We start from the raw sequence: 60,948 nt of genomic DNA, 5'->3' as shown, positions 1-60,948 counted from the left end.
TAGGTATTTTATTGGTTACTGACTGATGGGGGAGAATCAGGCCTACTGGGAGTGGTGCCACTCTTGGGCACATGGTCCTGAAAGGTGTAAGAAAGCGGGGTGAACAAACTAGTGAGCAGTACTCCTCCACGGCTTCTGCTTCAGTTCCTGCCCCAAGGTTCTTGCCTTGAGTTTCTGCCCTGACTTCCTTTGATAATGGACTGTGATTTGGAAGCCTAAGCGAAGTAAGCCCTTTCCTTCCCTGGTTATTTCTGATTACAATGTCTTAGCAATAGAAACCCCAACTAAGACAACCATTTATTTTACTGAACATATGCTTTATACAAATTGCTTTTCCTGTTTTGTTTTTCACCTAAAGGTATCTTTTTTTTTTGTCTTATTCTAATAACTATATAATGCATTAAAACACAGGACTCTATCTGAAACATAGGTAAAGACGTTTTATTTATTGTCTATCCTTTCCATTAAGTTTTAAGTTAATCAGTTTCTTACAGCTTGATGTCCCACAGCACCGTTCTGCAACTGTTCTATTTCGTAGGAATCCAGGGGAATGTTCTGAATGTCTGATACTCAGGACTTCATGTGCCAAGTACTCACGTACCTTGAGGAAACAGAGGAACTGGGAGGAAGATAAAAGGAAGCTTAATCTAAGAAAAGGAAAGAAAATCCCTCCCTGTTTTTCAGTAGGCTAAATGGCACTTCAGAAAAATCTACCAATCTGGGACTCCCATTCCAGGAGGACAGGCTCTTCTGGGTTTCATTCTATCTGCCAGTCAGTTCCTGACTCCCATAGGAAGCGTCACATGCTACAAGATGGGACCTCAGATTGCCCACACTCTGCAGTTGCACACTGCCTTCCCGGTGTTAACAACTGAGATTTGAGAGAAAACAGGAAGCAGCAGAGAAAGGGGATCGAACCTGGGATCTCTGGATGCGTGGCGGGTGCTCTCTGCCACTGAGCTGTTAGTCCAACCCCTTCAAATGCTACTTGTTTATTTTAAGTGAAATTCCCTGAACTATAAGGTAAACATTTTATTAAGATTCAAATTTTTATTAACTAAAGTGGCATTGATAAAGATTTTCTTACAAAATACATTCTGAAATTTCTTTCATTTTTTAAAGTCAAGGATAACAAATATAAAAGGATACACAAATTCTTTATGCTAATCAAAATAACTCTATTTTTCATATTTATTTGTTTATTTATTTATTTTTGGTTTTTCAAGACAGAGTTTCTCTGTATTGTTTTGGAGGCTGTCCTGAAACTTACTTTGTAGACCACGCTGGCCTCAAACTCACAGAGATCCTCCTGTCTCTGCCTCCCGAGTGCTGGGATTAAAGGTGTGTGCCACCAACACCCGGCTTCAAAATAACTCTAAATAATGTACATTAAATGTAACTTTTTTTTTTTTGGTTTTATGAGACAGGGTTTCTCTGTATTGTTTTGGAGGCTGTCAGTTCAGCCTGGCCTCAAACTCACAGAGATCCGTCTGCTTCTGCCTCCCGAGTGCTGGGATTAAAGGCATGTGCCACCACCGCCCGGCGTTAAATATAACTTTTATTAGTTTGATTTTTATGTATTTCTTTTCCAAGAATTTTCTTTCTATGAAACATCTTATACTCTTTTTTTTCTTTTTTTAATTTTTATTTTTAAATTTAAATTTAAATTAGAAACAAGGTTGCTTCACATGTCAATACCAGGTCCCTCTTCCTTTCCCTCCCTTCCTCCCTTGCCCTCCCACCAACCCTTCCAATATCCCCTCATTTCCCCAGGGAGGGTGAGGCCCTCCATGGGGGTGTCCGTAGTCTGTCATTTCATCCAGGGCAGGGCCTAGACCCTCCCCCAAGAGTCCAGGGTGAGAGTGCATCTCTCATTGTTGGATGGGAGCCCAAAGTCCATTTGTATACCCGGGATAAATACTGATCTACTACCCAAGGCTCAATAGATTACCTAGGCCTCCTCACTGACACCCACATTCAGGGGGTCTTAATCAGTTACATCTTATACTCTTATTTATTTTCAGATTGCAAAAATCTTCTGCCTTTTAAAAAAGATTCTTTCATTATTATTATTATTATTACTTATATATTTATATTTATGTGTCTGGGTATCTTGGCCATGTTATGTCTAATGTACCACATGTATGCAGTGCCTATAGAAGCCAGAAGAGGGCATTGGGTTCCCTAGAACTGGAGTTACAGACAGTTGTTAAACACGAGATGGATGCTGGAAATTCAATCTAGATTCTCTGGAAGAGCAGTCGGTGTTTTTAACTGCTTAGCCATCTCTCCAGGCTAAGGAATATTCTTAATGTACAACTGATGAGTGTAATATTTGAATATTATGATATAAGTAAAGTGATGGCTATATCAATAAGAATTCCTAGAAAGAAACTGTCAGCAAAGACCGATTGACTGATAGAACTGCAGTAATGTGGAGAGGTTGGAGTACTGCAGGTTCAGAGGCTAATTATCTTATTAATTAACAAAGGGTTAATTAATAAGGTCCTCTGAATAGCCATTCTTTTCATAGCTTTGTGTTGGAACTAACATCATGTGGTTAATAGATAAAAACTATTAACTTAGCAGACCACTAGCTTCTACTAACCCCTAAACCAAGAATGTTATCAGACAGCATGAAGCCTGTAGAAAAATTCCCCCATTTTGCTGTAGCTGCCTCTCTAATGTTTCTACCAATGTGTTTGAAAAATGCCTTGACTTATGACTTGCTTTTTTTGTAACTATAAAAACAAATTACTTTTCTTCTGTATTTACAAAAAAAAATCCATGAAACTGCTTCCATGTTGGATTTGAGGTGAACTATTCTGTGTTCCTGAAACTGTGGCTGATCACTTCCTCATTTTGGATTCTATTCGATCTTCCAAAGATGTCTGTGTTGTTTGAGAATAAGCTGGCTCCCAGGCCACAAGTGTTCCTCCTTCAGGGGCCTGGTAGCAGAAACCTGCTATCATAGGGTGATAGGGTTATCAAACTTGGGGTTCACAGCCTGTGTTTGGGATTAGCTACCCCTCCTCATTAATCCAATTAAAAGAGTCAAACTAATAGTGAAAAGTGACTGCTTTTTGATTTATCTAATAAACAGCACTATGAAAATGAAGCGAAAGAATACAATTGGCATTAAAAAGATATTATGATAGGGCTGAAGCAATGACTTGGTGGTTAAAAGCATTTGTTGTCCTGGTAGAGGGCTTGGGTTCAATACTTAGTCTGTTCACAATGATCTCTAACTCCATTTCCAGGGGTTCAATGCTCTCTTATTACCTCCTTGACTACTAGACATACCAGTCACCCATGTGGTATATATATACATGTATATACATACATGCAGGCAAAACAAAACAAAACAAAACCTCACACACATACAATAAAATAAATCTAAAAGAATATAAATAAAAGGCTATTATGCAACTTGTTGGTTCAGCACCTGTAAGGCCAAGGCAGGAGGATTAGGAGTTCCATGTAAGCCTAGGCTACATGAAATATCTTGTTTCAACAACAACAAAAAGAACAGAAAGAGGTAAAAGGATAAAAATCCAGTGTTGGTTCTCATGGCTAAACTGTTTTCTAACTGGTCCAGGCAACTGAGCCTCAGCCCTGAGGATGGCCAAACCCATTGGTGAATTTCTGCCTGAGGACTACCATTCCCTCTCCTTGCACATTTATTGTGGAAATTACTGAAATGTACACAAATGACTGCATTGGAAGGTGAAATTTGGTGGAAAAATAAAGATATAATAGGATTCTTTCTTTAAAAAAAATCCAGTGTTGGGTATGGACTCATGACGAGCTTGGACATTTGTTTGGTACCTCCTGAATCCTTAATACTCTTGTTATTAAAAGTTCTATGCTTCAGCCGGGCGGTGGTGGCGCATGCCTTTAATCCCAGAACTTGGGAGGCAGAGGCAGTCGGATCTCGGTGAGTTCGAGGCCGGGCTGGACCGACAGCCTCCAAAACAATACAGAGAAACCCTGTCTCGTAAAAACAAAAAAACAAAAAAAAAGTTCTATGCTTCATGCCTCCTCATAAAATACCCAAAGCCTGAAAAGATACTGCCAGGGCTACTGTTTCAAAAAATGTTAAAAAATGTTCAAATAAAAATGCTTAAATGTTTGGCTTGTCAGGTCTCAAATCCTGGGAAGATCATTATGACTTCTGGTACTTACAGCATTTGAGGGCCATTTGTCGAGAGGTTTCACTCAGCTGCCATTTTCAGTGCAAATTTTCTGTTTGTGTGGGACCTTTCCCATATGGGAGACCGATTGTAACAGAGTAATTGAAGGGGTGTTTGAAAACGTGTGTCTCTGGAGAAATCCCTAGTGATGGAGACACCAAAGCTCATGAAGTCACCCCAAAAGCCAATGACCAAGAAACAGGCTCTGAATTATTCAGTTGTACTGTCTGAAAAAGGCTGCATATTAACACCCTAAAAAGTGCCTTCCATCGCATCTCCAGCCAGAATTCTGATCACATCAGGGGAAGGGTTGTAGCCAGGAAAGGCAGTCAGTTTCTTCCCTCTCCTGTAGGGTGGCCAGCAGTGCCTTTGAGACTGGGTTGTCTGTTTCACTGTCATCCTTTACACTCTCCCCATCTTCTGCAGATGTTTGGGCTCAGACACTTCTAGAAACATCAAGTCAAGTCAGTCTCTGCTGACACTGTCTTTGTACTCCCCCAGGGTGTCTAGTCTGGGAAGGCAGGGAAGGCCATCTCAGCACAAGCAAACATTAATAACGTGTACACACTAAGCTATTAATAACAGGAACATGCAGATTCCTTTTCACAACATGGGACAGAGATGTAGCCTTATGATACAGAATATGAGTACACTCCTATCTATCCTTTCAATCTCTTGTCAGTGGTTGTTTCTGGACAAACTGGAATACATTGAATCAGCTTTTACAATATAACAGTATTGAACAAATCCAGTCTTGACTGGATTCCCTTGTTGAAAGCATTATAGATTGATGGCAATCCTATCCACTCCCACTGGTATACTGGAATACCTATGTTGCCTAATAATAGGACTGTTTTACATCCGCCATGTCTCAAATGCTGATATTACCAACAAAGTACATTTTCCTTCCTTCCTTCCTTCCTTCCTTCCTTTCTTCCTTTCTTTCTTCCTCCCTTCCTTCCTTTCTTCCTCTTCCTCTTGTTCCTTCAAACATGATCTTATTATGTAAAATCAGGCCAGCCTTGAACTTGAAATGATTGTTCTGCCTCTGCATGTTAACTTGTCTTAACAGGTGTGTACCACCTATGCTTAGCTTTTATGAACCAAGAACTGAGGACAAGTAAAGGCTTTGTTCTGTAAATGCCAAGAGAATGGGCTTTCTAGAAATGATGTCAGAGGAAGACTTTGGACCTTTAGGAATGGACATACCATGTTCTATTCACACCCACACTACAGTGAAGAAAGTTTTCAGACCAGAAATCCTGAGTCCACATTTCACAATCCAGGCTCTTGGGGCTTTATGCCCATTGGAATCCCAAAGGTAATGTCGACCCAAAATTTCTCCTTAGAAGCAGCAAAGTATTAGACATGGACCACTTTTCTGCTTACCTGGAGGTCTGACCTCTAAATGTTTTCCATCTTATATATGCCACCTTTGCATGGCAGAATGATGCTGTAATTAACATTTTACACAACAGTAGCTTCTTCAGATAACTTTGTTACATGAGCCCTAGGCTACAGGGAACTAAGGAAGTCTCAAAAATCAGGTCTGGCCATTCACTCCAGAAGTCAAACTGAACATTTAATTGACTAAGATCACTTTCTGAGAGGCAGAAAGGGAATTTATGTGATGTAGCTAGTTATATTGGGATGATAAAGCGATCAGGCGGTTAGCCTTGTGTTGGGGGTAGAGATGAGAGCACCGAGACAACATAGTGAAGAGGGGTAAACACCGTATATACAGTCAGCATGGTTGGCCAAACTGGAGTTGGCCATTGAATCCTAGATCAGCAAGGTGCTGGTGGGAGCTACTCCCTGGAGGGTAACTTGGATCCTATGAGATGGTTCCTTCCTTCTCCTTGTGGGTGGTGCCTTCTCATTATGGGGCTACTCTTCTGCCAGGCTTAGCAGTGCCTGGAACACGACAATCTGTTGATTATAATATCTCTGCAAACCTTGAAAATAGTTTAATTACTTTTCTGTGTGCCTTCAGTCTTGAGAGATGAGGGCGAGTAGCTTTAGAGACATATTTTTAAGTGACTAACACGTCCACATGCAGAGCTGTGCAGGAACCTGACCTAAGGGTTTTTGTTTTTTTTGTTTGTTTGTTTTGTCATAAAATTGCTTAAATGAGTTCTTTGAGGATTTTGTACGGTGTGTCTTGATTATATTCGCCCTTCCCCAACTCCTCCCAAATGTCCTCTTTTTCTTTTACCCAACCACTCCACTTGATTCTGGTCATATAGTCTCAGCTGTGTGGCTTTCTTCCAGAGCACCGTCCACTTACTTCCCAGCGGCAGCACTCTTAAAAGGAAACGGACTCATCCTCTCCTGGAAGTTATCAATTGCCTACTGTGCTGGCTAATCTTCTTGTCACCTTGACACAAGCTAGGTTATTTGGGAAGAGACAACCTCAACTGAGAAAATGCTTTCAATAGGTTGGCCTGGGAGCAAGCCTGTGGGACACTTAAATGAATGTTTGGTGTGGTAGGGCCCAGGTCACTGTGGTTGCGCTTATGAGGTAGTCCTCAATTCTAGTCCGTTAATTATTGGCTCTGTTTTTATGCCAGCGCCATGGTGTTTTTATCACTGTAGTTCTGTAGAACAACTTGAAATCTGGGGTAGTGACATTCTAGCTATGCTTTTATTGTTCAGGACATTTTCAGCTAGCCTGGGTCTTTTGTGCTTTCTCATGAAATTTAAGATTCTATTTCCAATTTTTGCGCAGAGTTTGGTAGTGAATGCATTGAATCTATTGGACTCTATAGAGTACTTTTGGCCAAGAATTCTATAGATTACTTTTGGCCATTTTCACAGTATTAATCTGACTAACCCTTAGTGGGGTGGCGGGGGAGGGGGTGTCTTTCCATCTTCTGGTAGCGTGTTCAATTTCTTTATAAGAGTCTTAAAGTTTTTATTGTATAAATCTTTCACTTCTTTGATTAGATTTATTCCAAGGATTTTTTTGAGGTTATTGTGAATTGTATTGTCCCCTCCTCTTTTTTTCTGAGTGTTTTTCATTTCTGTATAAAAAGCTACTGATTTTTGTGTGTGTCAGCTTTCATCCTGCTTTGTTGATAAACGTGTTTATCTGTTGTAGGAATTTTCTGATAGAACATTCAGGGTCTTTTTTTGTATAAAATAAGCATATTAAGTGTACTTTGACTCCTTCCTTTCCTATTTGTAATCCCTTTATTGCCTTCATTTGTCTTATTGCTCTAGATAAGACTTCAAGGACTATGTTGAACAGGCTGTGTTTTTATTTTATTCCTGGTTTTTGTGGAATGCTTTGGGTTTTCTCGGTTTAGCAAGATGTTGCCTATGGGCTTACTGTATATTGACTTTATGTTGAGATTTCTAGATCTAGTAGGACTTTTATCATGAAAGGATTTGGGATTTTGTCAAAGGCCTTTTCTACTTCTGATGAGGTTTCTGTTTTGGGGTATATTTATTTAGTGGATTACATTTATTGATTTACATATTTTGAACCACTCCAGTATCTCTGGGGTGAAAGTTATTTAATTATGGTGAATAATGTTTTTACCATGTTATTTAATACAGCTTGCAAGTATTTTGTTGAGATTTTCTTTTTGTAATCATGTTCATCAGAGATATTAACCTATAATTTTTGTTTTCCATCTTTGTCTGGTTTTGCTATCAGGGTAATACTGTCTTTCTAAGAAGAATTTGGAAGTGTCCCTCCAAAGTGTTTTAGTTTTCTTTGATGGTCTGGTAGAGTTCTGTACCGAACCTATCTGGCCCTGGGTGATTTTTAGTTGGGAGTTTTTTTTGAAAACTATTTTATTGTTTTCAACTACACATTTGTGGGTCTGTGTGTGGATATGTGCCTGTGGGTACCAGTGTCAAGGATGCCAGAGGTGTCGCACGCCCCTGGAGCTGACTTTAGAGGTGGTCAGGATCCACCTGATGTGGGTGCTGGGAACTGAACCTGGTTCCCTGAAAGAACAGTGTGCTTTAACCATTGAGATATGTCTAGAAATTTACCCATTTCTTTCTTTCTTTTATTCTTTTTTAATTTAAATTAGAAACATGCATGCTTCACATGTCAATCCCAGCTCCCCTTCTCCCTCCACCAGCCCCCCCACCCCCCACCCCCCCACCCCCAGCCCAATCCCCACATCATTCCCCAGGGAGGGTGAGGCCCTCATTGGGGGGATCTCCAGAGTCTGTCATTTCATCCAGGGCAGGACCTAGGCCCTTCCCCATGTGTCCAGGCTGAGAGAGCATCCCTCAATGTGGAGTGGGCTCCCAAAGTTCATTCGTATGCCATGGTGAACACTAATCTACTACCCAAGGCCCCAGAGATTTCTGAGGCCTCCTCACTGACACTACATTCATGGAGTCTGGATCAGTCCCCTGTTGGCCTCTTAGTCATCAGTCTGGGGTTCAAGAGCTTCCCCTTGTCCAGTCAGCTGTCTTTGTGGGTTTCACCAGCACGGTCTTGACCCCTTTGCTCATCACTCCTCCATATTTGTCACTGGATTCCAGGGGGTCAGTTCAGTGTTTAGCTGTGGGTATCTGTCTCTGCTTCATCAGTCACTGGAAGAAGGTTCTAGGATGTCATATAAGGTAGTCATCAACCTTCTCATCAAGTAGTGGCTATTAATGTAGTCTCTCTGCTATTACTTAGTTTTCCAGTTCGTGTTATCCTTGTAGATTTCTGGCAATCTCACTAGTGTCAGCTCTCTCCTCAAAGCTATAATGACTCCTACTATTATGGTAGCTCTCATCCTGGTCTCCTCTATTCTTACTCTGACTCAACCTTCCTGCTCTCCCATGTCTTCTTTTACTGTCTTCTTATGCCCTTCTCTTTTTCCTGGCTCCCTCTCCTGCCATGTTCCCAATCTGCTCAGGAGATCTTGCTTCATTCCACTTCTGTGGGGTATCTTGCATCTCTCTTGGGAACCTCCCAGTTTCCCAGAATCACTGGCCTTGGGATTGTAGGCTAACACTCCCTGATCCATGTCTAAAATCCATATATGAGTGAGTACATACCATGTTTGTCTTTTTGTGACTGGGTTACCTCACTCAGGATGGTTTCTTTCAGTGCTATCCATTTACCTGCGAATTTCAAGATTCCACTGTTTTTTTTTCTGCTGAGTAATACTCCATTGTGTAAATGTACCACATTTTCTCTATCCACTCTTCAGTAGAGGGGCATCTAGGTTGCTTTTAGGTTCTGGCTATTACAAATAATGCTGCTTTGAGCATAGTGGAGCAGATGTCCTTGTTGTATGAATTTGCCTCATTTGGATATATGCCTAAGAGCAGAATTGCTGGGTCTTGTGGTAGATTTATTCCCATTTTCCTGAGGAATCTCCATACTGCTTTCCAAAGTGGCTGTATGAGTTGGCACTCCCACCAGCAGTGGAGGAGTGTTCCCCTCTCTCCATATTCTCTCCAGCATAAATTGTCTTCGGTGTTTTTGATTTTAGCCATTCTGACAGGAGTAAGATGGTATCTCAAAGTTGTTTTGATTTGCATTTCCCTGATGGCTAAGGATGTTGAGCACTTTCTTAAGTGTCTCTTGGCCATTTTAACCTCCTCTATTGAGAATTCTCTGTTTAGTTCTGTACCCCACCTTTTGGTTGGATCCTTTGGTGTTTTGGAGACTTGCTTCTTGAGTTCTTTGTAAATTTTGGAGATTAGCTCTCTGTCAGATGTGTGGTTAGTGAATATCTTTTCCCATTCTGTGGACTGCCTTTTTGTCTTATTGACCGTGTCCTTTGCCTTACAGAAGCTTTTGAGTTTCATGAGGTCCCATTTGTTAATTGTCTATCTAAGTGTCTGTGCCACTGGTGTTATGTTCAGGAAGTGGTCTCCTGTACCAACTCGTTGAAGAGTATCTCCCACTTTCTCTTCTAAAAGTTTCAGTGTGGCTGGATTTATGTTGAGATCTTTGATCCATTTGGACTTAAGTTTTGTACAAGGTGATAAACATGGATCTATCTGCAGTCTTCCAGCACCATTTGTTGAAGATGCTTTCTTTTTTCCATTGTATAATTTTAGCTTCTTTGTCAAAAATCAAGTGTTCATAGGTGTGTGGGTTAAAATCAGGGTTTTCAATTCGGTTCCATTGGTCAACCTGCCTATTTTTGTACCAATACCAAGCTGTTTTCAGGACTATAGCTCTATAATAGAGATTGGAGTCAGGTATGGTGATGCCTCCTGAAGTTCCTTTATTGTATAGGGTTGTTTTTGCTATCCTGGGCCTATTGTTTTTCCATATAAAGTTGATTAATGTTCTTTCCAGGTCTGTGAAGAATTCTGCCAGAATTTTGATAGGGATTGCATTGAATCTGTAGACTGCTTTTGGCAAGATTGCCATTTTTATTATGTTGATCCTACCAATCCAAGAGCATGGAAGATCTTTCCATTTTCTGGTATTCTCTTTGATTTCTTTCTTCAAAGACTCAAAGTTCTTGATATACAAGGCTTTCACTTCCTTGGTTAACATTATCCCCAGATATTTGATGCTGTTTATGGCTATTGTAAAGGGTGAGGTTTCTCTGATTTCTTTCTCAGTCACTTCATCGTCTGTATATAATAGGGCCACTGATTTTTTTTTAGTTTACCTTGTATCCTGCTACTTTGCTGAAGGTGTTTATCAGCTCTAGGAGTTCCTTTGCGGAGCTTTTTGGGTCACTTATATAAACTATCATATCATCTACAAATAGTGAAAGCTTGACTTCTTCTTTTCCTATTTGTATCCCCTTGATCTCCTTTTGTTGTCTTATTGCTGTAGCTAGGACTTCAAGTACAATATTGAAGAGATATGGAGAGAGTGGACAGCCTTGTCTTGTTCCTGATTTTGAGGAATTGCTTTGAGTTTCTTTCCATTTAGTTTGATGTTAGCTGTTGGTTTACTGTATATTGCTTTTATTATATTCAGGTATGCTCCTGTTATCCCTGATCTCTCTAGGACATTTATCATGAAGGGGTGCTGGATTTTGTCAAAGTCTTTTTCAGCATCTAGTGAGATGATCATGCGGTTTTTCTTTTGCAGTTTGTTTATATGGTGGATTACATTGATAGATTTTCTAATGTTGAACCATCCCTGTATTCCAGGGATGAAACCTACTTGATCATGGTGGATGATTTTTCTACTGTGTTCTTGAATCTGGTTTGCTAGTATTTTATTGAGTATTTTTGCATCGATGTTCATGAGGGAAATCGGTCTATAGTTCTCTTTCTTAGTTGTGTCTTTGTCTGGCTTGGGTATCAAGGTAATTGTAGCCTCGTAATGAGTTTGGCAGTGAGCCTCCTGCTTCTATTGTGTGGAATACTTTGAGGAGTATTGGAATTAGCTCTTCTTTGAATTTCTGATAGAATTCTGCACTGAAGCCATCTGGGCCTGGGCGTTTTTTGTTTGGTAGACTTTTGATGACTGCTTCTATTTCATTAAGGGTTATAGGTCTCTTTAGGTTGTTTATCTGCTCTTGATTTAGTTTTTTATATATTTTATTTTCCAGTTTAAATTTAGATAAGAAACGAGGTTGCTTCACAAGTCAGTTCCAGGTCCCTCTCCCATTCCCTCCCCTCCTCCCGTGCCCTCCCCCCAACCCCCCCCCCGTTATCCCCTCATTCCCCCAGGGAGGGTGAGGCCCTCCATGGGGGTGTCCATAGTCTGTCATTTCATATAGGGCAGGGCCTAGACCCTTCCCCAAGAGTTCAGGGTGAGAGTGCACCTCACATTGTTCTATGGAAGTCCAAAGTCCGTGTGTATACTTGGGATGGGTACTGATCTGCTGCCCAAGGCAGCACTCAGTTGTCCACTGGTAGAGAACTCTACCTTAGCCCGAATGGGTGATCCTGTCTTCAGGAATCCTCAGACTGAATGCTTCAGACTGCCTTCTTCATATGACTGCTGCCTCAGACTGCATCTTCAGACTGATTGCTTCGACTGCATCCATCTCTATGAATCCTCAGATTACCCACCATTTCTTTTTTAACCATTGAGCAATCTCTCCAGACTCTGGTTGGGAGATTTTTTTATTCTATCTCATCAAATGTTATAGGTGTTTTCATATTGTTTATTTAGTCTTGACTTAGTTATGCCTAGAAATTCACCCATCTCTTTTAAATTTTCCAGTTTTGTGGAATATAGACTTTTAAAGGATGTCCTTATTATTCTCTGAATTTCCTATCTTGTTGTAAAGTCTCCCTTTTCATCTCTAATTTTATTGATTTGGATCTTCTCTCACTTTCTTTTGGCGAATGTGGCTAGAGGTTTGCCAACCCTATTAATCTTTTTGAAGAACAAACTCTTCATTTCATTGATTATTTGCACTTTAAAAAAAATGTCCATTTCAGCGCCAACTTTGTTTCTTTCCTCATCTGCTTCTTTTTGGTGTTATTTAGCCTTGTTTTCCTAGGACTTTAGGGTGTATCATTAAGTTATTATCTTGATATCTCTAAATCTTTTTGATATAGACAATTAGTGTTATAAACCTTCCTCTTAGGGCTTCCTTCATTGTGTCCCAAAGGGTTTGTTATGTTATGTTTTTATTTTCATTCAAGTCTAGGAAATTTTAATTTTCTTTCTTGATTTTTTTGTTGACCCAGCTACCATTCAGTAGTGTGCTGTTTCTGTTGGTTCATGCGCTCTCTGTACTTTCTATTGATGCTGATATCTAGCCTTATTCCGCTGTAGTCAGGTAGATGCAGGGTATCATTTCAGCTTTTCTGATCTCAGTTTTACCTAGGATACTGTCTGTACTTACTTTAAGTATGGCCTACATATTTTTCTTTGTGCAATAAAATGTATCCAACCTTGATTTACTGTTAAGAGAAGCTTTTTTTTTGCTAGCCGCTTTGGTTTATCCCCCGCCAGCCGCCTGGGCTCTGCCACATTGTAGTCCCCAAATAAACACACAAGACGCTGTATTAATTATGAAGCTGTTGGCCTTTGCTTGTTTCTTACTGGCTAGCTCTGACTTAAGTAATTACCCCATAATTGTTAATCTAAGTATGTCTCTTACCGGAGAGGTTTCCGGGCTTCCTACCCCAATGGCGTTACATCTCGACTCTCTTGTGTTTCTCCTTCCCAGAGTCCTCCTGGACTCCTAGCCCCACCTATCTAGATTCCTATTGGCCAGCAGTAATTTATTGACATATACACAGGACTTCCCCCAACAATTTACAAATACAGAAATTGTTTATAAGAGTAGGGTTACTCTTGTTACCAGTGTCTGAGTCTCAATCAGTCACTAGGAGACAACTGTTTAAATCAAGTCCCAAATGGTACTCAGGAACTATAACTGATCAGATGTCTCTGCATCCCACCTAATTTCCTTCATGTTCTCTTCTTCCCTCTGCCTCTGCCAGAACGTGCTCATGTGCTGGGACCAGGTACTATGATCCATTTTGGGTCTAGAGTGTTGCTCAAACAAGAAAGCACAAAGTCAACTAAAGATCTATGAAATTAAGTAGGGAAGTTCTCTCAGTTAAGTCAGTGTGAAAAATCTGTTTGAAGTGGAGACAGGTCATCCCTGGAATTCCCAGGCCAGCCGGCTTAGCCTCTTTAAGGAGTTCCTGCCTCAAAAATCAAGGTGGACAGTATCAGTCTGAGACTGATCTTCAGTCTCCACTCGTGCAGACATTCCCACCTGCATGAACACACACACACACACACACACACACACACACACACACACACACACACACAAGCACATAAAGGATCTGTGAAGCTAGCTTTGTTGTAATTTTCTCTCTCTTAAGACTGAGAATATGCCGGGCGTTGGTGCCACACTCCTTTAATCCCAGCACTCGGGAGGCAGAGGCAAGTGGATATCTGTGAGGCCAGTCTGGTCTATAGAGCTGGTTCCAGGACAGCCTCCAAATCAATACAGAAAAACCCTGTCTCAGAAAAAAAGACTGAGAATATTTCTACTGAATCACACATGCTCCATCTCATTCTCAGAGGCCATATACAGGTTAAGTAACTTCACAAAGATCTCAGGCTCTGCTCTTGCTATCTCAGGAGTGGCCAGTTCTGTTTGCTTGGATTTTTTGTGGCTAAAACTCCTTTCCTAATACTTGGAGTCCTCATTCTGAGCCCTCTATTTCACATGTAGGGGGCACTCGCTGTGGAAGTCAGTCCTTTTTCTGCAGCTGCCTACATTATCTGTCTAGCCAACAACACTTGTAGAGGGCATGCTGTTTGCCAGGCAGTCTTGAGCTGCTGTGATCTAGTAATGAATTAGACACTGATAGTCTCTGCTCTCACCAAAGTGCAGGTTTATAGGAATGGCATATTATAAAATCCCAATCCTTTGGTTCAGTTTCGCTCAAGACATGGCACTGAAATCCAGCTTGCATTGTGTTTGGAGTTTAGCTCGACTATAAAGTGATTGCAGGAGTCAGGGTAAGGGTATGGACATAGCCTCACAATTCAAAGTTGATCAAGGTCAACCCAAATGTACTGAGAATGAAAAGTTCTAGATTAATGTTTCCCTTGACTGTGGAGATAAAGGAGACAATGCTGGCAATATTCCGTTCTCAAAAGGACACAAATTGTGCAGATCACCACCCATGGGTGATGTTTCTGGACTTATTAATGGACAATCCCTGTGTCTTGCATTAAAATGAATTTCTTTGGTGTATTTGCTGAGGAAGACAACAAGCTCTCCTCTTCGAGACTTTGTCAATTTTAAGGAATAATGATATTTTTCTCCTCCAAAGTAGAGTTTTTCCTTTAATCTTTATTTCTGAAGTGGTTAGTATTGAGCCTGGAACCATGGGCAGGCTCGCCAAGTGAGAACAACAAAGTTACCTCCCATTCCTGGAAGATAGTCTTGAAATTCTTGACCTTGAGATGTAATTTTATGTAATTGTTGTGAGAAAGTATATTCTCTTCACTATATTTGCTTTTAAAGGGTGTGATGAATGTGTTTACTACACAGAAATTAACTGTGCCCATCAGCTGTGTCTGAATCCACAGCCTCACTAACCATAGTCTGTGCTGTTATTGTTCTATAAATGACTGATGCCCTTGACAGTCATAAAACAATAGATTCTTTTGTTGTTTTTTTGTTTGTTTGTTTTTTTTAGTTTTCCAGACAGGGTTTCTCTTTGGCTTTGGAGGCTGTCCTGGAACCATGCTGGTCTCAAACTCACAAAGATCCACCTGTATCTGCCTTCCTAGGGCTGGCATTAAAGGCATGTGCCACCACCGCCCAGCAAAACAATAGATTGCTTGTTTTGACTTTGTGAAATGGCTATGGCATTATTAAAAAAATTGTGGAGTCTAAGAAAGGAATTTCTATACCTTTTCAGTGCTGAGAGTTGAACTCAGGGTCTCATATATGTCAAATATATGCTCTACCATTGAGTTAAACCCTGAGTTCAGTAATTTTTTACTGTAATGAGAACTTGTCTATCTAAACCTTAGATAGATCAAAGCACAACAAAGAGACAAACCAAAAAAACTCCCAAGAATTAAGTGGGCAAGGAAACAATATAACATCAAGTAGGTGGTGAAAAAGAAATACCCAAGGCATGGGCTATGCAAGAACACAGTCACTTCTGTTTAGAGTATCATGGTCTTTGGACCATGGCTATGTGAGGATGAAGACAGTGAGCTATCCAAGAGAGTTCTGCCACTGTGAGCATGTGCAAGGCCTTGTGACAGATGTTGGGAACTGGAAGGAGAAGAGAAGCCAGATTGCATGGCTCACCTGTGTCTCACCCCAAGGCATTTTCTCCCGGCTGTGTGTTACGCATTTTTGTATTTCTTGCTTTGCAGGTTATGTGCTTTTCCCCTCCAGAATCTGGCTCTGTAGCCACCAATAGGTATTACAGGTGGGTGTCACCAGACCAGGCTTTTCCTTCTTCTTTTTCTGGATAGTTCTATTTGGGAGCTGGACTTTTGTTTTTTTTTACAGTCATAATTATTTTTGTGTTATTTTGCTGGACTTGTTATAACCTATAGCATGTGGTCTGGAGTAGACAGAAGAAAGAATAAGAGCAGAAGAATTCACAAAAACAGTGGGAATAAGCGAATAAGACCCCAGAAACACAGAAGTTAGGGGAAATGACAGAAGACAATGTTCATATCATTGAGTAATGGGAGGAGAAGGAGAAAAGAACAGGCTGAAGGGGTACTTAATAAACTATTGCGTCTTTCATTCCTTTGGTTAAGTTTGCTCCAAGCGATTTTTTAAGAAGGCAATTGGGAATCTGCTTGTTTCCCTGATTTCTTTCTCAGTCACTCTTGGTATACAGGAAGGCTGTCGATCTGGTATGTTAATTTTGTAACCTGTTGCTTTCCTCAAAGTGCTTATCAGCTCTGTGAACTTCCTGAAGGAGTTTTCTCGACTGTTCTCCCTCCTCCCTCTCATCTCTCTCAGTGTTGTGAGCCAGCTGGCTGGGCACACAGTGTGGGAAAGTCAAGGCTGAGATAACCCTGATGATCCTCCCGTTTTCTTCCCAGCGTTGAGAGGTGTTTGAGCGCTAGGGAGCCTTGGGCTGTAGGTTCTGATGCAGAGTGTCCAGGGCCAATAGCTGTCCGTGGACACTGTCCCTGAAAGCCTTGGACCCAGTTGCTGACTGTAGTGGCTGCTGGCCTGGGGTGGCACTGTGGTGTCAAGGTTCTGGGACCCGCCCCCAATTCTTGGGGCATTTCATCCGGTCACCAGCACTGACTCGAGCCGGACCTGGAAGCCATAAATCCTGACTGAAGGTCGTGTTTCTGAGGCACCTAAGAGAGCAGGAGCTGCACAGACATCTGCTCCCTGACTTCCAGCGATGGCATACCTCAGGTGACCCTTTCTGCTTCCTCTATAGTTGTCAGAGTCTAAGACCCCAGCCCTGCCAACTCTTCGACGCATTCCTGCGACCTCCTCATCCTGAGTGTGCTCCCCTGGAGTCCTCTAGACTTCCCACACCGCATTCTGTAGCTCAGCCAGTCAGTCACGTGCAAGGATTTATAGTGCTAGGATCCAGACTACCTTTTCATGTCTCTCCGCCCCAGTTCTTTCCTCTGCAGACGTCCCCCCTCCTGTGCCACCCTACCCTGCTGAGGGGCTGCACGTTGACTCTTGGCTTGACAGTGCAGTTGTGGATGGTGAGGAGGTGTTTTGGTAGGGTCCTCCCTGGACTCTGTTCATGAAGTGCCCTCCCTTTCCTAAATCCCTTACCCCCAAGTGCCCGGCCTTGTCCTGATGCGGCATGTCCTAAGTTTTAGGTCCTATGGGGGGGGATTTGTGGGAGCCCTGGAGTTGGGGTACTTGGAGCTGCAGCTGGGTGGAGCTACAGACTCCCTTACACTAGGTTTCCTGGGAGAACACCTACCCGTGATGTGTGTCCTTTGCCACGGGCCTCTAGAAGGTTCCCAGCCCTCGTCACTGTGTTCCCCTTGTCATTGTCTCTTTTCCTTACAGCAAGTGTCTCTCCTGGAAGAGAATGATGGCCCTCTTCTTCCTGCCACTTGTTTTATCAGGTCTTGCTCCTCTCTCTGAATACAGAGATGACATGCTTAAACTGTCTGCTGCCAGGTTGGTGCGAGAAGGGAGCGGGGAGCTTTGTTTCTTTTTCCGCGGAAAGTAAGGAGCACAAGCGGGCTAGCCTGTCCTGCTAATGGGAGCCTCACTGCCCCCCGGGGGGGCCTGCACCCGCACCTCCTCTCTCTTTTCCCTCCAATCCAGGTTTAGCTGGTCTCATTTGACCCCTTTGAAGCTCAAGGACAGATCTGTGGGACTTAGCACAGACATCAATGCTCAGGGCAAAGCGTACTTCACCCTGGAAGGTCACAAGTTCATGATAGTTGGAGGCTCCATCCACTATTTCCGAGTGCCCAGGGAGTATTGGAAGGACCGCTTGCTGAAGCTTCAGGCCTGTGGATTCAACACTGTCACCACGTGAGTACCTCTCTTGAGCCTTCTGACCTAGTAGCCTACAGGGCTCCTGTCAGGGTTGCAGAGTGACAAAGTCAGGTTCTGTGTTTGACAGCACAGTGTGAAGAGTTAACTCTGACTAGGCATTTCCAGCAGATCCTTTTACATTGTGTCCAGTTGTCCCTTAAATAGCATGCTTAGCTCTGTGAGCAAAGCCTTGGACAAAGTTTGCTAGAGTATGGGTGGATTTTCAGCAAGTGTCATTGGGTCACTTAGTGGATGCATATTTTAATATTTTTTATTCTTAATGGTGGAAACAAAGAGATCTTTCCTAAATTTCATACCATGTATCTTGATCTTATTCATTCCCCGCCCATCCCTTGGCATCTGCCCTCCGCCACTGCACCCCTCCCAATAAAACAAAATTCAAGAGGAAATAAAAAGGAAGACGATAAAATGAATAAAAGCGAAACGGAAGGAATTAAAAAATCTCATCACGGAGGCTGCAGTGCCCTTCAACAAGTCACAAAGTATACACCTTTGTCCACAAATCTCTACTTGAAAGTGTTCACTGCAAAAAGTCATCAGTCTGGTTCGAGGTCCCTGGTCTCCAATACACATTGGATACTGAACCCCGAGTAGGACTCTTCCTGAACATCCCACTGGTTCCCTGTGTTGTGGAGATCCTACAGCTTTGGGTCTGAGTGTCAGGTCCCTTCCTGTGCTCCAGCAGATCATAGATGATGTGGATGTTGGGGCAGGCCAAGTCATAAGCCTGGGTCTGGGCCTGGGCAGCTGTAGGGTTCGTCTGTCAGATGGGAAATGAGAACAGCTCTCCCATGGTCACAGAAACAATCTGAAGCTTCTATAATAGCTACCTATTCTTTGTTGTTGCTTTTTTTTATCCCATGGCAGTCTCATACATGTATATAATGAACTTTGGTCATTTTTTGCCTCCTATTACATCCCGATTTCCCACAGAAACCCTTCTTTCCAACAAACATCTTTTCTATTTTCTTGTCTACTTTCACAGACTCAGTTTAGTTAGGGTTTCTTGCATGAGAACGAATGAATGGGAGGTTATTTCCTGGTGTATGGGAAACTTATTAGTGGCCACACCACTAAAGGAAGTAATGTCCCATCCCCTAGTCTATCAGTAGTCCATGGGGTGTTCATAAATCCTTCTTCCATGATGGAATGTTGACAGGTGTAGTCTTGCGAAGCTCTTTACAGGTTACATCAGCCCTAGTGAGGTCGAGGGTGCAATGGTGATGCTGTGTCCAGACAGTCATTCACAGCACACCTTGCCTTCCTTTGACTCTTATATATTTCCCACATTCTCTCTGGTGACATTTCCTAAGCTTTGGGGGGCTGACACAGACAGACCATTTAGAGTTGAGCACTATAGCATTCCTTCTTCACAGCACTTTGACTAGCTGCTATTTGAAATTTCTTTGATGAAGGCCAAGAACAGCACTGATCTATGGATATAAACATGAGTATACAGAAGTTAACTTTATTATATTTATATTATGCCTTCCAATTTAGTGTTAATGAATGGGTCTCTGATTCTTGTGCCTTCTCTTGGGCTCTTTTCCTTCTGTTTGATTTTCTGACCAGCTCTGATGTGATAGTTTTTGTTTTATCTTATTATATTTTATTTTGTTATATTTTATGATCTATTAAAAGCCCGTTCTTTTCTAATGAAAGATGGAAAGAGATTGGATGCCGATGGAAGATGGAGAGGAACTGGGAGGACTAGAGGGAAGGGAAACCGTAATCAGGATATAGTATGTGAGAAGAATCTGTTTTCAATAAAAGGAAAACAAACAAACAAACAAAAAACCCAGAATTAAACAAAACAGACCACATTTCCATTTAGCAAACTGGTAGTATTAGTTTATTCCCTATAGCCTATGCTCTTCCCAGCCAGCTGCCCAGGTTTATAGCAGCAGGCATGTGTTACCTCCTATGGAGTAGACCTCAAATCCAATAAAAAGTCAGTTGGTTGCCATTCATGCTATTATAGGTTCAATGGGCAGATCTTGCCAGATTGTCATTATTGGAACCTGCAGGTTTTATAGGTAAGACTGTTAATGAGTCCCTCCCCCTTCCTTTTTCCCTCCTGCCTTCCCTTTCTTCTTCCTCCTCTTCTTCTTCTGGGTTTTATACTTCTTGATTATCAGTTACATTTTTGATTAATTAGAGAAGTCTGCTATTTGCATGGTCAACTCATGGAGTTTTATTAAGAAACATCAGTAAAAAATAAATAATCCCTGTGAAACTCAGTATCTAAAGTATGGAGAGAGAGTACAAAAGGTTTCAGTAAAATGCGATGTATTATATGATGCTTTATACCTATAATAAATATTAATTATATTAATGTGAGGATATTTAACTTGACATCAACTTCCTAATTCTTCATTGGTTGTCATGGGTTATGCTATATTGAGCAGTTTTTTGTTTTTAATTTATTTAAATTGGAAACAAGCTTGCTTGGCATGTCAATCCCAGCTCTCTCACCCTCCCCTCCTCTCCCACCCCCACCAACCCCCAACCCTCCACCCCATTTCCCCCTCTGCTCCTCACCCTCCCTGGGGAATCTTCAAAGTCTGTCATATCATCTTCAGCAGGACCTAGGCCCTCCCCCATGTGTCCAGGCTGAGATAGCATCCCTCTATGTGGGATGGGCTCCCAAAGTCCATTTGTACGCCAGAGCTAAATACTGGTCTACTATCCAAGGCCCCATAGATTGCTGAGGCCTCCTCACTGACACCCACGTTCAGGGGGTCTGGATCAGTCCGATGCTGGACACTCAGTCACCAGTCTGGGGTCCAAGGGCTTCCCCTTGTTCAGGTCAGCTACCTCTATGGGTTTCACCAGCCTGGTCTTGACTCCTTTGCTTGTCACTCCTCCCTCTCTTCAGCTGATTTCCAGGAATTCAGTTCAGTGTTTAACTGTGGATGTCTGCCTCAGCTTTCATCAGCCACTCTCATTATCGGGGGGGAAGGCATTTAAGGTAGTCTCTCCACTACTGGATGACACCAACTGGCAAGCTAACCAGTATGAACAAAACGTATGTCCTTTAATAGTCCTGTGGGTGTTCATAGGTGTATGGGTTAATATCAGGGTCTTCAATTCAATTCCATTGGTCTACCTGTCTATTTTTGTGCCAATACCAAGCTGTTTTCATTACTATATCTCAGGGATGGTGATGCCTCCTGCAGTTCCTTTATTGTACAGGGTTGTTTTGGCTATCCTGAGTCTTTTGTTTTTCCATATAAAGTTGAGACTTGTCCTTTAAAGGTCTTTGAAGAATTGTCCTGGGATTCTGATAGGGATTGCATTGAATCTGTAGATTACTTTTGGCAAGATTGCAAGTTTTACTATGTTGATCTTGCCTATCCAAGAGCATGGGAGATCTTTCCATTTTCTCATATCTTCTTTGATTTCTTTCTTTAAAGACTCAAAGTTCTTGTCATACAGGTCTTTCATCTGTTTGGTTAGAGATACCCCAAGATATTTTATGATATTTGTGGCTATTGCAACAGGTGATGTTTCTCTGATTTTCTTTCTCAACACATTTATTGTCTATATATAGTAGGGCTACTGATTTTTTGAGTTAATCTTGTATTCTGCCACTTTGCTGAAAGTGTTTATCAGCTGTAGGAGTCCCCTGGTGGAATTCTTCAGGTTACTTACTTAGACTATCATATCATCAGCAAATAGTGAAAGTTTAACTTCTTCATTTCCATTTTGTATCCCCTTGATCTCCTTTTGTTGTCTTTCTGCTCTAGCAGAATTTCAAGTACAATACTGAAGAGAGAGGGAGAGAGTGGGCAACCTTGTCTTGTTCCTGACTTTAGAGGAATTGCCTTGAGTTTCTCTCCATTTAGTTTGATGTTGGCTGTAGGTTTGCTGTATGTTGCCTTTATTATGTTTAGGTATGTTCTTGTTATCCCAGATCTCTCTAAGACCTTTATCATGAATGGGTGTTGGATTTTGTCAAAGGCTTTTTCAGTATCTAGTGAGATGATCATGTTATTTTTGTTTCTCAACTTATTTATATGGTGGATTACATTGATGGATTTTTGTATGTTGAACCATCTCTGCATCCCTGGAATGAAGCCTACTTGGTCATGGTGGATGAGTTTTCTGACTTGTTCTTGGATCCAATTTGCCAGTATACTGTTAAGTATTTTTGCATTAATGTTCATGAGGGCGATTGGTCTGTAGTTCCCTATCTTAGTTGTGTCTTTGTGTGGTTTGGGTACTAAGGTGATCGTAGCCTGATAAAAAGAGTTTGGCAGTGATCATTCTGCTTCTATTGTGTGGAACAATTTTAAGACTATTTGTATTAGCTCTTCTTTGAATTTCTGGTAGAATTCTCCACTTAAAACATCTGGCCCTAGACTTTTTTTGTTGGGAGACTTTTGATGGCTGCTTCCATTTCTTTAGGGGTTATGGGTCTATTTAAATTGTTTATCTGTTCTTGATTTAATTTTGGTAAGTGATATCTATCCAGAAAACTGTCCATTTCCTTTAAATTTTCAAATTTTGTGCAGTACAGGTTTTCAAAGTATGACCTGATGATTGTCTTGATTTCCCCAGTGTCTGTTGTTATGTTCCCTTTTTCATTTCTTCTATGATTTTATTGAATATATTTTCTGCACCTTTGAGTTGGGCTTCTTTGCCTTCATCTATACCTATTCTTCTTAGGTTTGGTCTTTTCACAGTGTCACATATTTCCTGGATATTTTGTCTTAAGGATTTGTTGGATTTAAGGTTTTCTTTGGTTGATGAATGTATTTGTTCTAGTTTATCTTCAGCGCCTGAGATTCTCTCTTCCATATCTTGTATTCTGTTGGTTATGCTTGCATCTGTAGTTCCTGATCGTTTACTCAGCTTTTCTATGTCCAGAATTCTCTCAGTTTGTGTTTCCTTTACTACTGCTATTTCAGTTTTCAGGTCTTGTACTGTTTGAATTGTTTCCTTCATATGTTTGATTGTTTTTTCTTGGCTTTCTTTGAGAGACTTGTTGATTTCTTGCATTTTTTTTGGTTTGTTCTTTTTTCTGTTTCTTTAAGGGATTTTCTCATATCTTCTTTGAGGGCCTCTATCATTTGCATGAGGTTGTTTTGAAGGTCATTCTTTTCTGTTTCATCTGTGTTGGAATGTTCAGGTCTTGCTGGTGTAGAGTCTCTAGACTCTGGTGGTGTCACATTGGTTTTCCTGTTGTTGGCTGGGTTTCTATATTGCGGTCTTCCCATCCCTTCTTTCAGGGGGAGCTCGTGGGGTCTCTTCTCCTGGTGGGTATGGGTCTAAGATTCTCTTCCAATGCCTTCAAGCAGGTCCAATACTCTGATGGGTCTCATGATGGGTGCAGGTGGGTCTGAGACACTCTTAAACACAGGGCGGTGGCCAGAGGGGACTGAAGACTCAAGCTCAGGGAGGGCACTGAGGGGACTGAAGACTGAGGTGTGTCCAGACTCGGGTTGATCCTTTCATGTGGGGCGGGTCCACTTTGGGCATGGAGCAGGCCCAGGAAGACAGAAGTAGGGGGATGTTGGGAGTTGGGGCCCAGAACACAGCCCCCACTGACCTCAAACACAGGGCAAGGGGCCAGAGGGGACTGAAGACTGAGGTGTGGCCAGACTCAGAGTGTTCTCTTCTGGTGGGGTGGGTCCACTCCAGGCATGGAGTAGGCCCAGGAAGACGGAAGCAGGGGGATGTCTGTGGAGTTGGGGCCCAGAACACAGCCGCCACTCAACTCAAGCACAGGACAGGGGCCGGAGGGGACTCAAGCAGTTTTTAAAAAAAGAAAGCCCCTCAGTTGCCATCTCTACTGCAGGACCTGCTTGAGCATTAGAGATCCTTACTTTGTGTGTCCTTCAAAAGTGTTTGGTGGCAAAGCTTAACACCCGGTCACCGAAACCATCTTATGAAAATGTGAGAATGAGAGGCAGTCAGCCTACGAGTGGCTCACTTAATATACCAGTAATTTTGAGTATTTCTAGGTTTGGCAGTACAGTTGATGGAAACCTTGCATACACCAGGCAAGCAATCTATTGCTGAATTACATTCCCAGTTAATACTTATTGGGTTTTATTAAGAGCTATTAGTGGTATCATTTAATTCTTTTGAATTTGCATGGGCAATTTTGCTGATATTCAGTTAGCTTACAGTCCTTGAATGAACTCTAGTTGTAAGACACACACAGGTGTACATGCATGCATTAACTGGTAGATTTGGTTTGGCAGTGGTTTATCGTAAATACGTTCATCTATGGTTATAAGTGAAATTGATTTAAATTTTATGTGTGCCTTTGTCCAGTCTTCATCTCAGTCTTATAAGTACGGTCACAGAGTGAACCTTTTTCTATTCACTGAAAATAATTTATACACACTTGCCCTTAAAGTGAATGCTTGTGAAGATTTACCTGTAAGGTCCTGTGATGTAATCTATGGCTGTGCGGTGGTGATTTGGGGACCTTGGTTAATTATGAAATCATGTCTTCTCATTCTCCTGAATGTATCTTATTTGTCTATGTCTTTTCCTTACCTTTCTATTTTTGGGTTTACTCAGACTACAATGCTTCCATGTTTCTGTTCTGTACGTACCAGAAGTTACATATGTGTTGTGCATTTGGGTTACTTTCCCTTTCTTACTCTCATTGTGTGCTCTTTAGTCTTTCTACACAAGTAGTTTGCAGCGTTGTTGATCACTTCTGTACTGTTTGCATTTCTGTTTCACAATTTCTGAACTATGCACAGATTCCCATGTCTACTTCATTTCATTTACCATCCCCTTCCCTTACACTTTCTTTTCTTTGGAGTTGAACATACTGTTTTCAAAGGCATTTAGTTTAAAATATTTCATGAATTTGTGGTATTTTTCTTATTGACCCATTAGCCATTTGAAGATATGTTTTTCTCTTATTTGTTTATCCTCATCTTTATCATTTTTAGGTGTTATTTTCTAATTTTGTTGCAATATGGACCTTTTCAAATTTACTGTGGTAGTCCTTGTGGTATTATTCAGTTGCCTTTTCAAAACTGGGTGGGTCCAGGTGTGGAATGGTGGTGTGCCTATAGTCCTAGCACACTGAGGGGCTGAGGCAGGAGAATTCTGAATTAGAAGTCATCTTGGGCTACATACATAGTATATTGAAACCTAGTCTCAACAACCACCCCATATAAATTTGTTGGCTATTTTGTTCTTTATGCACTTATTAGATCTGCTGTGTGTGCCTGTTTGTGTGCACTGTGTACATTTGTGTATGCATGTGAACACATACCATGCATGGGTGGATGTCAGAGACAATCTTAGGTGTCACTCCTCATCTTCTACCTTATTTTACACAGAGTCTCTGTTGTCTTTTCATTGTGTATGCCAAGATAACTGAACCATGCATTTCTGGGAATTTTCCTGTTTTCTTCTCACACCCCAGGCGTAAGACCATTGTGGTTAAAGATGCTTGAACTACACATCTGGCTTTTGTACTCATGGGTTCTGGAGATTTTCACTCAGGTCCTCACACTTGTGGGACAAGCACGTGCCCTCTGGATCACCTCCTCAGCCCAGAATCTGAAGTTTAGCTGTCTATTTGAAATCTATATCCATATCATGTCTTTGCTGTTTATTATCTTTGTGTCTTATTCATTTCATTCCTCCATCTCTGGCTTGGAGCTGCTTTATCCATCTCTTATCTGAGTCAGTTTCTTCTTTACTCAACGCTACGTTTTTAAGTGGATAGAAAGTCATGATAGTTTATTTGCTGAATGGATCCTTTTCTATCTTTAGTTCAGACCACATTTACTATCAGTTCACAAATTTAGAATTGATTTTCCTGCTAGTAGCTGGAGGAGCAGTTTTACCTTATCTGTGTAATTTTTTTAAATTTTTATTTTTCCATACCTTTTCCTTAAAGTTATTTGTAAGTAGAGTTTGGTATTTTCATTCTTTTCTCACAAGTTATAGCTATAAATGTTGCTACGGATGTTCTTTTCAGAAAACCAACTTTTTCATTCCCCCACCTAAACACTGTCAGTTCCATTATCATACAACACTTTTATCACCTTAAATTTTCTCACTGCATGAAACCACTTGTTTAAAAATCAAAGCTTTGTGGGAAATGATGTTAGGTGCCCTACGCTCCAAACTGTATCATCAACACACAAAGTCACGTAGTAGGAACAAAACATATGTCCTTTAATAGTCCTGTGGGTGTTAGCCCTCTTTGCCTCTCTCCTTCCTGAGCTTGAGAGGTGGAACTGTTCTTTATCCTACTTGCTTGTAGAAACTATTTGATTATTCTTATTTTAGTTAATTCTTAATAATAATGGTTGAAAATATTTTTGTTGTGTTTTTCCATTCCCTTTATGATTTTTGATAGTTATTTAAAAGAATGGGGCTTTGGGAGAACATATATAAACCCATGAAAACCTAGGATAATCAGTATCTTGAAGCATAGTTGGATAATAGGGGAAATATGGATTTGTCTGTGTAGCAGAAGTTAATTCTCATTGGAAGCTTCAACTCAATGCAACATAGACACACTAGGGTTTAGTATGCCGTATGAATGGGGGTAACATGATGCTTATTGTACTTCTTTGTCCCTTCTTCTAGCTACATCCCATGGAACCTCCATGAACAGGAGAGGGGGACATTTGACTTCTCTGAGATACTGGACCTGGAGTATGTGTTTGTTCTGCTTCTGTGAGCTCACCAAGGAAGCCTGCAACTGGGGAGGAGGATACTTGGCATATAAGAGTAGCCCTCAGTGTGTCTCAGCTATGAAGCCTTGTTCTTAGGAGAAAGGGTCTGCACCCAGCATCTGGGCATCCCCTAGCCATGACCTGCCATCCTGAAGATTCTGACCTTCCTTTTTTCGGAAGCTAGGGGGCTAAGACACCAGATGTTGCCAGACTATAGAGAAGTCAGTCACCTGAGTTGGCTTCCTCAGGTTAGCAAGGCTGATGCTGGGCACTGAGCCCCTGTACTCAATGTGACCTCTCCAGTAGGCCTCTGGAAATGGTTGTGATGTTGGAAGCTAGGACAGACACAGCTCACAGGGCCTCTGGTCTCCTCCCTGGTGCAAGGGTTCCCTGCTAGGTTGGTTTAAGGAGAAGCCACTCTCCTCCTTGGTTAAGAGAGGAAGGGAAGGAAAATAGAGGACATCCCTAGATACTGTTGTGTCTGTGAGTTCCCTCTATGCCCAACCTCCCCTTTGGGCTGCCCACAAAGGGACTGACTTTGTTTCCCCTTCTAGGGCCTATGTTTCGCTGGCTGCAAGTCTTGGCCTGTGGGTGATTCTTCGACCAGGGCCGTATATCTGTGCTGAGGTTGACCTAGGTGGGTTACCCAGGTGAGCTACCCCAGAATCCAGTGCTGTGGCTTAGGAAGGTGTTTTGCTTTATAGTGAGCCACATTTCAAGGTCGTGAACATGACTATTGCTGTCACCATTTGTGTCCTGAATTGAACTCTGGACTTCTTTCCCTGACAGTGATGCCTAGAGTGAGGTGGGGAGGTCTGTGTTCTGCTGTCATCCTGGGCTGCAGAAGCAGACTTGAGACGGGGGACCTGGTGCATTGGGCATGTGGCCATGAAGACCGGTGCAAGGGCAGCTGTGGCCATGCAGGGATCACCTTCCTGTTGCTCCACAGAAAGGGTGAAATGGACATGTGTTGTTTTCATGAGCTGGAAGAAAGGGACTCTAGAGGAACATGGTGACAACTTCTGGGCTCATTCTAGAGACCCCAGATGTGCCTCTGGCTGAAGACAGGCCACTTTGCCACATGCTGAGACCTCATCTCCTTTTCTATCTTCTTGCTTTTCTGGCTTGTTCTCTTATCATGACACCTAATCTCAAGCCCAGTTGACAGAGGCCCAGGGTGAGAATATAGGGTCCTTTTCTGTCACCTTTCTCAGTGACAGGACACTAGTACTTCTAGGTTCTGCCTTCAGGTTGGCCCTTGCTGTCTCTTGGGTCAGAAGCAAAACTAAAATTTTCCTCCCAGCTAAGGATCTGCTACAACCAGGCGGTGCACAGAAGAAGCCTGAACTTAAGCTACTACAGGAGCACTGGGGAAGCCAGTTACTCCCCCAGTGGCACATGTAGGGTGTTCATTGGCCTGTGAGCTACCGTTTTGTTTGGAGTCTTAGATCTTAGAGAAAAATGTGACCCTGAGCCTGAGGAGTGGAGACTGTGATAAGGGCTACAGATCATGTTCTATTCTAGTGAGCTGAAGGAGCATGGAGTTCTGGGAAGCATGGAAAAAAGAGGACACTTGAGAGTGCTGCTGGGATCAGTCCTTGAGCTTGATTAGCCAGAGCTGGGAAGGTCTACAGTGCCTTGAGCTGGGGGTGGCTTCTTTCTTCGTTTGACTCATGCATCTCTGGAGTCCTTGGGGGATATCGTGAAAAGCTCATATGACACAGATCTCTTGAGCACCTGGAGTATTACGATGCTTTGGGTGTTAGGAGGACAGAAGGATATCCAGTGATTGGTGGCTCGGAGCAGAGACCTCTGCTGTGCTCAGCTGGCTAGAGCCATCTTCTTTCCTACTTCCTGTTTCACATACTAATGCTTTGCTTCTTTGTCCCTAGCTGGCTTCTGCGCTACCCTGAGTCACAACTGAGAACAACCAGCCATGAATTTCTTGAGGCTGTTGATAAGTATTTTGATCATCTGATTCCCAGAATACTTCCTCTCCAGGTGAAAACGTCCCTCCTCATAGTCGTCAGAAAGAGCAGGGTGGCTATGGAAAGTGTATGTACAGATGAGTTACCTTTCAAGTGCAGGGTTGGAAAACCACAGAAGTTAGAAGAGTAATGATGTCATATCACAGGGAGTATGGTGGCATCTTGGGAGAGTCCAATTCCAAAGCATAGGGGGAGTTTATAATTGCTACAAACGTTATTGTTTTGTGTTTTGGAGAGGTCCAGGTGACCTCCATAATAAGTGACCTAGCTTGACCTAGCCTGTATGCCAACGGTCACAAGGCAGGGAAACACTAGATAAAAGTAAGATTGTAGTTCAGACTCCCACAACATGGTTTATCAGTTCTCTGTCTCAGAGAGCTGCAAGGGAGCCTGGCCTGACTTCCCCGGGGGTGGGGGCTGCTAGAAGGTCTGTGATCTAACAACATTCACGTTAGAGAAATATTGTGTCTCATCATGGAGTATGCCATCCGCAGTTTCTCTGGGATATTATACTGACTTTCTCACAAGGTAGATCTAGACCCTCAGGATAGATAGACTCCTTGATTGTTCCTTGTGACTTTGCCCCGGACCGTCTAAAAAGACATCACAAGAGACAGGGATCACACAGAAGGTTACTCCAGTTGTCTGTCTGTACGTGGCTGATATCTGCTAAACTCACTGATCCCCACTCGCTGACAAGGAATACTCTAAATTACCCCTGTTCTTTTAACTGGTTAATGCTGGGGAAAATTCAAAAGAGTGTAAAAAATTATGGTAAATATAATTCTTCCCATGCTGCCTATAGTAACTTTGTTGTCTTTTTAGGGGACAACCATTTTTAAGCCATATTTTTTATATAATCCTCCCATTGCAGCATACAAAGTAGGTGTATGCATGTTCTTTTTAATACAAAGTATAGAACTCCTTGTGTTTGCGGACAAGAAGCTGATGACTAATGAAGCCAGTGGTTTTCTTCCTGGGTTTTGATAGCTTCCAGTTAGTGCTTACTGAGTACAGGCTCTGTGTCACATCCATGGTGAAAGGATAATGGAAGCCAACCAGTTTAGAAGTAAAGGAGGAAAGAACATAAAAGACAGGGGACCATGCAAAGTACCTGCTCCTGGGGGTGGGATGGGGTGGGGAAGAGAATGGAGGGGGTTCATTCTAAGGCGGGAAGAGTGGAGAGGAAGCCTACATGATGGATTGGGTAGACAGGGTAGATGTGGAAGTGAACTTGTGGGTTTAAGTGCTCATAGCTAATTAATATGCGAAACAGAAAGGAAACTGCTGGTCCTGTAGCCACAAAGCATTGTGGAAGGTAGAAAAACCTTCGGGAGCTTGCATGCCTGGAGATGAATGAAGGTGCCAGTTTCCAACAGGCCTGAGGGAAAGTACCATATCAGTTCTGGTATCCTTCTTAGCAGTCCTGGACTCCAGGCTTCTGCTCCAATAGCAAGGTTGTTCTCTAACCATCATCTGTTTGCTTTCCAGTACCTCCATGGTGGCCCTGTTATTGCTATCCAAATAGAGAATGAATATGGTTCATTTGGTAAGGACAAGGACTACATGGAATACATTAAGGAGGTAAGTAATAATAGTTGCTTTGCACTCACATTTTTAAGACTTCTTCCTAATTTTGTATCTTTCTAAATTGCATGCCTGATATCCAGCCTCCTGGGTGTTCTGTGACTTTTCTTGGAGAGACGTGAACAACCCGTTAGGAAACTACTGATAGAATGAAGAAATGCTTTCACCCAAGTCTAGGTTAATGAATCAGCGATCTAATTGGGGTTATTTACAGAGGCATATATGAGTCAAAGATAGCTGCATCACTGAAAAGCCCATACAGCCCTGTCTTTGGAGCTCCTGACATGGTTTGCAGGCAGTTTAGTGGTTGTAGTCTCCCCTTTACAGCAGTTGTTACTGAGTGTGTAACGATGGGGAGGAGCCTTGTGAATCTTTTTTTTTTTCGAGACAGGGTTTCTCTGTATTGTTTTGGAGGCTTCCCTGGAACTCGTTCTGTAGACCAGGCTGGCCTCGAACTCACAGAGATCCACCTGCCTCTGCCTCCCAAGTGCTGGGATTAAAGGCATGCACCACCCGTGCCCAGCGAGCCTTGTGAATCTTCTGTTTCATGTCATTGTAAACTTTATTTACTTCTCGGGCCTTTGAGGATTCATTTACTTTCTGAGCTTCTCTCTTCCACCCAGGAGGTAATGTTTTAATTTGGAGGAAATAAACACTTACTGATGATCTCCATCATTGACATGTGAGCATCAATCCTGTCAATCAAGATGGATATGAATAACTTTGTTATTAGACAAAATGTGGTATTAGGAACCATTGCTCTAAGGACCTTATTAAAATATGGAAATTGGGTACCACCATTCAAAATGCATCATGTCCTGCAGCTTTTTGGTTCATAGTATTTATATCTGTCTTCTTGGATCTGCGATTATGTACAGTCATGCTAGAGCCCTTTCTTGTATCTTAGAGCCCTCGTTGTGCTTGATTTCCCTCCCTTAAGGAATCCAGGAGGCTCCAGTCTCAGTTGGACTTGGTCTTCAGGGTACAAAGCATGATACAACTTCCAGGTTCTGACCTGACTCAGCTAGGTGTGGTACTACCTGCTTGACTCTACGAGCACAGAAAACAGGAACTGATAGCCTGAAGTCAGTCAGCGATGTTCAGTTAGTATTATTTTTCTTCTTGTTTTTTTTTTAAGTTATTGAGCCTGTAATCTCAGCGCTTAGGAGGATGAGGGAGGAGGACCAAGCGCTCAAGAGCATCCTCAGCTATGTAGCAAGTCCAAGGGCAGCTTACTCTCCAGGAAACACTATCTTAAACAACAGCAACAACAAGGGTTACCACTTAATCTCATTCCTAGGACTTTATGTGGCTACACAAATGTAATGGACAGGAAGACCCTCTGCTTTCTGAGCCATCAGTTTGATTTCCAGGACCTAGGATACAAGCAGAGTTTTCAGAATATGGCTCTCCTTCCCACAGACACAGCAGCATTTCTTGTTTCTGCTGATAGAATCCACTCAAACTTTGTTAGTTTATTGGTACTCTTAGGACCTGACAAGGTCACTTCTTCCTTATAGTATGGGGGAGTTTGAGGCAACTAGAAAGACCATCGGACAAAACTTAAAAGATAGAAAACAAGTTTATATAGCAGCATTATGGCAAAGTCAATTTTGCCAATCTGAGAACTGCTGCAAAAGAAGACAGACAGGGACTGGAATTTTCAAAGGCACACACCACAATTGTCTCAACCCTGGGGATTTTCTGCTATGTGAGACATTTGTCCCCCCCCAAACAAGAAGCAGCTAAGTGAGACTACAGAAGCAAAATGAGAATTTCATTACTATTGTTGGATAACAATTGCACAATGAAGGAAGGGGAAGCAATTTTGAGAAATAAACCAAGTGACCCTGAGATCAGCATCCTCTTTAGAGTGCTGTCCACACTCAGCTTGTGATGGGAACTTAGGGTAGGGTCCAAGCATCCTGTGGTTACCAATCCCTGGGCTAAGAATAAGGGCCCAAGATTTTTCGTTTGAAATGGAGTTAGTTTTCAAGCATTACAATAGTACCAAATTCTTGCAGCGTTTTTCTCTCTGTTGTAATTTATGTACTTCCATAGCGTGGTCATTGAGGAAACTCAGCTTTCATTTACCATGTGTCAAGTCCCACAGCCCTCTGCTTCTTTAGTGTAGCATCTGGAACCACACCAAGTTGAGCCTAAAGTGGCAATTTCCCCATTGCCTAAGTTGTAGATAGTCACTTTGCCTTCAGGCCTTTCTGTGTTTACCAAAGTCTCACTACTGTACCAGATACCTTATATATAATCAAAGAAGTCATATGCATGTATGAAAAATCATGATGAAACCATTATTATGTATAATTAATATATACCAATTAAAAAGTAAACAATACCTGAAATAATTAATCTACAGCACAATAGACTTACATTGGCTCGTAGAGTTGCAATTCCAGTCCATAATTGGTTGGCTCTAATGGGACTTGTGTTGAAAAACGGTGCATATCACCACAGAAGTGCCAGGCAGAGTCAAGCCACTTACTTCCTGGTCTTGTAGTGCAAGAAAAGAGAAAGGAACCGGATTACCGCTGTCTCCTTTCAGAACATACCTCCAAAGACCTAAGGACCTCCCCTTAGGCTCCACTTTCTAAGGTGTCTATCATCTCCCGCTAGCATCATGCTGAGCACAATTCTTAACTGTATGAACATCTGGGAGACTTTCCATATACCTTTCTTTGTAGTTTACACACTCTCCATCTGAACCAAACTGCCTTTATTATCTATTTCCCTATATCTGCTCTTTCCCATGGGAGCAAGAAAAGTGGGTTCATAATCTTCATTTTCCCAACAGGCTATGCTGAAGAGAGGGATTGTGGAGCTCCTCTTGACCTCAGATGATCATGAAGGAATTCAGATAGGCTCCGTCAAAGGAGGTACTGGTTTACAGTCACTTTACCGGACAACCAAGGCTCTTAGCCAGCCAATACACGTTGTAAAGAAGAATCAAAGAGAACCAGATATATTTCTGAGCCTCTTTCCCATGTCTATTGAGACAGATCTCAGAGATTGGATATGATATAAAATGAAGTTCAACATCACAGCCCAGAGTTTAAATACCATGTGTGTCACTTTTTTTTTCCCTGTTTAAACAGAGTATTGATGGAGCTCTTCATCCTAAGTAGACCTTTTACTTTTTAAAAGAATTTCATAGGTAGGAATCTAGGCTGGTTTGGGACATGGCTCAGGGCCCCGTTTATCCCCACCAGCGCAGGCAATCGCATAGGCAGCTATTGGGTAAGTGTAAACACAACACTCTGCAACCAAAGGGTCAGTCCTGGCATTGCATCATCTTAGTCCTAGTCATAGACTCAACACAGATACTTAGCGGATCCCAGAGGATTCAGTAGAACCACGAAGTGATAATAGTATGGGCAAACACCAAGAGCACGTGGATGGGTCTAGGGACTATGATGAGGTGAGCTTTACTAAAGACTGGCAGATATTGCTTCTTCCTTTTGGTAACTCTGTCCTTACTACTATACCCTGGAAAGTGCTGAGTCTGGGCTCTGAAGCTTTCCTTCATCTCCTAGTTGTTGGTTGCTGTCTTAACTTGACCTGCCTTGGTCCGTCTGTATGCTCAAAGTGTGGTTAAATTTAAGTGTCCTTACCTACGAAGATAGTGTTCCTGTATGTATGCTGTGGCAATTGCTAGGACAGGCCTTTATGGCTTTGCAAAGTAGGTCACAGACATCATCTTGTTATCCCTTCTACTCCTCCTTGTCAAATGTTTCAGAGGCACCTCTCCTTCCCTGCAGCATTGACTACTATCAACATGCAGTCGTTTGTGAGGGAGTCTTTTATTCAGCTTCATCAAATGCAGGTAAGATTTTCAGCAATGCAGAGTTGTGTCTTTCCTCAAGATTTGCTGTCTATGCAACTGTAACATCAGTTACAGGAGAACACGGGAGGTATGACAAGGATGTGACCATCTTACCCTGAGCCTCGGTGGCGGTCAAAGCTACCTTGTGAGAAGTGACGAGAGGGATCTTTCTTCTACCATCTCCACTCGTGGACCACATCAGTGAGATCACTTTGGGAAGCATGAGGGGCGTATGCCCGATGAGAAGTAAATATGATGAAAGGAGGTGAATGATGTCCTCTCTCTCAGAGGACAGTTAAGAAACGGGCTTTCACTGGTGTTTATGGGTGCTGATTCTCACCTGCTGGTGCTTTTACTAGAATGTTAGGGTTCTGGGCTTGTTGCTGTACTGAAAGCCCAGAGGAAATATTGGTGGAAGGAATGGGTATATTCAAGACCAGCCTTAAGGAATGTAAACCTTTCTGTCTCAAACCTTGATTTTAAGGGAGCAAGGTGTCTTAGTCACGGTTTCTGTTGCTGACAGGAAACACTGTGACCAAGGCAATTTGGGGAGGAAAGGGTTCATTTCAGCTTACACTTGCAGCTGACAGCTCCTCACTGAAGGAAGTCAGGCCAGGAACACAAAGCAGGAACCAGCAGGCGGGTGCTGATGCAGATGCCACGGATGAGCACTACTTATTAGTGATTTATCCTCCATGGCGTGCTCATCCTGCTTTCTTAAAAAACAACAAAACAAAACTTTTAATTTATTCTTTGTGGCTCTCTCACATCGCACATCTCATGTCCACTCTTTGCTCTTGCAACCTCCCCCACCAAATAAAATAAAATACAGTTTAAGAGAAAATAAAAAGAAAGAAAGAGAAAAATCTTGCCTTAGAAAGTGTAGTGTGACACAGTGGGTCACATGGTATACCCTTCACTTGTGAGTGTTCATTGCAAAGTCATTGGTTTGGCTCGAGGCCTCTGGTTTCTTCTACACTATCAATACTGGGCCCTCACTAGGACTCCTCTTGGGCGTTCTGCTATTATCCTGTGTCATAGAGCTCTTGCAGCTTTGGGTCTGCAGGACCAGCCCCTTCAGGTGCTCCAGCAGATCATAGATGGGGTGAATGTTGGGGTGGGCCAACCCATAGCCTTGGTTCTGAGTCAGGCTGGTTGCAGGGTTGGTCAGCCCGACTGCTCTCCCTTGTCTTCACCACCAGGGTAACCCTCAGCACTGCCTTGGCTATGGAGCAAGGTGCAAGGCCATGTCTCCTGCTTTCGTGCCCTCAGGGCAAGCTCACTGGTACTCACACCACCAAGGGCAGCTCTACCGTGTTACCCACATGAGGTGCAGGGGCCCTCTCCCTGCTGCTGGAGTTGATGAGGGGCAAGGGCAGCTCTCCCGCTCTCATGACCTCGGGGCCAGCTCTCCCACCTGCCACAGGCCGTGAGGGGCACAGGGTGGGGGGAGGGGGTCATCTCTTCCTCACCCAGGTTTCTATATGGCAGATGAGGGCGGGGCCAGATCTCCCAATCTTACATTCTCTGGCTGGCTCACCTGTGCCCCTGTGGACAGAGTCAGCCCTACTGTGCTGCTCAGTTAAGGTTCAGGGCCGAGGCTGGTACGGGGCTGGATTATCTTTCCTGCCGGCCACAGGTGGTGGTGGGGAGCAGCGGGGGGGATCTTTCCCTCACCCACGCCACCACGTGGCAGACAAGGGCGGTGGGACTAGCTCTCCCATTCTCATGAGCTCAGGGTCATCTTGCCCTCAGCCCCTGTAAACAAGGACAGATCTGCTGTGTTGCCCGGGGGAGGTGTAGGACTTGTTCTCCCGGTTGCTACACCCATGAGGGTCAGGGCCAGGTCTCCCTCGTGTTGCAGTCAGTGAGGGGTGGAGTCGACTCTGTGCAGTCCTATCTTGTTGACCTTCAGTGGTAGCAGGAACCATGGACATCAACACAGACCGTGACTGCGGCAGGACCATGGACCCAGACATGGGCCTTGGCAGCAGCCGAGGTCCAGACACACCATGGTGCAGACACGGCATGGCTGTGGGTGGCAAGCAGGCCGCCCACCTCAGCCTGCTCCTCACCGCCTTCACCTCTTCAAATCTGCCTCTTTCCACAGACATGAACCATTCTGTCTCTCTCGGTCTCCCCTGCCTTGCCATGTGTTTGCTTACCATAATAGTGCCCAACTACCTGGCCCACAAGGTGCTAGGCGCGGCCCATTTCTTCCTCTTCAACAGGGTAGGCATGTGGATCCCCTTCTCCCACTAAATCTTTTTTTTCTCATTTTACATACCAACCCTAGTTCCCCCTCCTTCCCCTTCTCCCAGACCTTGCCTACCCCCTCTTCCTACCTTCTATCCACTCTTCAGAGGGAGTAAGACCTTCCTTTGGGAGTCAACAAAGTCTGGCATACCAAGTTGAGGCAGGACCAAGGCTCTTTTTTTAACTGCTGGGTCATCTCTCCAGTGCAACCTTTTTTGTTGTTGTTGTTTTGAGACAGGCTTTCTCTGTCTAACAGCCCTGGCTGGACTCACTCTGTAGACCAGACTGGCCTGGAACTCACAGAGAGATCTGCCTGCCTCTGCATCCTGACTGCTGGGATTACAGCCGTGTGCCACCACCCAGTCAGCTCCACCTTATTAAGCAGATGTTTCACCGTTTTCATTTTCCACAAATACCGTTCATACTAATACAGTTTGGTGGACTAGACAACACTAACCTAAAGATTACCAAATAACCCAAATTTGAGAGTGCCCTTGGTGAATGTGATATTTAAGTTATTTGGAAATCTTTTCTCACCATTTAGGTGACTTCAGAAACAAAGGATTGCTGTTTACTACATTAAATACAGCTTGGTACTCCAAACCTGGAAAGAGTTTCCTTGAGCAAGCTTTAATTATTGTATTTCTTTCCTCAGTTCTAGAAGCCTTGTCCCACCAGCCCGAAACCTGGTATTTCCCCATTCATTTGTTGTCAGCCAGTGTCTTCTCTTTTGTTCCAGCAGTGTTAGTACCTGATGAGGCAGAAGCCCCACAGTAGACAGTCTCAGAGAATTCCAAAGTCTTCACCTAAAATCTCGCCGAAGATTGCAGGAGAATTTTAATATAATTTTTATCAATTGTTTGGGAATTTCTTACATGGATAAAATGTATTTTGATGATATTCACTGCTCCTACACCTACTCCTCCCAGATTTATCCCCAATTCACCCCCTTCTAACTTTATGTCCTCTTTTTTTTTTCTCTTAAATAAACTATGGAGTCTAACTTGTGCTGCCGTATACTGAGCAGTAGGTAGTGGGGCCACCGGTTGGTGCTTGGTCAGTCTCCCAGGGACCATACCCTTAAAGAAACAGGACTCCCTCTTCCCTGGTAGTCATCAACTGTCAGTCTCTCAGCTAGGGTTGAGGCTTGTGGGTCCCTCTGCCCTCTGTGTTGGACTATTGACTGACTTGTTGTTGTGCAAGTCTAGTGTAAGCAAAAAAAGAGAACTTTTGAAACTCTTGAGATGGTATAGCCTGGGAGTATTAGGAGGCTTTTGATGTTGGATTCCTGCATTCAAAAGCATAAAACATAAAGCAGACCCCGCCCCCACACATACACCAAGAAAACAAACCCTGAAATAATCCTAAAGGACCAAAATTGAAAACCATCCATTATTTCCCAGTATAACAGTTATTGAAGGTTTGGCATGGTGGATTGAATATATTATACAATATATTTATAGTTTTCAAATTGTGAAAAAAACAGATATTCATTTATATTTTTTTCTTTTGTCTTTTTGAGACAGGGTTTCTCTGTGTAGCTTTGGAGGCTGTCCTGGAACTCACTCTTTAGACCAGACTGGCCTCGAACTCACAGAGATCCGCTTGCCTCTGCCTCCCGAGTGCTAGAGTAAAGGCGTGTGCCACCACCGCTCAGCTTTGTATGTTTTTTAAAACTGTCAGAATTGGAGTGTTAGAGGGAGGGCAGTTTGTATGCTGGATTAGTTCACAGTTAAGGAATTTTACAATACTGTCTGAATTCTTTCCAAAGCCTTTTATTTGGAAGAACTACTCTTTCCTCTGAGATCCTGCAATTACCATTTTAATCCAGGCTTTACTAGCTGTGCATTTTACACCTAACCAGGGGTCCCCCATCTATCCACATGGTCTTACTTTCTCATAGGTCTCAGGAAAAGACAAAACTGTGAATTAGAAGATGATTCACACAAGGGCCTAGGTGCTCTCCAATATTTCAGAGCCAATTCAAAATTCACACAGGAGGCCCCAGTACAGTTAACAGTGGGAAGTCAAAATATGGAATTTCATTTGGACACCGGTTCTAATTATACTGTTCTTAAAACACAATAGTTCAAAACAACAGAAATCAGAAGTAACGAGGGAAATGCAACAGACTTTTCCTCCAACGTGTGACTGTCACCTAGGAAGCTGGACTAAACTGAATTAAAAATATCTGTCTCCTCTATGTGCTAGAATTCCCAACTCTATCCTATTGGACACATTTATTATGTAAAATAAGATTTCTAAATGACATTCTCTGTAAGAAAGACAACGAATTCACCTACAGGTCCCATTTAGTAAAAGTCATGTGATTACAAATGCTGCTTGCTCTCTCTGAGAGGACTCTATTTTTGTTTCAAGTTAGATTAGTATCTGTGTTAATACTGTTGATAGCAAAGAAAATAATTTGTATTACTTCTGTTCTTGCTCATTTACTGAGATTCATTTCATGCCAGTCTTGAGGAATATTCCATGTACATTTGAGAATAATATGCACTTTGTCTTTGCTTTCAAGTTATGATCATGATTTGTTTGTTCATCCCATTGTTCTATTAGTGGTTGTCTTAAGTGTTTTGAGGGTTCTTTTAGGTACATTAACGTATAGTATTTTATTGGGAAATTGCATGAGAAATGTATCCCTTTAGAATTTCTATTTTTCTGAGTTGTATGTCTAATATGAATGTAGCTACTTTAGTTTTCTTTTAGTTAGTGCTTTGTCTTTGTGTGTGTGTGTGTGTGTGTGAAAGAGAGAGAGAGAGACAGAGACAGAGACAGAGACAGAGACAGAGAGACAGAATTGTGCAGACAAAATTTTAATGCATTTGGCCCAAGAGCAGAGCTTGCTAGTAAGATACTGCTTTTTAAGCAGGAGCCTTCATTGCTGCACTGACTTGAGAATGCTGGTGGAAGTGGAGTGGATCTAGTTGTTAACTTGAACATGTGTTTGATCAAGAGTTTAGGCATCCATAAGATAAAAGTTAAAAGGAATGCCTGTATCTTAGGTAAACATAAGTTCTGGGGAGTTGGGAAATAGAAGACTTCAATGTATTTCTGTACAATTTGTGCTAACAAGTCTTTTGTCATCACCCCCATAGCACAGAGCAATAGTCACGACTGTAGCTGCAGGTACTACACTTGCTAGTTCAAATCCCAGCTCCAGCACTTCCAAGCTGGGCCAAGTTAGACAGTAGCCTAACTCGACTTATCGTTTGTGCAGTGGGGCGGTGGTTTATCATTGTGGGGCTGTTACATAGAACTACTTACATAAAATGCTTTACTCAGTGCTTTGTAATAGCAGAAGGTCAATAATTACTAGTCATTTTGATGTGTCAGTAGTTATTTTGTAGCCATAAAAGGTATAATTCATTAAGACAGGAGAATTAAAAACCTTTACACACTAGTTTCTAAGCAAAAAATATACAAGTAAGTACTGATAGAAATAAAAATCAGGGGCTGAAGAGATGACTCAGTGGTTAAGGGCACTGACTGCACTACCAGAGGTTCTGAGTTCAAATCTCAGCAACAATATGGTGGCTCCCAGCCATCTATACTAGGACCTGATTGAAAGGGGTAAACTAAACTTAAAGACTTTACATTTAATAATTTAGAAATAAAGGGACCAGACCCTCACTCAGCCCCCTGCTTTAGCAGTCATGACAGGCTACAGAAAAGACACATAGGCCCCTGACACAAGGAAACTCCAGATCCTCTGGCCTCTCAGAGTCTAGGGCCAAAACTGAACACAAAGAAACTCCAGGACACCCCCCCCAACCCACCTCCAACCTCCTAGATACTTGATTCCTGGGAAGTGTTTGGTCACAAAAGAAACTCCAGGGGGGACCGAAACCTCCCCTGTAGTCTCCAGGATATAGTTCAGAAAACTACTGGTATCTATGCACAACAGGCCACCTGCAAGTATCAAGAGAATGCCATAGAAACCACAGAATGTCCTCTCTTAGCACTTACCAATGAAAATAACTGGTACACAGGTATTTCATGCCAAAATATGACTTTGAGAAATTCTCCTGATTGTTCCAAAATGTCAACCAATCAGAAACCAACCTATACCTACTGCTGTAATCCTGTAACTTTTGCCTTTAAAACCTAGCAGTAGACAGTAGCAATAGACTCCCTCTGGAGGCTGCTGCGACAGCCAGTCAGACGGGGGTCCCTGTCATGGGTGGATGAACAATCATTAAACTTTGCTTTTGCAGTTTAGTGGGTCTGTCTTCCTGGTGGTCTCTGGGGACTTTGCAACTTGGGCACAACACTGATGCCTTCTTCTGGCATGGGGATATATATACAGATAGAGAACAGTATACATAAAATAAATAAATCTTTAAATGTGAAATAAAAATCATATGAGTATGAGAGAGTTTGTATCAAATAGGAAAACGTATCTGTTGCGGGGGGAAAGCTATACTTATTGTTTGATTTGCTTTCTTTCTAGAGTGATAAACCCTTTATGGTTATGGAATACTGGACTGGCTGGTATGACACGTGGGGGAAGAAACACAATGTTAAAAGTGCAGATGGTAAGTGAATCATCGTTTTTGACTCTGAGTCAGGAAGGTCCTGTGCCACAGGTCATTCACACAGCTCTCTGCTCATAACTTGCCTGGGGAGACACACATATCAATCTAATCTTTGCTAGTTACAAGCACTGTCCATGTTCTTAAGAAGACTTTGTGAGGACAAATTGTATGTTACTTACCCTTAAGATAACCTTGTGAGGACAAATTGTATGATACTTACCCCACAGGAATCTTACAACTGAGTGAAACCAGCAGAATGTTAGTTATTAAGACATTACTGTATAGTCCATATTTCTCAGGCTGTTCGCTGCCACGAGAGAACTGAGGCAGGAAATGGTTCTCTTCAGTTAGGGAAGGTGGACATGAAAGTGTCCTAAGAAAGGTGCTGGACCATTGCATGGTGTCTTACTCATCTCTGGGGAAGACGATTCTTAGAATGGTCAACAAAGTGGTAGTGATTACCAGGGACCCACGAGCAGTGGGAGTTGAGGACTTGGATCCTGGAGCCTAAGAGCAGGACTTCAATGCCAGCACTTCAGCAGTAACTTTGTAATTTGAGGCAGATTTCTTTCACTTCTGTGCCCGCCCCCCATGGAGATTATTTAACTTTGAATGGATTAAAAGGATGTGGTAAACAGTGTAATCCCAGTATAGGAGCTAGCTTGTTGGTGCCCACTTCCTATGGTGGCAAACCATGCTCAACCTTAATGCATGGGAGAGGGGCCTGGCCTTGTCTCAACCTATTGTGCCAGACTATGTTGACTCTACATGGGAGCCCTTACCCATGAGGAGGAGTGGATTGGGGATGGGCTTGGGGGAGTCTAAGGGGGTGGGAGGAAGGGTGAGGAGAACTGTGGGTGGAATGTAAAATGAAATAAAATAATAAATAAATAAAAAGAAAAAGAAAGAACACCTGTATATGACACAGAAGAAAAAAAAGAATGTGGTAAATATGCACAATGGAGCATTGTTCAGTCATAAAAGAAGGAAACCCTGCCATCTGCAGCAGCAGGGATGGAACTGGAGTTGTTTGTGTTAAGTGAAGCTACCCAGTTAAGGAATGACAAGTATAATTTCTCCTACATTTGTGGAAATTTCTTAAAAAGTTGCTCTCATAGAAGAGGGGAGTGGAATAATAGTAATCAGAGAGTGAAAAGGGTGTGGAGAGAAGAAAGGAGGAGGCTGAGTGAGGGACTCCAAAATGCAGCAGAGACGGGACGTTAGGTCTGCTTGTTAAAGCAACCTTTGAGAAATTTACAACGACTAAAGAAAATGGCCATACGAGACCCAGCATAAAATGGCCAGTGATTAATGACATAGGCACATTTCTTTCTTTTTTCTTTTTTTTTTGGTTTTTATGAGACAGGGTTTCTCTGTATTGTTTTGGAGGTTGTCGGTCTAGCTCTGCCTCCCGAGTGCTGGGATTAAAGGCGTGCGCCACCACCGCCCGGCCATAGGCACATTTCTTATCCTGGTTTAATTATTGTGCTTTGACACATATAGCGAACTACTATCAAGTCACCCATAAAGGCATACAAAGACTACATCTCCATCAAATAAGATGGGAAATGTCCTGTTTTTCAAAAGCAAAGAATGAGGGGAGGAGAATCAAGGATTTTTGAAAAGATTTAATGCTGCCACTCAGAATAATGCCTGGCAATTCCCATTTATATAGCAAAAGTGTGTTGCCATGGAGCTATTTTATTATTGCTGTATGAAAAGCTCAGTTGTACTGAAGTGGGACAATTACCTAAGTATTGATGACTGAGAAACAGACAATACCTAGCTTCAGACGACAAAACTGAAAAGAAAACCCAAGGCAAGGAAACATAACTACCATAGCCATAACCATAAAAGATCATGTAAAATTAACACCAGCATTGCCATAAACCCGGCCCTGTCTCCAGTCATCATGTCACCAAGCAGCAGACGTGGTCACTGGTGTCTGGGGCACAGTGTCATGATTGCTACACATAGTTGTTCATTGTTAATTTGCTCATAATTCCTGTGATGGTGTGAGAATTAAAGCCTTCATTTGATTGGTAGCCAGGCAGAATCCAGGAGATAGAGATAGATAGATAGATAGATAGATAGATAGATAGATAGATGATAGATAGATAGATACAGAGAGAGAAAGGGACAGAGACACAGAGAGAGACAGAGACAGAGAGAGAGACAGAGACAGAGAGAGAGACAGGGAGACAGGGAGAGAGATGGAGGTGTGGTCTTGTAAACAAACAGTGAAGAGCATAGTCAGAGCCAAGGCCCATGATAAACTGCCATCTTCCCACTTCTCATGGCAGCCAGAGAGAAGAGAAGCCACTGTTTTTTGGGGTTTTTTTTTTTTTTGGTTTTTCGAGACAGGGTTTCTCTGTATTGTTTTGGAGGCTGTCCTGGAACTCGGAGAAGCCACTGTTAAACACGCTGGCAAAATGGAAGTTTTTGTGGTCAAAATTATAAATAGCCACAGGCATAGTGCACTGATGTGATGCTTTTAACTCAACACCTCTAGAGACATTATTCTGGGAAGGAAGGAATGAAGGCATATTAGTTATGTGTAACTTTTTTAAAATTTAGGTATTTGTAAGATAAGAGTTTTAGACTATCACTTAGTACGTGCAGTTTGCATTCAATTTGTACCAAAGCTATAGTGCAGGGGAGGAAAAAAAGTGGTGCAAGTGTCAGGACTTGTTCTTCAAGAATTGTTCTGGATGGTTCCACCCACTTGTTAGTAAAAAAAGATGAATGATTGGTTGTGGTGAATGGAACTGGAAATGTTAGTTTTTACCTAAGGTCTCTGTATCCCTTCTGTTTTCACCACCCCCAACAGAAATTCGATATACTGTGTCTAGATTTATCAAATATGGAATCTCCTTCAACATGTATATGTTCCACGGCGGAACCAATTTTGGTTTCATAAATGGAGCCCTCCATTACAGTGAGCACCTAAGTGTTGTGACTAGCTATGGTAAGTGATGATGGTGGGGTCACTTCTCTGGGATGGGTAGTCCTACAGCTTTGGGGAGGAGATTCCACAACCATGTTTTTGGATCATGAGATTTCAACATGCAGTTTGTGCAGAGCACTGAGCACTGAGGCCTTTTGTCTGCTTTCCTTTATTCTTTGACATGCGTGCTGCCCAGCCAGCTGTCATTCTAGCAGGTAGGATCCTGGGTACCTAATGTGCTGCTTCATTTTAGTTCACTGAGCCCATTGTTCTCAGGCTTAGCTAGGCGGGACTAGGACACCAGGTAGAAGTGACAAGAATGTCTATGAGAATGTAGAAGAGAAGAGTGAGCCCCATGTTTCCAGATAGGATTTGGGGGAATGTTTCCAGGTTGACATTTCACACCCACATCTCAGCCTGTTATAGAGCGCGGTGGATCTATCCCAACTTTGATGCTACATGTCCCCATACTGAAACAGGGCCTGCTGTGGAGGACTGTATGGCCCAAACATGGTCCTCTGTCTTGTAGACTATGATGCTGTACTGACCGAGGCTGGAGATTACACAGAAAAGTATTTCAAGCTTCGGAAACTTTTAGCTTCTGCTTCAGGTACTAAGTGGGGGATGGCACTCTCATGGGCTGCCTGTAGTTTGTGGAGGATTGAGAAAATGGAGAAGTCTTTTGCGGGGCGGGGGTGTAGAAGCTTATAAGCTCTAATGAGCAAGGGCAATCTTACTTCAACTTCCAAGTTCCCACTTAAAAGCTAGATGGGCTGTATGAGTATTTCCTTTAACCTTCTTTACTGAAATATGAAAGCAACAAAACTGGATTCCTATGAGATGATGAAGGCAAGTAATTTCCTATTTGCAAAGCTTAATATTATGTGTAAAGCAACCACAGATGCAGAAAGGAAACTTATGATTTTGACTTTAATGTATCTAACTAGCTGTCCAGTGAGGGTTAGAGCAGAGGTAAAAGCCAGTATTGCAAAAGATGTAACACAGAACTTTCTATTGGTCCTCTTTTCTATGTCTCCAGTTAAGTTAAATCAGGCACACATGTTCACTAGGTATATGTGTCTACTATAATTAATGTTTCCTAGATATGTGTCTCTACCAGATGTCAAAATGCAAAGTGGCTCCAATTATCTCCCTTAGAGGAGCATGTCCTAGTATAAAGCTCATTTTTCTTCTGTTTCTAGATACAGAGGTCACAGATAGCCATGGGAATGCTTAGAGAAAGGAATGTTTATTTTAGTTACTTAGCCCTGTGACCTATTCTCGTTACAGTAGGTTCCCTGCCTCGATTGCCTCACCCTACTCCCAAGGCTGTGTATGCCCCTGTGGGTATAATATTCTATTTGCCATTGTTTGATATCCTACCATACTTAAATAAGGTGAGAATTGCTTTGGCACTAGCAGGGGCAGGGGTGGAGGGTGGGACCATGGAGAAATAGGGGGAAAGGGTGTGGGTCCTAGAGGAGACATTGATCAAGGAACTTTTTTATGGGGGTTTAAAAACTACTTCATGGCATTATAGGTCAGGGATTGTTGTTCCTTTGGAGAAGATGTTAAAGAACTTGAAGAATTAGCATGATAAAATGGGCATAGCAGAGTATATTACCTTGTAGCAGATCTTACTCCCAGCTTAGATGACCACTTAGTGAATGCTATTATAGGATCCACAAATGGAAAGTCTCTTAGGTATGAATCCATGCAAGAAATCTTCATTAACCATTAGTTAGGCTGTATTTTTTAATTTTATGTGTTTTCTTCCCATCTAAATGAGAAGCCTGTCTTATCTGTAGAAACCAAATTCTTGAATTTATACAGGCTTCACCTCTACTATTGCTATTTTAGACATGAGACCAATAAATGGTCCATATAATCAATGTTTGCTGAGTCGAAAATGTTTCTCTCATCTTCAGTCATTTTGTGTTATTTGCTTATTCTGTTGATTCATTTTATGATTACAGTGGTTATGCAGTCTTTACAATGTACTATTACTCAAAATTTCTTGTACAGTAAATATATTATCATAGAAGCATTGTCATAGCATCTATTATGTGATTGTTTTCATTCAAGAAATCCTTGAGGACCATTGTGTGGTCCAACAAATAGTGACAAGAGTCTTAAGAGAAGGATCATGGATTCTCCTCATTTTGCCTTCTGTTCCTGCCCTGTTTCCATTTTAGCCTGTCATGTTACACACTCCAGTCACCATGGAGAATCTTCCAATAAACAATAACAGTGGCCAGCCATTTGGATTGGTCCTCTATGAGACTTCCATCTGTGGTGGAGGCAATCTTTATGCTTCAGTTCATGATTCAGCACAGGTAGGCAGCAGCAGGTATCTCTGGTGGCATATAGCTTACCTCTGCTATTGAGGAGTGTAGTTACAGATTCATTTCACTATATGCTAATATTTATTTTACCAGTATGCCGGAATCATAGGAAACTTGGAGCCAAATCAAATAGACTTTTATTGTTTGTTTTGATGTAACTCCCAGTCTATTGGGAAGTCCTGTTCAGCTTCTAGACATCTGAGCACTGAAGTCACTACCTACCTGTCTTTCTCTTCCTTGTGACCACTTTCTACCTAAAGCTCTGTCCTTCAGATAGGCCTGTCAATCAATCTGATGCCAACTCTTATTTCATAGGTGTTTTTGAATGACACAAGTATAGGACATCTGGATGAGAATACTTATGACCTGACTATTCCTAAAATTCAGGTACATAATCCCACAGTTCAGGTAATACTCTTGACTGCCCCTTCAAAGGCAACCTGGTTCTGGGGCTTGACTACCACCTTTGTCCATTGGGTTTCTCACAAAGGGCTGTAGCAGGAAGTGTGTAGGGCCATAATCTAAGTAATCTAAGGGCATCTTTTAAGTTTTGGTGGTCTAAGGACCTATATTATGCACTATTTAGCAAGAGTAGAAATTCTTCTTGGGCTTGACTCAACCTTCAGCTCCTGTTTGGGTCACTTACCAAAATCAGATTGAAAGATTTTTTTTAGCTTGTCCTAATGGGAACAGCAATAAAGAAAGAGTAGATTGAGTATGGAGTGGTGTGTGTGTGTGTGTGTGTGTGTGTGTGAGAGAGAGAGAGAGAGAGAGAGAGAGAGAGAGAGAGAGAGAGAGAAAGAGAGAGATGAATTGGAAAAATGAATATTTTCTAGAATATGAACTCTAGTTGGCTATTTCGTTTTTCACTAACTTGTTCGCTTAAGCAGGATTGTCAACTTCTGAGGATCCTGGTTGAGAATCAAGGCCGGATAAATTATTCATGGAAAATTCAAAATGAGCGGAAAGGTAGGCTTTGGTGTTGAGAAACAAGTGTGACTTACCTGGAGCATATAGCTGTGGCTGTTTGGGGGTTGTGAAGACAGAAATGGTCTTCTGAGAAGTGGGCTACTTCAGTCCTAGGAGTGATGATGTTACTTCATGCCCCCTCCTTTGTTCTGCCTTTTCTTGTTATCCATGGCAGGAAAGCGGAGCAATTATGTTTAATGCTGGCCCATCTTAGATCAGGACTCACTCAGTCTTCTTTTATTAAAAGTCCCTATATTAAGTAGGGAATGTTTTCAGTAGCATGGAAGCACATAACGAGACATTTTAAGTGACAATAGGATGGTTCAGTATTTATTCTAAAGGCTGTATTCCTCAACAGAAATTATCCTGTGCCAAACCTTGGAGAATATCCAATCCCAGTTGCTAGTCTCTTCTCTGCTTCCCATCCACAGGATTAGATGAGGATGTTACCATCAATGGCACTTTGCTAAAGAATTTCACCATTTATTCTCTGGACATGAAGATGAGTTTCTTCAAGAGGTATGCGCTTCCCTATTCCCAATGCATCCTGATGATCTGAGAGGTCATGACTTTTTCCTCTGCTGATGAAAAGCCCAAGATTCAGACATCTGAAGGGATGGACTGAAATTATCAGATGCTCCACTCAGACTAGAACAGAATAGGTGTTCCAGTGATTCCTCTAATACTTCTAGTTAGAAATGTAGATGAAATCCTGGTCTCTGTGGGAGAAAGCTGGGTCAGTATTGGAAGGAGAACTGGGAAGAGTACTCCTTAGCATTTTGATTCCTCCTCCAGGCTCCGCTCTGCCCCCTGGGAGGTTGCCCCAGAGCATTATGTAGGTCCTGCATTCTACTGGGGGATCTTGAACGCTGGTTCTTCTCCCAAGGATACCTTCCTGGACCTATCAGTAAGTAAGCCTCCTCTTCTTCTCTGATGTTCTAAACATGTACTTTCTTTTAAGATGTATTTTCTTTTAAAAATTAAGTGTGTGTATGTATGTGTATATGTATGTATGTATGTATGTATGTATGTATGTTTGTACGTGTAAGCATGAATGTGTATGACCTTTCCTGGAGGCCAGGAGAGGAAGTCAGGTCCCCTGGAACTGGAGCTATAAGCAGTTGTGAAACTGCCTAACATAGGTGCTGATAATTGAATTCAGGTCTTATGTAAGAGCAGTATATGTTCCTAACTACTCAGCCTTGTCTCTGGTTCCACACATATCGTTTTAAAGACTCTAGGACATTGCCAAAAAGGAGGTGGAAAGAATGCAAGAGCTTGAATGACTACAAGGAAACAGTACCTCTGGATACAGCAGAGCAGATAGACATGTGAACTCACAGGGGCTGTGATAGCATGCACAAGACTTGTGAAAACCTAAGCAAGAACAAATCTCAGAATGGAGAGGAGAGTTGGGCATAAAGTTCCACCCTTAGCTGAGGAGTCATTGGCAATTCTTAGCTGTTGGGAGTTGTTGATGATTCCACCCTCATCCAGTGGAAGATGGACACATCCAAGAATATTTTGGAAGTACAAGTCAGCCTTGATGATGGGGGAAACAATGCAAAGTTTAGTAGGAAGTGAGTCAGTGGGAGTGGGAGTTGGGAGAGGAAGGTTGGATATGGTTAAAATATATATAAAATTCTCAAAGAACTAATATGTATATATATATATGAAAATAGGTTGAATATGGTCAAAATATATATAAAATTCTCAAAGAAATAATATATATATGTACGAAAAAATATGTAACAACTAAAGCAAATAAAACCCAAGCAAGGCCACTTCTTCTCTTCATTCCTACTGTGATGTCTGTGATGTGAACATTTATTTTCTTACTGACATTTTATAATTTTCATAGGCTTTCTGTCTCCTCCTTCCTTTTTCTCCTTCCCTATCCCTTTTTGTCCTTCCCCTTCTTTTTTTTTTTTTTTTTTTTTTTTTTGGTTTTTCAAGACAGGGTTTCTCTGTATTGTTTTGGAGGCTATCGGTCCAGCCCAGCCTCGAACTCACAGAGATCCGCCTGTCTCTGCCTCCCGAGTGCTGGGATTAAAGGCGTGCGCCACCACCGCCCGGCCCTTCCCCTTCTTTTTTTCCCTTTACTGACATAATTCAAACAGGTTAGTGTTGAAGTTCAGAAGTTCTTCTGTTTGATCTGATCTGTTGTTGAGGCTTTTGTAATGTGAGGTTTTCTCTGGCCTGGCTAGGTCCCACTGCCCTTCTCTGCTCCAAAGAAACACACAGACGCTACATTAGTTATAAGCTGTTGGCTGGCGACGTGGGCTTCTTATTGGCTTGCTCAGTCTTAATTTATTCATCCATTTTCTAATAATCCATGTATTTCCACATGGCTTTATCTTACCGGAGGTCCCAGGTATCCTAAGACTTACTTTATAATAATAATAATCCAATCCCCTATTATTTTATACACCATGGCTTCCTTCTAGAATGAACAGTAACATATCTTACGTGGTAGGCAAGAATGTCAAACTTGTTAGTAGCTAAATGAGACAAGTGTCTATGAAAGGCATAAACCTTTTTGAGAAAAAGAAACTCAACATGCCTAAAGGGCTCTCGTCCACGATTTTAATGACATAAGATGAGTATGCCAAGAAGCGTTCCTTTTAAAATTTAAACATGTGTCTCATGACCTTGAAGTCCTGCCTGGGCATGTGTCCACCATCTTTCCTTATGGAACTATGACATTAAACTGAGCATGCTCATTAACACACATCTTAAACAGAGCTTGCTCATGAATGTGCTCTCTTCAAAAATGCTTTACAAATATGTATAGGCTTCCTAACTGAAACTGCCAGAGCAACTCAGACAATGCTTTTGGGGATATTTCTAAAAACCAGGATGCATATCTTCTTATCTTCTAAAAATAAAATTTAACTTTAGAGAAAATGGGGATGGCAACAAAAGAGACAGTTGTGATAGGATGTATCTGCCCTTGCTGAACCATAATATGATCTAAGGTTATTTGGTTACAGAACACCAGTTTGGCCAAGGAGTTTATCCTTCTCTATTGAGCAGAAATGTCCCAGACCATGTTATTAGGTACTTTCTTTAAAGTTTGTGTTTATGATTTCCCACCAGGGAAGAAACATTTTATCAGATGTATTCCAGAATCAACTTTCCTGGTTCCAAGGCAAATACTCAGAGGGAGGGCTTTTTTAATTCTCAAGAGCAATGTTGGCTAGCTGGACCAGTGCTTATTTTATCTATCTATCTATCTATCTATCTATCTATCTATCTATCTATCTATCATCCCTCCATGGGTATATACAAACCTCCACCAAACAAATGAATATCTTGTTTCTCGTATATTGGTTCTGTGCTCTCTTTACTCTGGTGTAAAAAATCCAGGTGGCTATGCTTGTATGAGTATTCATTGAAGTTGTGGTAGTTTGATAAGAATGGTCCTTATGGGCTCATATATTTGAATGCTTAGTAATAATGTAGTGGCACTATTTGAAAAGGATTAGGAAGTGTGGACTTGCTAGAGGGAGCATGTCACTAGGGGTCAGCTTTGAGGTTCAATAGCCCATACTAGCCATACTAGGTCCAGTCTTTCTTACCCCTCCCCACTGATCAGGATGTAGTTCTCAACTACTTCTCCAGCACTGCCATGCTTGTCACCATATTTCCTGCCTTGATGATAATTGACTAGGCCTCTGAAATTAAACGTAAGTCCCCAGTTAATTGTTTTCTCTTATTAGAGTTTCTGTGGCCATGGTGTCTCTTCAGAGCAACAGAACAATGACTATGACAAAGGTCTTTCCCAGATTGGGTTAAACTACTTGTCTTAGTCATTTTCTATTGCATGACCATAGCAACTTTTTATAAAAGAAAGAAGTTAATCAGGGCTGGCTTACAGTTAGAGATGATTAGGTCATTATCATTAAAGTGAAGAGCATGGCTACACTCAGGCAAGCATGTTATTGGAGAGGTAGTTGAGAGTTGTACTTCTAGTATCAGGAAGAAAGATTCTGGGTCTGGTGTGGGTCTTTGAAATCTTAAAACCCATCCCCAGGGACCCACTTCCTCCAGCAAGGCCACACCTCCTAATCCTTCTCAAATGGTACCACTTTCTGCAGACTAAGCATTCAAATATATGAGCCTATGTGGACCATTCTTATTCAAACCACCAACCACACTACTCTTAAGTGGATCCTGATTTCCAGGTTTTGAAACACTCACTCTTCTGGTTGATAGGGGTGAAATCTTACCCTTGAACGAAAGTACACATTTAAGTCTGTATACTTAACAAGGGTAGGCATTGCTTGCCCTAGATGGTTTGTATGGTTTATTGGCAGTCCAATCTATGCACATCCATGGGTATGCTAGAACTAGTACCTCCCAGAAAGGATTATTCATATAACATTTCACAGAGGTAAACTTGAGCTTCTTTGGTAGCAACCCTGATGTGAGTCAGGACAGTGGGTAAAAATAGCTTTCTGGGAAAGTTTGGCTGGGCTGACCTTAAGTGTGATTGACCCTTTAAGGTTTGCCAGAGTACTAATGCGTCTAAACTGCATTGTCCATCATGTTCCCAGCTTCTGGGAAAGCCCATCCACTGTCTTTGAAACAAAAGTGGGTTCACTGTTACTATGGATAGACTGGTACAACTCAAACCTGGGGATAATTTCTTTTAAACATCCTTGAATAACTCTCCCTTGCTTTTCCTGTCCTGTCAGAGAAGGCTTCTACTCCCCTCCCCAAGCCAAGGAATGCATGAAATATTTAAATTCTCCTGGGGTAGTTGTTATGACTTTGCAGTCTACTTGGAAGTCCTCTCCTGGCAGCACGCCTCTGCTTGTCCTGCTATTCCCAGTGAGAGTCCAGTTCTTAGTTGAATGCTATTCTTTCGGAAATACACTGCCATGTTCTGCGTGGTTTTGTTCTGGAAATCTGACCAAGGTGAAGAAGAAATGAAAAAAGTACAGATCCATGGACAGAAAAGCTGGGCTCAGGGGAGCCACATGTGATCTGATGGAGACACACTGGCAAAGCCAGCAACTTGGAAACTCTGCTTTATTTTATACATCTGAGTTGAGGAGGTGGGTTTATCGTATATAGCTGGAAGCAGGTTCATGTGATGGTTTGAATGAGGATTGCCCCTATTGGCTAGTGGAAGTGTTGAGGAAGGATTAAGAGGTGTAGCCTTGTTGCAGGAGGTGAGTCACTGAGGAGGGTCTTTGATGTTTCAAAAGCTAACACCAGGGCAAGGTTCCCTCTTTCTCTCTACTATTGATCAGCACCATGCCTGACTGTTTTTATGCTCTTCTGTATGTTATTTGTGCATTAAGCTCCTGAAATTGTATGCAAGCCCCCAATTAAATGCTTTCTTCTAGAAGGTGCCTTGGACATGGTGTCTCTTCAAAGAATAGTAACTAAGAGAGTAGGTTCATGGTACCCTACTGTGCCAGGATTCAGGCTTAGCTAATCTAGGTAGGGGTTATGTGTAGGAGAAGAGTGTCAGGCTACAGCAATCCTAGAAGCTGTGACTTCCTAGTTTCTGCACACACTAATCAATCCTTCAGAAACACTAATCCCTGAACCTGAGGAAAGCTTTGTCCACAAAGATAGAAATATCTGAAAGTCTATTGTTTTGTTTTGGAATGTCTTCCTCAGATTTGGAGGAAATGATTTCCATAATAGGAATGGGACCAAAGTCAGGCAGAGAATCTGGACATGACCACATACTTAGCTGTAGTGCTGTTGGAGTTTTCTTTTACTGTTTCTGAATCTTCCCTTCTGGGTTCTCTGAAATACATGACTGCCCTTCTTCCCTCCCTCCCTCCCTCCCTCCCTCCTTCCCTCCCTCCTTCCCTCCCTCCTTCCTTCCTTCCTTGATAGAGTTTCTCTGTGTAGCTTTGGAACCTGTCCTGGAACTTGCTCTGTAGACCAGGCTGGCCTTGAACTCACAGAGTTCTTCCTGTGTCTGCCTCCTGAGTACTGGGATTAAAGGTGTGTGTCACTACTGCCTGGCATGGCTGCCATTTCTTCAGAGTCATTTACTGCCTGAAGCAACCTGTGGATTCTCTTTTTGTAATAAATTTCTTTTCCATTTGTGTTTAGAAGACTTCTCTCATTCTAGATTGTACCATGAACATGAAACCTGAGAAGTCAAATCTGGACTCTACAAAATAAAGTTAACATTCTTCTCTTTGTTCTAGTTCTGAGTCAGGATTAATTTCTCAGACTTTCTTATCAAAGACTTTTTGCCTGGTGACAAAACTTTTGGCCTCATTAGTCCCAAGGTATAAGACTGCTATATAACCAGCTTGACATTCACTATCATAGAATTGCTCCATTTACAAATTATATTTTTTCCCTACTTGGCCAGAGCTCAGTCTGGACTTTCTGTTTAATATAGCTGGTTAGTAGCTCTGAGAAAACACACATTAGAGACGCTTCTAAAACAGGCAACAGAGTGACTGGCATATTAAGGCTACTGGTGACTGAACAACTTTTATATTACCCTTGCTAGGGTAGAGTCCCTTAAAGTCCCAACTCAGAGAGCACATTATTTGATGAGCTTTTTTGATACCCATGTTTTTACCATTTGTGAGCTAAGAAAGGTCCTATTTAGGTTCTCAGAAACTCTCTCAGAGTAAGATTTCTCTAGTGAAAAAAATTGTCAACTCTCCTTGCTGCTTTATTTTCTTGTCCTAAATATTCTTCCTGTAACTATATGATGCATTGTCAGTAGATTATAAAAAATTATGTTCATCCTGGAGAGATGGCTTAGCAGGTAAGAACACTGGTTGCTCTTCAGAGGGTCTGGGTTTGGTTCTTACTCATATTGGAGCTTAAAACTATCTAACTCCAGTACCAGGGGGTCTGATGCCTTCTTATGATGTCATCAAGGACAAGGCATTCCAAGTGCACATGCATACATTGGGACATCATACTCATACCTATACAAATAAAATGAATAGGCATAAAAATATAATAAAAAGACCACTTTCATCACTGTCAGGAATACTGTGCAACCATTTTCTTGTTCTTATTTTGGAAATAAAAGTCCCTGCCATAGTTTTTTTTTTCTCTTTGCTCTTCGGGGGCTCACCACCAAGCTCCCAAATAAATACACAGAGATTTTTTTTCTTATTTATGAATGCCTGGCCTTAGCTTGACTTATTTCTAGTCAGTTTTTTCTTTAAATTTTCTATCTACTTTTTGCCTCTAGGCTTTTACCTTTCTCTTTTTCTGTATATCTTTTCTTTCTTACTCTCTCTCTGGTTGTGTGTCTGGGTGGCTGGCTCTTGCCATCCTCCTGTCCTCCTCCTTTTCTCACTCCTCCTACTTATTTTCTCTGCCTGGCAGCCCCACCTATCCCTCTCCTGCCTAGCTATTGGTTATTCAGCCTTTTATTAGACAAATCAGGTGTTGTAGACAGCATGGTTTCACAGAGTTAAACAAATGCAACATAAAAGAATGCAACACATCTTTGCATCATTAAACAAATGTTTATCAGCATAAATGAATGTAACATATCTTCAAATAATAATCTACAACTCTCTGCTTTAAAAATGCAGCACACACATCATGTAGCAGGACTACAGCATCATCTCTACGCACAGCAGGACCACAGTAGCATCTCTACTGCAGAGTTGGCCCCATTTTCTTCTTGTTTCTTCAGAGACAGAGGAGAAGAAGCTCTAGATGTTTTCCATTCTAAGTTACTTTCATACGGAGTACCCCTGGGCTCCTTAATCTTGCTCTTACTCCATGGTGCCTTAGGCTCACTTTCTGTTCCTATGTCTCAAACCCTCATTCCTTCCAGAACTGGCATTATGGGTTTGTATTTGTCAATGGACGTAATCTTGGAAGATATCAGGACATTGGGCCTCAGAGAACACTGTACCTTCCTGGCCCCTGGCTTCATCCAGGAGACAATGAGGTGAGATACCCAACTTTGCTTCAAGGTGACATAAGCTTTTAGATGGACCTTTGTTCTTGAATTCCAGTGTTTTCTTCATCCAGTGCCAACAGGCCTGACTGTTTTTCTTTCTTCCCAGATTGTTGTGTTCGAGAAGAAAAAGAAGGGTTTCTACGTCCAAAGTAAAAACAAACCCCAGCTGCAATACTAGTACAACACAAGTCTTGGATTGTTGGAGTTATCCCAGAATGTTTCTTCAGGATACTGATCACTGCTAAGATTATCACATAATGTTGCCTGCAGAAAAACACAAAACTAACCTTAATACTTAGAGAAATTATTACCTATGTTATACTACCGACTTAATTCCCATTTTTAGGCTATAGTCTTGAAAATGTGCAATAAACAAATTTATCAGGTTAAATGCTTAATACTTAGTAAGTTCTTATTCTCTGTCTAGATGCCTCTTTAGAAAGGGACAAAATAAAAACAAGCTTAACTTCTGCTTCCTCATTATCTCTTACTTAGGGAAGAATAAGCACGCTGACCTTCCATCATGGCATGGTCTTTGAGGTGTGTGTGTGTGTGTGTGTGTGTGTGTGTGTGTGTGTGTGGTCACTGATCAATGTATTTAGGTATTTACCCATCATGTTTGTATGTAAAGAGAAGCTTTTTCTTTGAGTGACGCCTTCCAGCCAGCCTGGTTCTAGAGCCGCATCAGTCCCAAATAAACACACAGGAAGCTATATTAATTATGAAGCTGTTGGCCTTGTTTGTTTCTTACTGGCTAGCTCTAACTTAAGTAATTACCCCATAATTGTTAATCTAAGTATGTCTCTTACCAGAGAAGTTTCCGGGCTTCCTACCCCATGGCGTTACATCTCGACTCTCTGTCTTTCTCCTTCCCAGAGTCCTCCTGGACTCCTAGTCCCTCCTATCTTGGTTCCCTATTGGCTCAACAGTGCTTTATTGACATAATCACAGGACTTCCCCAACATCTCCTCTTTTCTGTCTAAACAAAAAGAAAGGTCTTAACTTTAACATAGTCAAATTGTATATAACAGAACAGTTATCAAGTAAGAACACAGTTACAATATTTTGTCAACATTTAGCAAGATTTAAAGAAAATATCATCCATCCCATTCTTGTGAGTCTAAATTTCTACATGTAGCTTATCTTTTATCATAACTAAGGAAAACTATAATTATAACTATCTATCTTCAACTCCATCAAAGACCACAGAAGGATAATATATAAATACTAGGATTGACAGAGACATCTTGCTACCTGGACAGTCACCCGAAGTTCCTCTGTATTGTCGGGGCACCCATCTTCAGCCCATAGGCCACAATGTGTCCAGAAGATTTCTCAGGAAAGCAGGAAATTTCAAACTGTCCATCTGCATTGGCAGTCTGTCAGTCATTTTTCTGTGTCCTGCAGAAAGTCTGGTAGAATCTTCCATGAAGCAGGAACCCTGTAAGACTTAGTTCAGCAGTCACTTCTCTGTGGGTCCTGCATGTCCAGATTATACAACAACAGTCAAGCAGTACAGGCAAGAGAAGTTTCTTGCCCAAATGGCTAATCTTGCCATGTTGAAAGCAGACTCTATAACAAGTTTCTTCGATGCCCATCTTCCTCTCAGACATAATTGGTGCTGCCAGGAGCAGACATTTCTCATTATTAAGAAAAACCCTAAACCATTTTAAATGCCATTTTTTGAAGGTCTTTGAAAGGTTTGAAGACTATCTGTCTCAAATACATCTCTATCTATCTAGAAAACCTAACTTACCTAACTATAAATTCTTGACTATTATAATGAACTATCTATAGTCTGTATTCAATTATGCATTACGTTTTAAAAAATCAGTATAAGCACAATACTTAATCAAGAGGAGAAATATACACATCACAAAATTGACCTTGAATTTGTATCAATAAATGAAAAACCATACCCATACCATAATTCTCCTTTTTACCATTAAAAGAGACTGGTTGTGATCATTAACCAATTATAAACAATCCCATTTAAATGAAAACAAAGATTTTTAAACAAGATGGGAATTGGGACGTCGCTCATTCCAAACTGCTTCGTGCTGGAAGGGGGCGCTGTTCATACCGTGGGGATCATGACAAAACTCAGAAACCTGTATAAGTCCTTATTTTCAGGGTCTGTGAAGCTCCATCATCTTAGCTGTCTCAATTGTTGAAACACCTGGTCCACTACTTCCGGGGGTCTTGGTTCGTCAAACCACTGAAGCCTGGAAGGAATCCTCAGATTTTCATTTTCTGTAGAAACATAAACAAAAACTCCTTCCCCAAGTAACATATTCTTATACTTAAATTTTGAAGTTAAGGCATTTTCAAAAGTTATAAGTTGAATTAATTCAGCAGCATTTATAATCAAGTGTACTTTAGCAGCTGTTCCTTCCTGAGCAATCAAAAAACTGAAAAACACAATAGTGTACAGTATCCAGACTCTCTGTGTATTTTCCATCTTTACGTGGCTTATTTATTTATCTATTATTACTTTATTTATTTTACTTTTATTTATTTTTTTTTCTGAGACAGGGTTTCTCTTTGGAAATCCGCCCGCCTCTGCCTCTGGAGTAAATCCTACCGGCGTGTGCCACCACAGCTGGGCCATTTTTGTTTTTTGTTTTTCAATCTTACGTATATTTTTAAACACACTGTAAACCTTTAGAGGTTTTGTTCATCCAAGTCTGACTTTACTGTAAATCTTTACGTTTTTCTGGCCATGTGTCTTATCTGTAAAAACCTAGGCTGTTTAAACTGCCATTTCCAAGATGGCGGGCATAAGCGTGACTCCAGCTCACTGTCTCAGTCTGATATCCAGCAAAAGCTGTCGGCTCAGAGATGTGGTCACTGCCACAGCTGTACGTATAACTTTTCACTTGTTAGCAGAGTCTCTTAAAAGAACCTTGCTGGTTTTTTTTTTTTTTCTTTTTATGCCGAGTCAGGAAGACTCCCGTAAGCGAGCCGCGTGAATCTGGGCTTGTCCCTAGCAAAACAGAGCCCACCTGAGAAAAATGCTGCTACCAAAATTCTGTGCTTCTCTCTGTTCTTCTGTTTCTAAAATTCCTTTAAAGCTTTTGTTGTTTTGCGTGGAAATTCAGTCCCGCTCTGACACCATTTATTTATTTACCTATTATTATTAGTCTATTTCTTTTACTTTAATTTATTTTTCTTTGAGACAGGGTTTCTCTTTGGAAATCTGCCTGCCTCTGCTGTGGACTTTCTGTATGATATCAAAGAGCCATTGATATAAGACAGAAACAACACAACAACAAAAAAGATACATATATGGGGACTGTCATCTGTGTATATTTGATTCTTTTCTAAAACTCTAATCTCCTTCATGTGTATTGTCTTCCTTAGGGTCGCCTTTCCCAGTATTCATACACATAAAAGTTAAGAATTTCTGTGCTAACATTAATATTTCAGCTTTCCAGAGACAAAGGGATTTCTTGACAGCGATCTTCAACTGCTTCAGAAAGAGAATGTGGATTCACTTCCCTGACTTCGCCTGATTCGACTGGATACATCTAAACTGCCCCACATCATCGACCCCACCTGACAGGCACCATCCTGAAACCAGCTTGGAACTACATCACTCGACACATTGTCAGGCCAAGGAACTGATACAGTGCATCTTCTACAATCTGATCAGAGCTTCAGACAACAGCTTCAATCAAAATCAGAAATCTAATCCAGAACTTCAGTCAAGCCTCCCCTGCAAAATAGAGACTAACTGACCTACTTAAGACTCTTGTTACACTAACAATTTCTTCCCACACGTCACCATGATTGTCATCGTCCCACTTCAGCAGGAAGTAAATTTGAGAATTCCACATCCCCTCTCCCTACTATTGACATTAGAGGATAATTTACACCTGTTAGTGTTAATTTGCAATTATTTTAGGGTTGGGATTGGAAGGAGGTGTTCAGACTTAGGCATCCCTTTCAGATAAGTTTAGAATTTAGGTGGAATGGATATGTTTAGTTTAGGATAAGTAGATTATAACTTAATTATCACCCTCTACGTATATATGTTGTATATATTTGAGTTTGTATCAAATTTAAGTCTTCTATTTAGACTAAAAGGGGAATTGTAGGAGTGAACCCCACAAAGCTATCTGCCCAACAGGGCGGGGTCAAGGTAGAGATAAAAGGAAGTGAAAGGAAAAGGGGCTTCCCTTTTTCTCCTGGAAGCCAGCCATGCTTTTAACTCCTTGTCTGTGTGACTCTCTCTCTCTCTCTCTCTCTCTCTCTCTCTCTCTCTCTCTCTCTCTCTCTCTCTCTCTGGTAAATAAATATATTGCTTTCCCAATATAGCATCGAATATCGTTATATTTGTATTCAAGGTGATCTCTTGGGTGATGTCCAATCAAAGATCAAATAGGCATTTGGTTTGGTTCAGACATACGTAGTTGCAAAGCCTGGCACTAAGCACTCCATAGTTAATTCCTTCTTGGTTATTTGGGTATAGCGGAGCCTCTTACTTGCAATGGACAAGTATAAGTGAGATTAATACACATCCACGAATAATGTATGTTTGTGCCCCATGTTGTGGTGCCAATCTGTATGAGCTCAACTTGTTTGTGGCCAATGTTGAGGGGCCATCTGTAGGAACCTGTCTTTGTGGGGACTTCACTCGGATCGTACATGAGAGAGGGAATATGGAGTAAGAAGATGGCAGGTAAAGATACTAAGGAAAGGATAGAGACACCAAACAGAGTCAGGAGGGCAACCTAGTGAACAGTGAAGGCCCCAAGTTTATTCTTCATCATTCTAATATATCCAAATCAAAAAAACGGCAAGAGACTTCTTTATCAAGATACAAGGAACCAAACAGACTTACTTCCTTAGTTTTCCAAGCATTCAGTAGACTAAAACTCTACTGGTATTTGACTTTTAGGGTTAAGAGTAACCACACCTTAGATAAAATCTCTCGTTGTTTAGATAAGACATGCATGCCTAAGACCAAATTCCTACAGTAGCCACACCTTAGACCTTTAGGTCTTATGACTTTAACCTTGGAAGAGTAAGGATAGTTTTGAACTCTCTGACTAAGCCAAGATGAAGCAAAGTCATTTTTATGGATCCTGACAGAATAATACAACCAACCTCAAATCACACCACTTGAAGTCAGTCAAACATATACTCTCATATAAAAAATATGAGAGAATCACTAACTTCCAATCACTAACCCTTTACAAGGTCTTACCTTGTTTATTATAGTGACCATGGGTTTCAAGTAATGTAGAAAGTTAAGTCAGGTGTTCAAAAGAGGAAGAAACCACCCACTTTTATATATTCTGATTTTGATTATCAAATTTTTTCTTGGTATCAATAAAAATGGAAAACAGAAAAATGTTACTGATTGAAGAGTCTTTTTGAAAAATAGTTTCAAAAGTGTGTGTGTGTGTGTGTGTGTACACATGACTATAAACATCCCTAGAGAGCAGGGATACAGGATTCCCCTAATGCTGAAGTTACAGGTGGTTTGGAGCCCCCCAATGTGGGTTCTGGAAATGGAATTCTGGTCTTCTGCAAGAGCAGTGTCCACTTTTATTGGCTGAGGCCCTCTTTAGTCCCCAGGCATTTTCAAGTAAGCAGCAGAAAGCACTAGCAGTTGTTAGCTATCTAAGAAGCTAGTGTCTTAGGCTTGAAATCATTTGTAAAAACATTGGAAGAGTATCATAGGGGAGGGAGATGGACATAATTTATAATAACTGGAATCTTACACATGGGTAACCAAATTTCAGCTCTCAAATTTTATCCTTTTTT

At 41.8% G+C, this 60,948-nt stretch overlaps 1 protein-coding gene across 1 annotated transcript; it reads left to right on the top strand.

Annotated features, from left to right (window-relative positions):
* The first annotated feature begins 16,744 nt into the window (after positions 1-16,744).
* Glb1l3 (galactosidase beta 1 like 3) lies at positions 16,745-55,868 on the top strand. Its single transcript, XM_040730017.1, has 20 exons — positions 16,745-16,975; positions 17,597-17,710; positions 17,861-18,073; positions 26,678-26,746; positions 27,321-27,416; positions 28,659-28,767; positions 30,246-30,338; positions 33,151-33,232; positions 34,115-34,179; positions 40,904-40,988; positions 43,819-43,956; positions 44,465-44,545; positions 45,226-45,332; positions 46,131-46,271; positions 46,596-46,667; positions 47,171-47,249; positions 47,681-47,768; positions 48,045-48,156; positions 55,045-55,161; positions 55,280-55,868. Exons 1-20 carry the CDS (start codon positions 16,962-16,964, stop codon positions 55,349-55,351), a joined length of 1,947 nt encoding a protein of 648 aa, XP_040585951.1. The 5' UTR covers positions 16,745-16,961; the 3' UTR covers positions 55,352-55,868.
* The last annotated feature ends 5,080 nt before the right edge of the window (positions 55,869-60,948 follow it).

The sequence above is a fragment of the Mesocricetus auratus genome, unplaced genomic scaffold (genome assembly GCF_017639785.1).
Source record: "Mesocricetus auratus isolate SY011 unplaced genomic scaffold, BCM_Maur_2.0 Super-Scaffold_100022, whole genome shotgun sequence".
Classification (NCBI taxonomy): domain Eukaryota; kingdom Metazoa; phylum Chordata; class Mammalia; order Rodentia; family Cricetidae; genus Mesocricetus; species Mesocricetus auratus.
Note: the sequence above shows the minus strand (reverse complement) of the source record. Positions and strands in the feature narration are given on the sequence as shown.

Bases quoted from the DNA above. Each gene is read 5' to 3' on its own strand.
- Glb1l3 (XM_040730017.1), top strand. The intron at 28,768-30,245 runs GTGAAAACGTCC...TTTGCTTTCCAG, and splicing joins CCAGAATACTTCCTCTCCAG to TACCTCCATGGTGGCCCTGT. The intron at 40,989-43,818 runs GTAAGTGAATCA...CACCCCCAACAG, and splicing joins CAATGTTAAAAGTGCAGATG to AAATTCGATATACTGTGTCT.